At 34.5% G+C, this 72089-nt stretch overlaps 3 protein-coding genes and 1 non-coding gene across 4 annotated transcripts; 2 read left to right on the top strand and 2 right to left on the bottom strand.

Annotated features, from left to right (window-relative positions):
* The first annotated feature begins 9097 nt into the window (after positions 1-9097).
* Positions 9098-13973, top strand: LOC139853272 (translocation protein SEC62-like). Its single transcript, XM_071842643.1, has 5 exons — positions 9098-9418; positions 10398-10712; positions 10906-11107; positions 13157-13385; positions 13579-13973. Exons 1-5 carry the CDS (start codon positions 9320-9322, stop codon positions 13805-13807), a joined length of 1074 nt encoding a protein of 357 aa, XP_071698744.1. The 5' UTR covers positions 9098-9319; the 3' UTR covers positions 13808-13973.
* A 14081-nt stretch (positions 13974-28054) lies between these two features.
* LOC139856423 (small nucleolar RNA R71) lies at positions 28055-28161 on the bottom strand. The gene has a single exon (XR_011761905.1). It is a non-coding gene; the product is annotated as a small nucleolar RNA R71 (small nucleolar RNA).
* Positions 28162-43150: 14989 nt separating this feature from the next.
* LOC139855530 (adenylate kinase isoenzyme 6 homolog) lies at positions 43151-46172 on the top strand. The gene is made up of 3 exons (XM_071844765.1): positions 43151-43370; positions 45356-45501; positions 45726-46172. The coding sequence occupies exons 1-3, from the start codon at positions 43185-43187 to the stop codon at positions 45910-45912; spliced, it is 519 nt and encodes a 172-aa protein (XP_071700866.1). The 5' UTR covers positions 43151-43184; the 3' UTR covers positions 45913-46172.
* Positions 46173-47265: 1093 nt separating this feature from the next.
* On the bottom strand, positions 47266-57752 carry LOC139855927 (tRNA ligase 1). The gene is made up of 27 exons (XM_071845167.1): positions 57534-57752; positions 55102-55452; positions 54913-54963; positions 54738-54820; positions 54425-54524; positions 54233-54311; positions 53983-54106; positions 53699-53805; positions 53372-53497; positions 53210-53274; positions 52960-53124; positions 52475-52635; positions 52314-52345; positions 51934-52100; positions 51766-51845; positions 51528-51593; positions 51145-51428; positions 50935-51042; positions 50434-50531; positions 50224-50284; positions 49586-49662; positions 49407-49478; positions 48915-48991; positions 48713-48793; positions 48227-48329; positions 47940-48098; positions 47266-47807 (listed from the first exon to the last, which is right to left on the bottom strand). The coding sequence occupies exons 1-27, from the start codon at positions 57693-57695 to the stop codon at positions 47415-47417; spliced, it is 3432 nt and encodes a 1143-aa protein (XP_071701268.1). The 5' UTR covers positions 57696-57752; the 3' UTR covers positions 47266-47414.
* Positions 57753-72089: the final 14337 nt, after the last annotated feature.

Raw genomic sequence — 72089 nt, forward strand, 5'->3', positions numbered from 1 at the left:
TTAGTAGCAAAGGAATTCAGGTTGATCCAGCAAAAATTGAAGCCACGAAAAATGGGAGACTCCTAAGACACCAACGCAGATACGCCAATTTTTGGGTTTAGCCGGTTATTATAGAAGGTTTATTCAAGATTTTTCCCGAATAGCTAAGCCGTTGACAGCGTTAACGCAAAAAGGGAAGAAATATGAATGGACCTCTGAGCAGGAGAGTGCATTTCAATTACTAAAGAAGAAGTTAACTACGGCGCCTATTTTATCATTACCAGAAGGGAATGATGATTTTGAAATATATTGTGACGCTTCGCGACAAGGTTTTGGTTGCGTTCTTATGCAACGGAAGAAAGTTATTGCATACGCATCCCGACAATTGAAGATTCACGAGCGGAATTATACGACTCATGATCTAGAATTGGGAGCAGTCGTGTTTGCATTGAAGATGTGGAGACACTACTTGTATGGAGTTAAATGCACTGTGTTTACTGATCATAAAAGCCTTCAACATATTTTTGATCAGAAACAGCTGAACATGAGGCAACGTAGGTGGGTCGAGTTAATAAACGACTATGATTGTGAAATTCGTTATCATCCCGGGAAAGCGAATGTGGTGGCTGACGCATTAAGTAGAAAGGAACGAGAACCAATTCGAGTACGAGCGATGAACATAAAAATTCGCATGAATCTCAACTCACAAATCAAAGAAGTTCAACGAGAAGCACTTACTAAAGAAAACATAAGAAATGAAATAATGAAGAAGTATGAGAAGCAACTCGTTATACGGGAAGACGGAATTCGATATTTTGCAAACCGTATTTGGGTACCGAAGTTGGGTGGATTAAGGAAGTTGATATTGAATGAGGCACATAAGACAAGATACTCGATACATCCTGGAGTTGGAAAGATGTACCAAGATCTTAAGACAAATTATTGGTGGCCTAATTTAAAGACAGACGTTGCAACATATGTTGGGGAGTGTTTAACTTGTTCTAAGGTCAAAGCAGAACACCAGAAGCCGTCAGGGTTACTTCAACAACCAGAAATCCCAGAATGGAAATGGGATGGTATTACCATGGATTTCATCACGAAGTTACCAAAGACTGCCTGGGGATACGACACCATTCACCAAGTCTGCACATTTCTTGCCTATAAAGGAAACGGATAGGATGGAGAAACTATTACGATTATATATAAAGGAAATAGTTTCAAGGCATGGAATACCTATTTCCATTATATCTGATCGTGATAGTAGATTTACCTCAAAGTTCTGGCAATCACTACACGAGGCACTAGGAACTCGTTTGGATATGAGCACCGCATATCATCCGCAAACTGACGGGCAGAGTGAAAGAACAATTCAGACTCTTGAAGACATGCTCAGGGCATGTGTGATCGATTTTAGAAACGGATGGGATAAGTATTTACCGTTAGCAGAATTCTCATATAATAATAGTTATCATGCGAGCATTAAAGCTGCACCATTCGAAGCACTGTATGGAAGGAAGTGTAGATCTCCTATCTGTTGGAATGAAGTAGGAGATCAACAATTAACTGGTCCCGAGATCATACACGAAACAACTAAGAAGATAGTACAAATCAAGGAGAGATTGAAAACAGCCCGTAGTCGCCAAAAGAGCTACGCCGATGTCCGAAGGAAACCATTAGAGTTTCAGATCGGTGACATGGTTATGTTAAAGGTGTCACCATGGAAAGGTGTAATACGTTTTGGAAAAAGGGGTAAACTGAACCCAAGATATGTAGGCCCGTTCAAGATTATCGAACGCATTGGACCGGTAGCTTATCGACTCGAGTTACCACAACAACTCGCTGGAGTACATAATACATTTCACGTCTCAAACCTTAAGAAGTGTCTTGCAAAGGAAGACCTCACCATTCCTCTTGAAGAAATTCAAGTTGACGAGAAACTACAATTCATAGAAGAACCAATCGAGATCATGGACCGTGAAGTTAAACGGCTCAAGCAGAGCAACATACCGATCGTTAAAGTTCGTTGGAATGCTCGAAGAGGTCCCGAGTTTACGTGGGAACGGGAGGACCAGATGAAACGAAAATATCCACACTTGTTTCCCGATGACGCAAAATAGGTACAATTTTAAAATTTCGGGACGAAATTTATTTAACGGGTAGGTACTGTAATGACCCGCACTTTTTCGATCGTTCTATACTTATAAGATTAATATTTACATAAATTAAACCTTACCAACATGATAAGCAATCCAAATTGTTGAGACTTATGTTTTTGAAATGAGTTTTACACAACGTTTGACCGTCTAGTTTGACCGATGATATCACGAACTATATAACATATGATAATTATACGTTTGTGTATATATATGTATATATACATATTTAACATGATCTAAGGATGTTTTAATATCTCATTTTGTATTAATAACAATAAGTTATAAGTATATTTTGAAACTACTAACTTAAGTTTTCAAAACGATAACCATACGTAACGTTATTTGACATAAATACTTATAACATATAATGTTTATACATATATCGTATAAGTAATGTATTTAATCACTTTTTAAGGACTTAAATACATAAAACAATATAAGTGTATTTACAAAAGATAGTTATATTTGAATCCTCGTTCCGTTTTCTCAAGATTTCTATACGTATATCAAGGGTATATGTACCCGTATCATACCCAGCTTCTATACGTATTTACTATTGGTATATACACATCAAATCAACATCTAAATCAGCCATATTACTGCCCTCCAAGAGAGGTAACCTTGATTGGATGCTAGCATGGAAAATTTCACAAGATTACAACATAAAAATCTTGTTTTGTCCCCCCCCATTCACGAAATTTTCACCTTATATACCCCATCCATTTTTCAATTTTTACTACATCATTTCTCTAGCTAGGAACACACACTTACAAGCCTCATGCATCCCTAAGAAATCCAGCAAAAATCCTCTCAAGAATCACCTTAATAACCACCATATCAAGATCAAACAAAAACACTACAAAATACTACTTTCATTTCAAGTTTATGTCCTAAGTTGCTTCCAATCTTCAATCCAACTCCACCACTCTTTGGTTCTAGGATTTTTCTTATTTCTTACAGCAATCTTGTCCAAGTAACTTGAGGTAGTAACTTTGTTCATAACCTTATTCGATTCATATATATAGCTATCTTATTTTGTGGTATAAAATTTTAACAACAAGAACATAGTTTGAATGTTTTCAAACTTGTTTGCAAACTAAATAGATCCTTCTCACTTAACTTTTAAAATACTTCAAGACCTGTAATATATCATAAATATATGCTAATTTAACAAGGTATAACTTGGTTTTTCAAAGAACACCTTAAAAACTGAATTTACGACGTCGGAGTGCAACCGGGGGCTGTTTTGGGTTGGATAATTAAAAACCATCTTAAACTTTGAATTGGAGGTTTATATTCTGGAAAAATGATATTTCTTATGAATATGTTAACACATAAAAATTTCATGATTTAACTCAAAGTATAAGTATTTTTAGAAAAATAATCATTTAAGGTTGTTTACATAATGGAAAATGATCAACTTCATAAGTTTTACTAAAGTTTGACCTATGACCTGTGATTTCGAATACAAACTAAGGTATTTACAGTTCATAGTCTTAAAGAGGGACTCGATCCAAGGAAGTGGCAAGTTGAATCAACGAAAACGGAGTTGTAACGAAGAAACTATGACCAAAACGAGATCGGATATCTAAGACTAGTTTAGCTACGAAAATAATTGGAGAAAATTAAATAAATCACATCTTTTTAAAATAACATGATATTTTATATATATGTACTCATAATTTAATTTTATATGGTTCAGGATCACCCGTAAACAATACGAGAAGATTAATCATAAGATCCCATGATTGTACGCAACACGTCATTTGACAACACCGGTACTTTATGTACGCAACACGTCATTTGACAACACCGGTACCATGGGTCAAGATTAATCTCGGCCAATACATATACGATGGGGGTTTTTATTTATTTCATTGGGGGTTTATTAAACACCTAAAAATGAACCATTAAAATTGAATTACTAACATCGGACTGCTAACTACGGACTAAGGAATTATTAAAAGTATTATAAGTATTATAAGTATATATATGTGACGTTTGTTTAAAAAGAAAAGGTATTGATATATTATATATGGATAGGTTCGTGATATCAATCGGAGACCAAGTCAAAATTACATATCTTCAAGACGAAAGTGAGTATATAGTCCCACTTTTAAACTCTAAATATTTCGGGATGAGAATACATGTATTTTATGTTTTACGTTATGGACACAAGTAACTGAAAAATATATTCTACGTTGAGTTGTACCACTGGCATACTTCCCTGTAGCTTGGTAACTAATATTTACAGCGGTATTGTAAACGCGAATCCTGTTGATAGATCTATCGGGCCTGACAACCCCAACCGGACTGGACGACCAGTATTCAACGGTTGCACAGTACTTCGTTTCGTGACTACACTTGGTACGGTGTAGTAAGATTTCATAATAAAGGGAATATGCGACGTGATTAAATGTTAAGTATGGTTACCAAGTGCTCAACCACTTAGAATATTTTTATTAAAATGTTTATATATGAAATCTTGTGGTCTATATATATATATATTGCTGCCGGCATTAAACCTATATCTCACCAACTTTATGTTGACGTTTTAAGCATGTTCTTTCTCAGGTGATAATTAGAAGCTTCCGCTGCAACATGTTGAATTTAAGCAAGATCTTGAGTATGCATATTTGTGTCAAAAATAAAACTGCATATCCGAGGAATTGTAATGTAAAATATGCTAGAAATCGTATTGTTATCATCACATGTAAAGTTTGTAAGTCTAAGATTATCGCTAAACGATAATCATCTTTATATTGTCTAAAGCTTGTATTAACATAAGAGTTATGGTTTGTAATGTAAAATAAATGCAGATGTTCTTTTAAAAATGTCGCATATAGAGGTCAATACCTCGCAATGAAATCATACATTATCTAACTCGTTCTTATGGTTAAGGACGGGTTATGACACTTAGCTACGAGACATTAATATAAAAATAACATTAACCATAACTTACAGTGATTAAAAATAGCGTAGCGTTACACGGACAGAATTTCGACTTACACCCTTACAACATTCGCTAACATACCCTTATTATTAGAATTTAAAATTAAATTTAAAATTAAAATATAATATATATATATATATATCTTTACGTATGAATGAGAAGAGAAAAAGATGTGTAAAAGATCGCTCAAAACTGCGAAATTTATAGGACCAGACCTGTCACCTACTGCCATGCGATCGCATGGCTTTTTGCCTTCCAGGCCATGTTATCGCATGGCCCCTTTTTCCAGCTCACATGTTGTTGTTTGCAGCATTCTGCCGACGGATTTAATAAATAAATATAATATATAAATAATTATTAGAATTATTTAAATATTATATTATATTTATGTGCATAGTTGACTTGTAATTTTTAGTCCGTTGCGTCGAGCGTTGAGAGTTGACTTTGGTCCCGGTTCCGGTTTTTCGAACGTCCTTACGTACAATTTAATATCTTGTATTTTGCGTTTCGCGTCTTGTACTCTTGTAATTTTAAGACGTTTCTTATCAATAATTGGAACCACTTTGATTGTACTTTGTACTTTTGAGCTTTTTGGTCGTTTGCGTCTTCAATTTGTCGAATCTGTCTTTTATCTTCACCTTTTATTATTTAAACGAATATCACTTGTAAATAGAACAATTGCAACTAAAAGCTTGTCTTTCTTGAGGGATAATGCTATGAAATATATGTTCGTTTTTAGCATTATCAATGATTATGGTACAAAAGTTGGTTAAAATGGGTACATGCATGGGGATTATGTAGTAACAAGATTCCATGACTAGTTAAACCATTTAGTTATGTTCTAAGGTAATACTTACAAGTAGTGTTGGGCTAATAAGTCCATAAAAGATGTAGGGTGGGCTTCTAAAGTCCACTAATACTAACAAAGGCCCAAGTTCAAGTAATTATCAAGTTAATCCAATTAAAGTCCAAGTAACTAACTAATAACCTTAGTTAATTAAAATGATTAATAAAATCAATCATGAATGTAAATAATATTCTAAAAATATTATTCGTGAAAGTTTCATGTGTCACAAAGACGTTTCGGGCAATTAAAGTCAAGTACGGGCAATCATGGCAACATGTAAATGTAATAACATACATTCGTTTTATCACAAGTATTAATAATAATAATTATTAATAAATAAACGTTGGAAAATCCAAGGTCGTTACATAAACTTCTTGATAATCTTCTAAATGTAATGAGATTGTGTAATTGTGATGTTCTTCCCTTCTCTTTTAATCCTTATTCCAATAATTACATCCGCCACTCCCATATCTTTCATTGAAATTTAGATGTCAAAAATTCCTTGGTTTTATCCACTTGATCTTGGTCGGTGCCAAAAAAAACATGTCATCTACATATAGACAAATGATCACACATTTACCTTTGTGATCAAACTTCCTATACACACATTTATCCGATTGATTCAATGTAAACCCATGTGACAAGACCACATCATCGAACTTTTGATGCCATTATTTTGGTGCTTGTTTAGGTCCATACAATGACGTTACCAACCTACACACCTTTGCTTCTTGTCCCGGTATTACAAAACCCTCCGGTTGTTTCATATACACCTCCTCATCCAATTCACCATTCAAGAAGGCTGTTTTCACATCCATTTGGTAAATTACTATATTGTGAGTTGAAGCAAGAGTTATCAATAATCTAATGGTGGTGATCCTTGCAACCAGTGCATAGGTATAGAAATAGTCAATACCTTCTTTTTGTCTAAAGCCTTGGATGACCAATCGAGCTTTAAACTTATCAATCGAACCATCGCCCTTCATTTTCCTCTTGAAGATCCATTTATTTCCCAATGGTTTACACCCCGGTAGGAGTTCCACTAAAACCCAAGTGTTATTTTCCAATATCGAGTCCATCTCATCACGTACCGGCTCCTTCCTAAAGGCTACGTCCCGAGACCTCATTGCCTCCTCATATGTTATAGGATCCTCCTCAATATTGTAACAATAATAGGATTGAGATTGAATACTATCTCTAGATCCTTCAACCAAATAAAGTTGATAATCGGAACCATATGACTTGGGATTTCTTGTCCTACTCCCCCTACGAGGTTTAAAGGACTCACTAGGAAGCTCTTCCAATTGAGCTCATCGGGGCTTTCAATAGGGGTCATGTCATTTGGTCTTGGTATTGAGGTGAACCCTGATTCATCAAATATTGCATCTCTCGATTCTATAACGGTATTAACCACTATAGCATCATTATGTTCAATAATATAGAACCTACATGCCATAGAATGCTTGACATATCTAATAAAAATACAATCAACACCTCTTTCACCCAAAGTGTTTTTAAAAAGAAACAAAAATTACTTCTCTCCTTCCCTCCTAAAATTTACTTCAATCTTAATTAAAATATTATATATATATATATATATATATATATATATATATATATATATATATATATATATATATATTTAAAGGCTCAATACAGAACTTTTTTAATATGCACCATTTTGCACAAGTGTATTTTTGTGCACAAATACAAAACTTTTTTAATGTGTACCATTGTGCACAAGTGTATTTCTATGCACTGGTTATGTAGTTTTTGGTTCTGTATTGAACCTCGCCATATATATATATATATATATATATATATATATATATATATATATATATATATATATATATATATATATATTTGTTTTTTCTTACTTTTAATTTAATAAAAAGTTTGTTAAATCATTACGTATTGCAATTATACACTATTGATACATAGTTTAAGGTATTAAGCGAAATCATTTAACGTAGTAACACGCGAACTTTTAGGTAGTAGAAATGGGATGAAAAAGGGTTGGTAATGGGATGAATACTCGCTTTTGGCACAATGTATGGGTTGGTGATGCACCTCTCAAAATCATGTTCAATCGACTATTTCATCTCGAACTCGAGAAGGACTGTTTTGTTGCCGAAAGGGTGATGGAAGGGACATGTGCGTGGAAATGGAATCAACAAATTTTAGGTAGTAGAAATGATGTGGTCATAGAATTTTTGACCGAGTTGGTTTTATCCCATCTGTTTAATGATAAAGATGATACACAGATGTGAGCCTCTTCATCAGATGGTAGTTTTAGTGTGTATGAGACTAGAGTGCAGATTGATAAGGTATCTTTACCTTCTATTATTCCTAGTACGTATTGGTGTAAATCAATACCTCGAAAGGTGAATGTTTTTACGTGGAGACTTAGCATTGATAGACTTCCTACTCGTCTTAATTTAGCGGTGAGAGGTCTAGAAATCGAATCTATTAATTGTCCTATTTGTTTACAAGGAGTGGAGTCAATAGAGCATATTCTTTTTACATGCTAGACAGCTTCTCAAGTATGGTGTAAAGTTAGAAGATGGGTCGTCATAACAGCCTGCCTAGATTTAACTCATGGAACGAATGGATGTTATGGTACCAACAATGGAGCGGATCAGAAGTTAAGCAGAAGAAATCGTTCATGATTATGGCTACTACGGATTAGATTTTCTGGAAGTACAGGAAAAACATTGTCTTTCACGATTATCCGATGAAGAAGTCCGAATTATTTGACTCTATATGTAATTTTTCTTATTATCGGATTATATAAAAGTAAATGTTGTATATCCTGGATTTCTTGGCTAAATAAGCATTTGTAACTTGGGTGTCCTCTCAACTATCTATTAACTCGTTATTATTATTATTATTATTATTATTATTATTATTATTATTATTATTATTATTAATTATTAATTATAATAATTATTATTATTATATTCTTCTTCTTGTTATTATTATTATTATATTATTATTTTGTTATATAATATACAAAATGTAAATTATATGTTGTACTCGTATATTTATTTATTTTATATAATTTTAATTTTATTTTATACTCCGTATCTCTTAAATTTTACTATTTATTAAGGAGAATTTATTTACACAAAGACTAATTTGTTCTGGGGCTGGAAACTCTGGAACGCTTTTGAGATCTTATTATTATTGCATTCATCACTCAAGCAAACAATTTTAATTCCTATTTGTTCCAGTACTCTACTCGCTACACGTAACCGGAGACAAAAACCGACCGAAAGCTGAAAAAAATTAACACAAATCAAATCAATTTATTTATTTATTTATTACTCCGTATTTGTTAAATATTAAAAGAAAAAAAAGAGAAAATTAGGTCAAGCACAAATGAAGAAAGCCGGAGCCGAGAAGAAACGGGCCCGGCGATCCTCCGCGGCCATTAAAAACTCCGCCGGTCGAGATCCGGTCACTGATACTCCTCCTAGGGTAACTTATTGCACTTTTAATTTTCGTTTATCTCTCCGATCTTATTATTATAATCGATTCGCATTGTTCATTCATAATTTTGTGTTTATACGTTCTCATTTGTGATTCATACATGATAAATTGCGTAGGATATGTTCTGCATTATGTGTTTGTGAAATGTGATTTGAAGTTTCTACAGTATGTGTATGTGTATGTATGAGTTTGTGTAATAGCTTCACTGTAATTGTGTTATTATTGTTATAGATCGTTGAGAGAATTTTGTGAAGTTGATGTGAATGATATTCCTAGGGTTTTAAGAACAAGTGCTATCTGTAACCAGAAATAGTGAAGTAAAATCCAGTAAATTGAGAATTGTTGATTGTTTTGTGGTGGTTGTGTAACATATATGTGTATATCTGACATGAAGTCACCATAAAAAGGAGAGTCGATACAAGTTATTGATCCAAGTTACACATGAAGTGCTGTTAATTTGGTCCATCTTGTATGTTGTTGTTGTAAGCTTATGTTCTGATGATCTCTTTGGCGTTTTTAACTGTTTTAGCTGGTTAACATTTTGAGAGACATAAGTAAGTGGAGAAGACTCGTTACCATTTGTGACGCAGTTTCTGTTTTGCCAGATACAATTTCTGGAAGTGTCCACCTCCTCTTTCCTCTTGTAGTCTTGTTAGAATAAGTGGTTCTGTTTGGGGTTTAATGTGTCTGTCTAGATAGTATGGAGTTATTTTGTTTCTATTAGGATGTATCAACAAGCTGAAATTGTAAATGTTGTGTCAACAAAAAGAGAGAAAAGGTAATAAATATGAACTGTTTCTGTTTACTTACCTGGCAGTAATGTTCCTGTTAGCCTTGTCATATTGTAGCTTATATCCATCCTTGCTTACTTTTTTCTTATCATTGGGATGACATTATTATCTTGACTGACGTATTTGATGATATCTTCTTAGTAATTAAGTATGCTTTATTTTATTTTATTTTTCAGAAACAAGCGAACAAGAAAGATGTTTTCCAATTATTTGCTGAGAAAGTGAGAGATCATAAAGACTTGGTTTCCAGGTGGGCTGTGTTGCAGGAGACACGTGTCGAGTACTTTAGGGGAAAGGATTTTGTTACATTCTTGAAGAATCATCCAGAGCTAAAAGACATCTTAGAATCAGATAGGCATTTGGAAGTAGAAGATATTGTCAATGTGTTTCTAAGCAAGAATCTTTTAGTTCGATGTGATCGTGTAGTGAAAACAGTACGCCCCGGAAAGAGAAAGTTGTCAACTTGGCCCGCTCATTTAGAGATATATCCTGTAAGTTCTAATTTTGCTTTGGTTCATATTAGGACTCTAATAACAGGATTAGAAATAATAAGCACAATGCATATGTTGTGCTATAGCCTATATCTATGCTTTTGATCTCTGGTTTGTTTTTTTTTTGTAACATTTCCAAACCTGACATATTAAATGGTCTTGAGGTTTATCTTTTGTTATGTGTTGTCTACAGGATCAGGAGTTTTCTGATAACGATGCATTTTTTGCATGGACGTTTGTAAACAAGCGCCCACTATGGCAAACACTTCTGTCGTTATCTTGGCCCGTTTTGACTCTTGCAATCTGCTTATTCCCAGTGTATCCCCACCAGGCAAAGCTTCTTATACTCTATTCATGTGCTGGGGTACTCCTCCTTATACTTTGCCTGCTTTTGGGTAAGTATATTATATTCTTTTTTATTCTTATTTGTTGGGAACGTTTGCTGATTTTGTGGACCCGTTATTGTTTTGTATAGCACTATAGTGAGATTTTATTGCTTTGCAGATATACCTTATTTAAATAATTATAATTTATACAACAACAACAACAACAACAATAACTTTAATACCCAATCCCGCGAATGCAGGATATGGGGATGTAGGACCAGACGGTAAGGGGATTTGTTCCTCCACCTCAAGCAAAGAAAGGAATTAATTATAACTTAGGATCAGTACTATTAATGCTATTATATACAAGGTTGTAAAACTCGCGACTCGGGGAGTACTCGGCCGGAGGTTTTTGAGGAGTAATCGGCTACTCGGGGAGAACTCGGAGGAGAACTCGGAGGAGTACTCGGATGTTGACTTTTGTTGACTTTTCTAATATAACTAAATATTTTCAATATATTATTAGCTATAAACAAACATTTTATAAATATATATGTTAAATATATAAAATTTTATAAATATATATGTTAAATATGTAAAGTTTAGTTACATATAAATATTTGTTTTAATTGGAGGGGTTAGATTTGTATCTATTTGATAATTTGATAATGAAGAAGAAAGAAAAACTAAACTTAAGGTGTTAAAATCTATAACAGTTAAACTTTAGGGGGTTTAAATGTAAATTAAAAAATAATAAAATGAGTGTTATTTTAGAAACCCTAATCAATCAGCCGCATCATTCTTCACCTAACGCTACATCTTCCCTTCTTCTTCTTCAACCTTAGCTCATTCACCAAACCCTAAATTATTTGTTTAAGAGTCTTCATGAATGGAAATCGAGACATTACAGGTATGTTCCTTCAATTCGTTCTTTCTAAACAAACAAACACATCAAATCGTCTCCTGTTTTCCTTCATCTTTTCACTGAGTTTTCCGATATTGTTGACCACCGTTGACCGGCGTTGACCGAGTAATTGGACGAGTTAGACACCGATTACTCGTTTTGTTCTTCCAACTGAGTAATCGCCGATTACTCGGCCGAGTTGGCCGAGTTTTACAACCATTTATATACGATAACATATTTTTTACAGTAATTGTGCTTGTTAGGAATACTAACAAGCTCGTAAAGTTTATATTTGAATGAACTTGAAAACCCTTGTGCGGTAATAATGAAAATTAACTCGTACTTGTAATTATTTGTATTTACAGCAATAACTGTAAGTAAAAGGCGGAAATTGTGTTATACACACCCACTTCCCTCTGTTTTGCAAGGAGTGCAACATTTATGTATATGTATAGATTGCAAGTTTATAATCTTAACATGATACCATTGTACATTCTCTTTTGGTTAATTTGTTGATTGTTATTGGTTAATCTATGCTACCACACATTTTGAAAGATTGGCTATGCGCATACGCACTTTCTCTTTTAAATCTAGAATTCGTTACTGAGCAACTTTTTGTTTGGTGTTGCTGTTTTGTCGCTTCTCATTGGGGGATGGATTGAGCAGGGTTAGTAAAGCTAAGCTTTTTTCATGAAACGTTTAGTAGCTAGGGTCTATAAGCACACATATATAGAGAGCATGTAGGGTAAGATGTACTTGGAGGTGGGATTTAATCCCATTAAACCTTAACTCAGCTTATGTTGTATCTTAAATCGTCTAATGGTTGAAAAACATAAGAGAGAGAAACGTCAAATCGATTGAATGGGACATGAGTTGCCCAAATGTATATATAGCACATTTTGACTTTCCAAATCATTATAAGTATATTTATAATTTATAATAATTATTATCATAAACATATTTGAAACTCATTTCAACTCCTTACCCAACCTGCCCGTCTCGTCTCTAATACAAGTCACTGCAAGTTAATAAGGAGAGATAACTGAATGTATTGGACTAACCCAAATAGTTTCTTAGATGTTGAATCTTTTAGTGATAGTCGATAAAAGCTGCACTTTTGTTTGAGTTTGTAAATGGGTCTAGTTTAGACTGTAAACTATGGGTCTAGTTTTTATTGTTTAATTAATTTGTAATAATACATTTTATGTTCACAGTAAGAGCCCTGATATTCGGTGCATCATGGATTCTACTTGGGAAGCGCATCTGGATTTTCCCAAACATCCTTGCTGAAGAAGCAACACTGCGAGAACTATTCCGTTTCTGGCCGAAAAAAGACGAGGAAGAGAAACCGAAGTTAACAGCAAGGTTCTTTTATGCAATTGTGGCTGTTTTAGCCATCTTATTGTTGAGGCATCATGCCCCTGATGAAGCTGCTAGGGCCAGGTTCGACTCTCACCTTTGACCTTTTAGCCATATTATTGTTAATAAACACTCTAATAGCAAAGGATCTCAAACCTGCAACCACTGGTTTAAAATACCTCTATTATTATCATTTTTGGGTGTCTTAATGCCGTAGAAAGTTAATTATTCAGTCGTAATATTTTGTATTTAATGATCTAATTCGAATGTCTTGCAGGTATCAGAAGAGGGTTTCCAACATAATTGATGAAGTTATTGAGTGGGACCCACGGTTGGCATTGTCGGGGATGATGGATAGTATGCAATCAGATGTTAATGGTACTGAAACCAATAACAATGTCACTGATGGCAGCAATGAAAAGGGTTCATCCACTGATGACTTGGCGGAACAGGAGAATGAGACAGGTGATGTTACTGAAAGTACAGATGACAAAGATCTGCACTAGGATAATATATAGGAGAAATGTAAACAACAGATTAAAAGTTTTTGAAAAGGCATATCATTATGTGTTCACTTTAATATTGAGTGTAGAATGTAGAATTTGTGATCGAACCTTGAGAATAAATCAAGTGGATACAAGAAAATAGCTCCACTTTTGCGTTGAAGGATTTTTACAATTTGAAGTTATCTAAAGTTTAAGGTACCAAGCTTGGGGTGGTTTCTAAGTCAAATTTCCATGTAGATCGAGAATATAGGATAAAAATTCTCGTTCTACTCGGTAACTTGAACATAAACGATGTTTGAAGTAGCAAATTGATAGTACGTATTTTCTCCACTAGAGAGTAGGTATATACATTATACATACTAGTGCAAAGTAGAATGAACTATGTGAGGAGTAGTTTGTCGATTGACGTTTACCCTCGGGACGAATCCTTGCAGACGCGGATCATGGTCTAAAACCATGGCGTGGCTTAAGTCAGTCTTAAAATAGGGCTTGCATATGTTCTGCCTGTATACTTGGTGCTGGGCGGATAAAGTCATGCCTTGGAGCTGGGCGGATGAAGTCATGCCTTGGAGCTGGGCGGATGAAGTCGTGCCTTAGAGCTGGGCGGATGAAGTCATGCCTTGGAGCTGGGAGGAAAATGTCATGCCTTGGAGCTGGGCTAATGATGTCATGCCCTGGAGCTGGGAGGAAGATGTCATGCCTTGGAGCTGGGAGGAAGAAGTCATGCCTTGGAGCTGGGCTAATGACAGATGAAGTCTAGAGAGAGAAAGCGTGTATGAGAGAGAAAGTCTAGAGAAAGAGTAGTATGCTGCCCAGAAATTAGGACCCGAAGTAATGGAGAGTGGAGAGTGGAGAGTGGAGAGTGGAAAGTGGAGAGTGGAGGGAAAGTGTGTGAGAGAGAAAGTGAAATGGCTGCTCCTCCTTTCTTGTATCAAATGAGGTGGGGAACTCTTCTATTTATAGGCAAAGTTTGGGCTAGTGGGAAGCTTCTTGGGCTTAATTAATGGGAAAGCCCAATAACTTGCATGTCTTCACTAATTTGGGCATAACTTTCTCATACGAACTCCGATTGAGGTGATTCAAAAGCCAAAACGTCCGTAACTCAGAGCTCCACATCTTTCATTTTATGCGTGTAGACTATAAGGTACACCATTAAGTCCCCCCAGTTTGATGACTTTAGTTTTGCCAAAAAATGAAGTCATTAAACTACAAAAAAGAAATCAAGTGCCTCCCTGCCTTAAGAACATATAGTTGCTGTTATCTGCCACTGAAATGATATGTTTTCTAATGATTCTCCAAATAACTCGATTTTGATTATGGAGCCTGTTTTAGAATGTTTGAAAATCTTGCCATGTATATATTTGTCATGTTATAATTGTTTGACTTCATGCGAAGATTATGTGATTAAATTTTTGCTTTTTACGGATGTAGCATATGTGATGCTCACGCAATTTGTATAAGGGCTTAAGCATAGAAAGCTGCCTTCAGGGCTTACGCATAACGGAGAGCGGCCTGATTGATGTCTTAGATTGCTTGTGTTAGCCGGAAAACTCTGAACGGGTATATATTAACATTTCCACGATGCTCTTGTTCATTGTGTATTTTGCGCCTATGCATTGTGCAGCTTAAAAAGTAGTACTTTGAATTATTGACAAAGCTTTATTTGCTCGACTTTAAGTCGAAAGAACTAGTTCTTGTAATTTTGTTTATCGTCGACATTCCGTAGGTTCTAAACTACGATCACTTTGCCGGCTATGTGACGGTGGTTAAACCGTTGCCTTTTCAACCTTTTGTTTACGATTGAACTTCTGCCAGCGAGACTAGATATCTCTTATGAGGACAGGGATGACACACAGCTATGTGACACCTGGGCTAAAAAATCCTTGGCCGGATAAAAATATGAATATTTTGCCGTAAGAATAATTGTTTTATTTCTTACTCTTAAAGAAATTTTTACGTTTACGACCGTATCTCATGTTCTAGATAGTTGATCGGGCTATCTGAACATACAGTACTACGCATAAAATTTCTTTAAATTTATTGCCTTTCAAAGTCTTCTCGGTTCTTCTCCGGTTGGCATTGAGAACATATATAATCCATTATCATTTGCCTTTACTGTTCGATATGATCTTTCCCATCATGGTCTTAATCTTGAATCTTTAGCAAATATTTTGCATATGATGCGATGGGCTTACGCAAATGCAGCCATAAATATACAATGATGAGCCATGGACCTACGAATGTTGTCATGGACTTATAATGTGTCTTCCTTCCAATGATAGCAACTATAAAAATGTTCTTTTATCTAATAATGCTTGAAGTTTTGAAATTGTACTTTGCGTTTGCGTTTTTGATGATGATCCATATTGGGTATTGTTGATAAACATAAAAATGCTGTTAAGATCTTTCCAATCGCAAATCCTTCCACCGTGCTTCGTTAATTTTTATGTAATATGTACTTTTGCAATCTTTTTGCGCTGTGTGCTCACTTTTTTGCCGGCAAATCATATGCCTTTTTTTCTGAAGTTGTTGCTAGAAAATTGATATGTATAAATGTTCCTTGTTTCCACGTGCTAGTCTTTGAAATATGTAAATCTGACACCCTTCTGAATTGTACACCCTTCTGAATCGTTCTGAAAAGTTGTTCCACTAGTCTTTTTTTTTTTTTTTGCAGTTTAATAAACTATATTGCACTCCACGTGCATGTCAAATTTTGAAATTTGTGACCAAAAATTTTGTCTTCGCGTGTAGTTACCATTGCTCATGTACTATTTGAAAATTTGCGAGCATGTGATTTTCTTACATGTTTGAAACTCTCGCCCGCTATTCGGTGAACAAAATACGGTTAATATTTTGAGATTGTAACGGATCTTTAGAAGTGTGGACGATGAACGATGAACAGATTCCATTGGTCATCTTGTTCGGACGTTTTGCAAGTGTAGCTTTAATTCATGAAGGTCGAAAATATAGCAGAAGTGACCGCGAATATTTTTGGATCGCTTGACGGAGAACAGAGCCTTGTGGTTCTAATCGATGTTTAGCTCGCAACGTGTTTGCTGAACAGATCTGAGCTCGCTACACGGTGTATGGAGTACTTGTTTGAAATTCATCATGCTGGTGATGTCACGAAACGTTGATAGCAATAAAAATAGCCCTGAACGTCGTAGCTGGTTAACTTACGAGAATTGCATCACGACATCTCTCTTCTTCCCTATATTTGAATTAATGATCCAACCCTATAACCATTTGAAGGCATGTCGGAGAGTAAAACGTATTATGAAGTATTTATTATAGTACAACACACATGTTTGAATTTGGATATACTGATGTACGATTTTTGTGGCACTACGGAGAACAGTACTATCAACTCTACGTTGGAGCTCGGACCTTTACCTTGAACTCGTCAACTTCCATTGTTGCAATATCCCTTGCAGTCTTAAAATAAGCATGAAACATTCTCGTGACAATGTGGTTTTTCCATAGCAACATCTTTAGATTTGGTTGAAAGCACGTTGAAGGTAAGTACAATATATTTTGCTTTGAGTGGATTACGTATCCGTTTTGGGTTGTTTTAGCTTGACTGAAGAACAACAGCAGATAGATATGTTATGACGACGCCGTTGAGCATGTGATCTTGATGTTGACACGTACGAAACGCCATGGTTTTCATAAGTTGAATGCGGATGACAAATTGATCACTTTGATTTAATATTTTCAAGCTTGTTTAAGCAGAACGCTTCCCGGAACTCTATATCATATGTCATCGTCAAGCGTCTAGCGTCCACCGTCAAGCACATAAAACAAAATCTTACATAGTGTTTGAACGTTAACCTTCTGAAATTACTGCAACTTGATGCCCATACTTCAATAGATTGATGATTAATTAGTGACTTCTCCACTGAAAATAAATCTGAAAATATGTTGAACAGATAACGGTTTTTGCTACTATGATGTTGCCGTGATAATGAATTTGCGAAGAAAATCCGCATGGAGATTAGTATGTATTGTGTTTTCATGAAGTGCTGTCCACAACCCAGATATATAACATTATGCGTTATCCGTAGTAGCAAGGTTTCACTTAAATGATGGATTCGTGTCCGGTTGTGATGTTACAGTAATTTGCATTTGTTAGCTCGGTCTTCGAGGTGTTGATATGCTGTTAGTAAGTGCCCGGATGAGATGAGTATATATCCAATACAATCTGTAACGTTGTTGTATTGGTGAACAGTGTGCGGTGACCGGAAGACGGATTCATGATCGGAAGATGGACCACGGTATTGTGTCAGCTTGAATCTCGTTTAATGTCATCTCGAAGTAAAGTATGTATCCCCACTTGGTTGTAGAGACGTCGAGACGCACGTAATATTTCCTCGCAAAAACAAATTATTAGAAGTTAATCCGTACTTCATACAATTATTTGTGAAATTTTTGCTTCACCCCATAAACTGAATAACAAATAAAAGTATTATATATATTATAGATGTGTACGTCATCAAAGAAAATAGTTGACTAATTGTTATACTAAATCCACGTGAAAGATATCATGTTTACTCGCTCCACGCGTCACACAAAATGTAAATCTTCTGATGTATCCGTTTAATTTTTTAGTAAATGTAGGTGTATTGGTATAGGTAATATGTATATGGTAATATGTATATCTAAGCTATTAGTTAATTACTTAGTATTATAAAGAAGATTCAAACACATATTTAAAATTGTGTAGATGCAAACCGCCTAACGGATGATGGTGATTAATCAAGAATTTGAAGGCTACAGCAAAGCATCCAGTTTAAAGTTATAAATGTTCCATCCAAATGACGGTGAACGGAAGTGGTACTACTAATCGTAGTACGGATGACGGTGTACGGAATACATCACTTCATGAAAAAATGTTGACAAGTAGCTTGCAGGGCACGGAATACGGTTGCGTACAGGAGAAATCCAATCTAGGTTCTTGTAACGTTATATGTGCTGTAGCAAATACCCACGATCACCCTAGCTTGAGTATTTCATATATTTGTTGTCCATGCTGTAGCAATTTATTCTTCCAATCATTGGAAGTTTGAAGTCCCTTTGAGTGATTTAAGTCTGGTGATTTAATGCCGGAATACGGAGTACTGATGATAGAGGCTGGTGTTTGAACAGCACTAGGTTCTTAAAATTGGATATATTTTTCGAATATATGTTGATGCCAAGGAGAATGATAGAATCCAAAAACCCTTCAAAAGTAGGTATAGTTGTCGTCCGTTTGTAGTCGAGGAAATTCGTGTAGCATTTAGAAGTTAAGAACGCATAACGGAGACCGGCATAGGAGTATATCAACTTCATGAACATGTTATAATTTCTCTATGAAACTTGAAACTTGAAAAGCGAAGAACGGAGATCGGATACAGCTGGTAAAGGTTGTTGAACTTTTCGAATATGACAAACATTTTGCTGAGAATGGACGTCTAAAACTAACCGATTACATGTTCAAGCATACAAGACTATTATGTACGGAAGACGGAGTTAGGATCTTGGTGTTGATGGTTACGAAAGATGAATAATGAATTTGTACAGATACGGTAGTGAAATTGGCATCATAGATTGTGTCGGAAGACGGATAACGGAATCTTCATGTATACAGCACTTAGACATCTTTAAATTCTTTAAATGGGATGTAGACGGCAGCAGATCGTTGTGATGGATCCAGCCAACCCATAACTAGTGATGTCAATATCTGATGTGTTTTGATATCTATTACTCCGGGTTCCGGTTAGTGGAAGTCTGAATCTTCTTCAAATTGGTGACCAAAGTACATCGGAGGTCGAATGCTGGAGATTGGGGCTTGGTCCGGATCCATATATGATCTGATGTTTTCTTGTACACAAAATAAATATATGGTGACCTTTTTAAACAATTCCTCAACAGGTGGGCTTATTATATCCACAATTTAAGAGGTCTTTATATGGAATTGTGAAAACTGTAGCACATGCATGTAAATCCATGTCTCACTTCGTGTGACGTTTCACTTGTTGATATAAATGTTGGATAATAGCTATGAGGTTACATGTGACAGATCCGGTTATCAAGGTAAGATATCTCCACTGCTATGAACTTGTGCTTTTTAATTTGAAAATGGGTGCGAATGATGGAGTAATTTTTATAAAGTCAGAATGTAACAATTTTGCAGTTCAGTCCAGATGACGGACAACTATATTGTGTGATAATGCTAAAAGCGAACATATATTTCATAGCATTATTCCTCAAGAAAGACAAGCTTTTAGTTGCAGTTGTTCTATTTACAAGTGATTTTCGTTTAAATAATAAAAGGTGAAGACAAAAGACAGATTCAACGAATTGAAGACGCAAACGACCAAAAAGCTCAAAAGTACAAAATACAATCAAAGAGGTTCCAATTATTGATAAGAAACGTCTCGAAATTACAAGAGTACAAGATTCAAAACGCAAAGTACAAGATATTAAATTGTACGCAAGGACGTTCGAAAATCCGGAACCGGGACCAGAGTCAACTCTCAACGCTCGACGCAACGGACTAAAAATTACAAGTCAACTATGCACATAAATATAATATAATATTTAAATAATTCTTATAATTATTTATATATTATATAATATATTATAAACCGTCGACAAGCTAGGAGCCAAGGCTGTGTGAGCTGGAAATACGAACTCCGCGAGTTGCGGAGTTTGTAGTGAAAAATTACGCGAGTCGCGGAGCTTCCCTGGACTAAAATCCCTATAAAAGCAAACGCATTTTGATCATTTTAACATCATCTTTTTCTTCTTCTTACTTATACGTAAGATATATATATATATATATATATATATATATATATATATATATATATATATATATATATTTTATATTTTAATTTTAATTTTAAGTTTAAATCCTAATAATAAGGGTATGTTAGCGAATGTTGTAAGGGTGTAAGTCGAAATTCTGTCCGTGTAACGCTACGCTATTTTTAATCATTGTAAGTTATGTTTATATTATTTTCATTAATGTCTCGTAGCTAAGTTATTACTATGCTTATTTAATACCGAAATAATTATGATGTTGGGCTAAAAATATTAAAATTGGGTAATTGGGCTTTGTACCATAATTGGGGTTTGGATAAAAGAACGACACTTGTGGAAATTAGACTATGGGCTATTAATGAGTTTTATATTAACTAAACAATACCTTGTTAATTTAATATACAAACTTATAATTTAACGTATTTATATTTAACCACATACGCTTGACTGGGTACGGTGGGCGGGATATCTATAAATACCAATAATTATTCATTTTACCGGACACGAAACTGGATTAATAGTTAATAGACTTGTTGAAACAGGGGTGAATTACATTCAAGGATAATTGGTGTAATTGTTAATAAAGTAGTAAAACCTTGGTTTACACGCAGTCGATAACCTGGTGTATTCATTAAACAAAGTATTAAAACCTTGTTACAATTCGAATCCCCAATTAGTTGGAATATTTGACTTCGGGAATAAGAATAATTTGATGAAGGCTTTCGCTCTTTATATTTATGACTGATGGACTATTATGGACAAATCCGTATGGACATATTAAATAATCCAGGACAAAGAACAATTAACCCATATGCATAAAACTAAAATCAACACGTCAAACATCATGATTACGGAAGTTTAAATAAGCATAATTCTTTTATTTCATATTTAATTTCCTTTATTTTATATTTAATTGCACTTCTAATTATCGCACTTTTATTTATTGTTATTAATTGCACTTTTAATTAGCGTACTTTTTAATTATCGCAATTTTATTTTATCGCACTTTTATTTATTGCAATTTCATTATCGTTATTTACTTTACGCTTTAAATTAAGTCTTTTATTTATTTAATATTTTACATTAGGTTTTAACCGCGACTAAAGTTTTAAAATCGATAAACCGGTCATTAAACGGTAAAAACCCCCCTTTATAATAATAATATTACTTATATATATATTTGTATTTTTATAAAATAAAACTAATATAGTGTTAAACTATGTCTAAAAGATTCCCTGTGGAACGAACCGGACTTACTAAAAACTACACTACTGTACGATTAGGTACACTGCCTATAAGTGTTGTAGCAAGGTTTAAGTATATCCATTCTATAAATAAATAAATATCTTGTGTAAAATTGTATCGTATTTAATAGTATTTTCTTGTAAAATTTAATAGTATTTTATACCCCTTAGCGAAAACATCAAGTATTTTTGGCGCCGCTGCCGGGGAACTTAAAATCTAGCTTAAACGCTGAAAGGACCCGTTCATATACATTATAAACGATTCACAATAGTTGATTACATTGCGAGGTATTTGACCTCTATATGATACATTTTTCAAACAGTGCATTCGTTTTTAAAAGACAAACTTTCTTTACATCGAAAATTGACAGGCATGCATACCATTTCATAATATCCACTATCCAACTATAAATTGATTTAATAATAATCTTTGATGAACTCAATGACTCGAATGCAACGTTCTTCGAAATATGCTATGAAAAACTCCAAGTAATATCTTTAAAATGAGCAAATGCACAGCGGAAGATTTCTTTAACACCTGAGAATAAACATGCTTTAAAGTGTCAACCAAAAGGTTGGTGAGTTCATTAGTTTATCATAATCATTTATTTCCATCATTTTAATAGACCACAAGAATTTCATTTTCAGTTCTCATAAATATACGTTCCATGCATAGAGACAAAAATAATCATTCATATGGTGAACACCTGGTAACCGACATTAACTAGATACATATAAGAATATCCCCTATCATTCCGGGATCCTCCTTCGGACATGATATAAATTTCGAAGTACTAAAGCATCCGGTACTTTGGATGGGGTTTGTTAGGCCCAATAGATCTATCTTTAGGATTCGCGTCAATTAGGGTGTCTGTTCCCTAATTCTTAGATTACCAGACTTTAATAAAAAGGGGCATATTCGATTTCGATAATTCAACCATATAATGTAGTTTCAATTACTTGTGTCTATTTCGTCAAACATTTATAAAAGCGCATGTATTCTCAGTCCCAAAAATATAAAGGGTAAAAAGGCAAATGAAACTCACCATACTGTATTTCGTAGTAAAAATACATATAACGTCATTGAACAAGTGCAAGGTTGGCCTCGGATTCACGAACCTAAATTAATTATATATATTTATATGTTGGTCAATATTTGTCTAACAAATTAGGTCAAGTCATAGTGTACAACAATCCTAATGCTCGAGACTAATATGCAAAAGTCAACAAAAGTAAATTTGACTCAAAATAATTTCCAAAAATCTATACATGATTAATATATAGTTTAAATATCGTCGTTTTATATTTTTAAATATTTTTAAAAGATTTCTTAGAGCAAATAATATAATTTATTTATTAATAAATAAAATTTTATATTAAATTTATATAATAAAATATACTTTTATATATATTAAGTAATAAAATTTATAGGGTTCATTTAATATCATAAAGATAATATGATAGGTATTATTAAAGTAAGTTATTACACGTAGTAAAATATGTTTGTATCACATATTTATTTGATAAAATAATATCTATAATGATAGTAAGTAAAAGTTGTAATATTTTGTAATAATAATTATTATTATAAAAATATCAATATTTATAATTTCTAAGATGACATTATGATAAAACGATAATTCTAATAATGATAACTTTAATATTTACGATAATTTTTAATATTATCTTTAAAATAATAATTCTATTTAAAATAATAATAATAATGATATTTTATAGTAACAATGACATTTCTATTAAAATGATAATTTTTGTTAAAATGATAGTTTTAATACTAACGATACTTTTAATAATAATAGTAATGATAAAAATAATAAGAACGATAATTTTATCTTAATCAATATCTTATAATATTTTAATTTCATCATGATACTCTTACTCATTATTTCCTAATCGTTTCGTTTAATAGCTTTTAATCGTCTTTTATATCGTGTTCATAATAATGATAATAATAGTAATCAAAATAATTAGGTGCTACAAATATTTGTTTTAATTACACTAATATTAATAATGATAGTTACTATAACATTATTAACGATAATACTAATAATTATCTTAATGATAATATAGTAATAATAATAATAACAATAACAATAACCATTTTTAAATAATGATATACATATTAATAATGATAATAATAATAATAATACTAATAATAATAATAATAATAATAATAATAATAATAATTGGATAATAATAATAATTGGATAATAATAATAATACTAATTATAACTTTAACGATAATAACGATAGTAATAATAATAAAAAATAACAATTTTTAATGATAAATCCCTTTTATTGATAAAGATAATAATAATGATAATAATAAGATAAAACTAGAACGACGATAAAAACGACGATAATAATAATCATTTTTAATAAAAATATCGAAAATTCAATTGATTATAACTTCTAATCCGTTCATCGAAACCATTCGATATCTAAAGGAAAAGTTCTTAATTTTTCGCTAGCTTTCCAAGGACATGCATATCTTATACCTTATCTCAACCGTAAGTGTAACTAATTCAAGATTCAACCTAACCTGTCTAAGGGCAATATCAAAAGTACAAGCATGCATAATTCTAAATACTCGAGCACTAGTCAGGGATACACTATTAGTATGTAAAAGTTAAATTATGAGTACTCACGTATCAATATTGAGATTCAATATTGCAGGAAAGGTACGTAGACGCAACGGAAATGATAAACACTATATTGACCTCACGAGCATACCCATGAACCATACTCAATCACCTCCATAGCTATAACCCATAATTTCCTTAATCCTATCCTACTCGAAAAACAATTTTGAAATCACTCGGACAGCACTCCGTCGTAATATTTTATGTATACTAATACTATCTTGAAATAATACGGAGTAAATATATATATGTAAATCGATTGAGAGAGTTTAGAGAAAAATATTTTCAAGTTTATATGAAATAATGAAACCTATTGAATTCTATTTATAATAGATTTTTGAATTATTAAAGTGAATTATTAAAGTATGAATTATTAAAGTGAATTATTAAAGTATGAATTATTAAAGTGAATTATTAAATTATGAATTATTAAAGTGAATTATTAAAGTATGAATTATTAAAGTGAATTATTATAGTTAAAGTAAAGGAAAAATAAAGTAAAGGTAAAGTTTAAGTATAGTAAAAGTATAAAACTATGTACATATAATACGCGTATAAATATATATAATATTAATTTAAATCGTTATATATATTTAATAAAATAAAATATAAATATCGTTATCTTTATCATACTAGTTAAGTAATGAGTTGTCAAAAGTGGTTCTAGATATTTATAAAAGTTATATATGTTTTAATAATAAAGTTCTTTTTAAACTGAAAACGTTTTTGTACGTTTGAAACTAAATAGATCAATCGAGTCTTTATGAGATTCAATCTTCCACTATCATTTGTCTAGTTCTCAATGATTGACAATTTGTTCTTATTTATAAATCACTTTACCATTTTTCGAATATTGTTAAAATGGAAAGATTTCTCAAATCAACGTGGGCCTTTCAACAGAGACTTGTAATCATAATTCAATATATCTGATAATTCAATCATTTGATCTTATCTTCTAATTCCATTGATAAACATTTTGAAACAGATACAATCATATAAAGTATTTAATCTAATATTTTGTTTACGTTTCAAGTTATAATATATATACACATATACATATATAATCATATTCGTTTAATGGTTCGTGAATCGTTGGAACTTGGTCGAGGTTGAATGAATGTATGAACATAGTTTAAAATTCTTGAAATTTAACTTAACAAATATTGCTTATCGTGTCGGAAACATATAAAGATTAAAGTTTAAATTTGGTTGGAAATTTCCGGGTTGTCACAAACGCCGGAAGCGCAACGCTAATATATAAAAAAAAAAATTTTATTTTTAGTTTACTTTTATAAAAATACGTTTTTGTAAAAATACGTTTTAAATATTCGAAAACATAAAAAGAAAATATAAATATAAATATTTTTAAGAGTTTGTTAAATATTTAAGTTTTATAAAGTTTCTTTATTTTTATTTTATAAAAATATAAGTTTTATTAAAATATTTTGTTTTTATTTAAAACATAAAAATTAAAAAACCAAAAAAAAAATATACATATAATTCTAGTTTTAAGATTTTTATTTATAAAATTATAAAGTATTTCTATTTTTATTTTAGTTTTTAAAAAAACATAAGTTTTTATTTAATTAATATAAATATTTTATACAAATACTAAAAACAGAAAAATAAAAAATATATATATATAAATAAAAAACTGACCTGTCGAAATTTGAACCTGGTGCACGTGAACCTGTAACCTCCGCGACTCGCGGAGATATTGAACCGGGCCAACCGCGACTCGCGGAGCCGCCCTGACAGGCCAGACCAGAACCCTAATCTCGCATTTAATACGGAGTAATTAATTAATTATTATTATTTAAACCCTAATTAGGGTATTATTATTATAATATTTAGTTTTAATTTTCTTATTTTATTTAGTTTTAATTAGTTTAATTAATATAAAATTAATAGTTTTATAAAATAAATTAAATAAAAATAATATTTTTTATAAAAATTGTACTTTTTATAACTTTTAGTATATTTTTATATTTTGTATATTTTTATTTGTTTTAGTGTAATTTTTTGTATTTTTCGTTCGTAATTAGTTTTAAGTTATAGTTTTTGCCATAATTATTTTTATTTCTAGAATTTTAGGCTTTGCCGTAAAATTCCTTAAGTGCTTTTTCTTTAGACTAAGATTTAGGTGCTTTAGAATTTTGCGACGCCTTTTTAAGTTTTAGTACCTTTTTAAGTTATTGCCATTTGGGATATAGTTTTACTTGTAAGCTTTAATATTTTTAGACGCAACTTTTAATTTTTAGTTTTTAGTTCCTTTTTAAGTTTCAACGCGCTACTTTCTTATTTTTATTTTTCGACGCCTTTTACCTATGTATCAATTATCACTCCAATTAGTAATCTCAATTTGCAATTTTAATTTTAAGTTAGTGATAGTAATAAGGTTGGGTTAGTCGAGTGTTTTTAAGTTTTATAAGTCATTTTTTTTTCTTTCTTATTTTTCGACGCCTTTTATTTTTCAACCCTTTTCTTTTCTGACCTTTTTCGACGCGCTCTTTTTCTTTCTTATTTCTCGACATTCTAGTTTTAGGACATAGATTTTTATTCTACTTCTTATCTAAATTTCTTAAAATTACAAAAATTTATTTTAAGTGGTTAAATTGATAGACATCAAAATTTTCTGGTTCGTAGTAATAGTTGGATTTGTACGTGGACCGGGTTATTGGAGCCAAACAGTCCTCAATTATATTGAGACCAAACGAATCCTGCCCCTCTGCTGCATCTTTTGGCTATTCGAAACGTGGGCAAAATCAGAAAAGTCTATTAATTGGATAACTTATATAATTTTTCTTTCCTTTTAAAAACTAATAGGATATTCAGTGAATGCACCGAGCAAGACGTTCATCACCTTTTGTACGTTCACCACCTGTAACTCGATCAAGACATCTAGCTAATATTACCGCCGTTGATTTTTCTTTAGAATCGTCATCCAGTCGACCAAGTACTCCAATTCAAATTTCCGATAATCCATTTTTTGAACCCGACCTCACAATTGAGAATCCGGAGAATATTCAGAGATAATTCATAGATCCTGAACCATTAATTTTTCCTCCGGAACCACCAATCATTCAAACAGATATTGTTGAGGAACGAACCATTAAATCAGAATCCTCTAGTGATTCAGATTCAACAAATTCAATTATGGAAGTAACAGAACCTTTAAGTATGGAAGACCGAATGCGAGCTAAACGCACTGACCAAGGTCACGCAATTACTCATCCAGACATTAATGCGCCAGATTATGAAATCAAAGGACAAATTCTACACATGGTAACTAATCAATGCCAATTTAGTGGTGCGCCGAAGGAAGATCCAAATGAACATCTTCGTACCTTTAATAGGATCTGCACACTATTTAAAATAAGAGAAGTTGAAGATGAACGAATATATCTCATGTTATATCCCTGGACTTTAAAGGGGGAAGCCAAAGATTGGTTGGAATCGTTACCTGAAGGGGCGATTGATACATGAGATGTTTTAGTTGAAATATTTTTTAACAATTCTTTCCGGCATCTAAAGCCGTAAGACTTCAAGAAGAAATTGTTACGTTCACACAGAAACCGAATGAAACTCTATATGAGGCATGGACTAGATTTGGAAAGTTATTAAGAGGATGTCCGCAACATGGTTTAGACACCTGTCAAATAGTACAAATATTCTACCAAGGATGCGACATCACTACAAGGAAAGACATCGATATAGCAGCTGGTGGTTTCTTATATGAAGAAAACCGAAACTGATGCTTACAAAATTATTGATAACACTGCTTCCCACTCACATGAGTGGCACCAAGAAAAAGATATTGTTAGATCATCTAAAGCAGCTAGAGCCGATTCTAGTCATGACTTAGATTTCATTTCTGCAAAGATAGATGCTGTCGAGAGACGAATGGAAAAGATGACTAAAGATATACACTCAATACGAATTAGTTGTGAGCAGTGTGGAGGACCACATTTGACAAAAGATTGTCTCAGTATTGAACTAACAATGGAACAAAGAGAGAATATTTCATACATAAACCAAAGGCCTGGAAATAATTATCAGAATAATTATCAACCGCCAAGACCAATCTACAATCAAAACCAGAATTATAACCGAAATATTTCATACAACAACCAACAAGGTCCTAGTAATCAACAAGTATCCAATAATACTTACAACCAGCAAAGATCTAATTTTCAAAACAAACCACCACAAACCGATGATAAAAAGCCGAATTTAGAAGATATGATGACGAAGCTAGTTGAAACTCAAACGCAGTTTTTCACATCTCAGAAACAAACTAATGAACAAAATGCTCAAGCATTTAGAAATCAACAAGCTTCTATTCAAAATCTGGAACAAGAAGTAAGTAACCTAGCAAGGTTAATAGGTGAAAGAAAACCGGAAAGTTTACCTAGTGATACAAATGCTAACCCCCGAAATGAAACAGCTAAAGCCATTACCACAAGAAGTGGTACAACACTTAAACCACCTGAAATACCTGTAATTTCTGATGAAGCTATTCCCTACTCCACAAGAACCACAACCTGAACAAGATAAGGAAAAAGAACCGGTAGTTGAAAAGGTTAATGAAGATAACACAGTTAAGGCTAAACCTTATGTTAAACCATACCAACCACCACTTCCTTACCCAAGTAAAATGAAAAAAGAGAAACTTGAAGCCGAGCAATCCAAATTCTTGGATATGTTTAAACAAATAAATGTCAATCTTCCTTTCATTGATGTGATTTCAGGAATGCCTAGATATGCTAAATTCTTGAAAGATCTGATCACGAATAGAAAGAAAATGGAAGAACTCTCGGCCGTTACTATGAATGCTAATTGTTCAGCAGTGCTGTTGAATAAGATACCAGAAAAATTATCTGATCCAGGAAGTTTCACAATTCCATGTTTTCTGGGTAGTCTTAGTTCAATAGAAGCATTGGCAGACTTAGGTGCTAGTATAAATTTAATGCCGTATTCACTATACGCTAAACTAGACCTTGGAGAATTGAAACCAACAAGAATAAGTATACAACTAGCCGATCGATCAATAAAATATCCTAGAGGGATAATGGAGAACATGCTAGTTAAAGTTGGTACTTTAGTATTTCCAGTAGATTTTGTTGTTCTGGACATGGAAGAAGATTCTCAAGTTCCTCTCATATTAGGAAGACCATTCTTAAACACGGCTAAAGCAATGATAGACGTGTTTGGTAAGAAATTGACCCTAAGTATAGAGGATGAGAGTGTTACCTTTTCAGTTGATAGAGCTATGCAACAACCGCAATCTGCAGATGATACATGTTATTATATTTAAACTATAGATTCACATGCAGAATTGTTAGAAGAATTTCCAGAATTACAAGGAACAGGAGAATGTTCTTTAGGAGAAGGGACTGAACCAATTGATGAAACTGAAATGTTAGCTACACTAATAGCTAATGGATATGAACCAACAACAGAAGAAATTCAAATGCTAAAAGAAGAAGACAGATATCGATATAAATCATCGATAGAAGAACCTCCAACATTAGAGTTAAAGCCACTTCCAAACCATTTGGAATACGCTTATTTACATGGTGAATCTGAATTACCTGTAATAATATCGTCTTCTCTTACTGAAAATGAGAAATCTCAACTCATTTCTGTGTTAAAAGCTCATAAACCAGCCATTGCATGGAAGATTCATGATATTAAAGGAATAAGTCCTTCGTATTGCACACATAAAATCCTTATGGAAGAAGGTCATAAAACGTATGTGCAACGCCAACGAAGACTAAATCCTAATATGCAAGATGTAGTTAAAAAAGAAATTATTAAACTGCTAGATGCAGGTTTAATTTATCCAATTTCTGATAGTCTATGGGTAAGCCCAGTTCAATGCGTGCCTAAGAAGGGTGGCATGACTGTCATCACAAATGAGAAAAATGAGCTTATTCCTACTAGGACTGTAACAGGACGGCGTGTGTGTATTGATTATAGAAAATTAAATGACGCTACCAGAAAAGATCACTTTCCCTTACCTTTTATTGATCAAATGTTGGAAAGATTAGCCGGAAATAGTTACTATTGTTTTCTTGATGGTTTTTCCGGATATTTTCAAATTCCAATAGCACCCGAGGATCAAGAAAAAACCACATTCACGTGCCCTTATGGTACTTTTGCTTACAAACGCATGTCATTTGGACTTTGCAACGCCCCTACAACCTTTCAAAGGTACATGATGGCGATTTTTCACGACATGATAGAAGAATGCATGGAAGTTTTCATGGATGACTTTTCAGTCTTCGGTAATACATTTGAATCATGTTTAGTTAATCTTGAACGAATGCTTATTAGATGCGAACAATCAAATCTAGTACTTAATTGGCAGAAATACCATTTCATGGTTAAAGAAGGCATCGTTCTTGGACATAAAATTTCAAAAGAAGGAATTGAAGTGGATAGAGCTAAAGTAGATGTAATTGCTAAACTTCCACATCCCACCAATGTTAGAGGAGTTAGGATTTTTCTATGGCATGCCGGTTTTTACCGACGTTTCATAAAAGATTTTTCTAAAATTGCCACTCCTATGAATAAACTCCTAGAAAAGGATGCTCCATTCATCTTTTCAGATGAATGTATCAAATCTTTTAATATTCTTAAAGAGAAACTCACTAATGCGCCGATCATGATAACACCAAATTGGAATCTACCATTCGAACTTATGTGCGATGCAAGTGATTTTGCAATGGGAGCCGTTTTAGGACAAAGGATTGAAAAACGATTTCAACCTATATATTATGCTAGTAAGACGTTACAAGGAGCACAAACGAATTACACAACTACTGAAAAAGAACTCCTTGCTATTGTCTTTGCTTTTGACAAATTTCGTTCATATCTCGTTCTAGCAAAAACGGTGGTCTATACCGACCATTCTGCTCTTAGATACCTATTTTTGAAACAAGATGCTAAACCATGATTAATCCGTTGGATCTTACTCTTACAAGAGTTTGATATTGAAATTAGAGATAAAAAAGGAGCAGAAAATCTCGCCGCTGATCATCTTTCTCGTCTTGAAAATCCCGAATTAGAAGTTCTAAATGAATCGGCCATACAAGACAACTTTCCTGATGAATATCTATTGAAGATAGATTATAGTGAAATACCATGGTTTGCAGACTATGCAAACTACTTAGTATGTGGATTCCTTGAAAAAGGATTATCATACCAAAAACGAAAGAAATTCTTTAGTGATATAAAACACTATTTCTGGGAAGATCCACATCTGTTTAAAAGTTGTCCAGATTGAATAATACGCCGATGTGTATTCGGAGATGAAGCTAGTAAAATTTTAAACCATTGTCACACAGGACCAACAGGAGGGCATTATGGGCCTCAACTAACAGCAAGAAAAGTTTACGATGCTGGATTCTATTGGCCTACAATTTACAAAGACGCACACCTTCTTTGCAAATCCTGTGATGCTTGTCAAAGGGCCGGAAAAATAAGTCAACGTGATGAAATGCCACAAAATGTCATTCAAGTATGTGAAGTATTTGACATTTGGGGTATTGACTTTATGGGTCCATTTCCAAAATCTCATAATAATCTCTACATTCTCGTAGCCATTGATTATGTATCTAAATGGGCGGAAGCACAAGCACTCCCAACTAACGATGCACGAGTTGTAGTCAACTTTTTAAAACGTCTTTTTGCAAGGTTTGGAACACCGAAAGCTTTAATAAGTGATCGGGGAACTCATTTCTGTAATAATCAACTTAAGAAAGTTCTTAAAAGATATGGAGTAACTCATAAAATCTCCACTGCATATCATCCACAAACAAGTGGACAAGTTGAAAATACCAACCGAGCTTTAAAATGTATTCTAGAAAAAACCATAGGATCAAATCCGAAGGAATGGTCCATTAAGTTGGAAGATGCACTCTGGGCTTTTAGAACAGCCTACAAAACTCCAATTGGAACCACACATTTTAAACTCGTTTACGGAAAAGCATGTCATCTTCCAGTAGAAATTGAACACAAAGCATTTTGGGCTTTGAAGACATGTAATCTTGATTTACATGAAGCTGGACGTCTACGGTTAAGTCAAATAAATGAATTAGAAGAATTAAGACATGAAGCATACGAAAATTCGTTAATCTATAAGGAAAGAACGAAGAAATGACATGATAAAAGAATCAGAAATTCAAAAGAATTCAAAGAAGGAGACAGAGTTCTTCTTTTCAATTCACGATTCAAGCTATTTCCTGAAAAATTAAAATCAAGATGGTCTGGACCATTCATATTCAAAAGAGTTTTCCCATACGGAACAGTAGAATTAATAAATTCAAATGGGATTGAATTTAAAGTTAATGGTCACAGAGTTAAACATTACATACATGGTCCGATGGAAGTTGACAATGAAGTTAATCATAATTTCACCACCCAAGAAAACCTTCAAAATGAAAACATAAATATGTTACCAACAACATATGAAAAATTAAAATTGGAATATAGGAAGGAGTCAAATTTGAGTGATGAAGAAGAATTCTTATACAAACCTCCCATTCCAAGAAACGAAGAAAAATGTGAACAAGAAGTTCAAATAGAAGTGAAAGAACCAAGAAAAGAACACTCAAAAAAGGTTTACAAACCAACTCGACTTACTAAAGCAGGAGACCCGGGTGAATTTATCATTTCTTGCTTGCTTAATGATGGTGCTGTATATAATGGACTCGCAGATTTAGGAGCAAGTGCAAATATTATGCATCTTTCCTCATACAAAAGATTAGGCATGGGTAAATTAAAACCAACCAAAATAGGTGTTCAATCATTTGACCAAACCATTAAACACCCGGTTGGAATAGCAAATAATTTACTTGTTAACGTGGGAAGTTTGACCTTTGTTGCAAACTTCATAGTGATTAATATGGAGGAAAACCTTGATATTCCTCTAATTCTAGGTCGCCCATTTTTAGCAACCACCGAGGCATTCATTGATGTAAGAGAAGATAGAATGACACTTAGGGATGGTGATACATCGATCACCTTTGTGAACCGAAAGTTTAGATCTCCACCAACCAAAACTGTTAGACCAATAAAAACGCATAAGTGTGGGGAAGATGAAAAAACACTTAATAATGATCCAATCACAAAGAATACCGTTGATGATACGAAATTAGATGAACCCATTTTTAACAGTTCAACGAAGAAACTTTATAAACGGATTCACGATGCTAAGATTAAGGGAAACTTTAAGTTATGTAACCGATTAGTATCCAATTTATCGCCAAAAGAAAAGGCGATGTTAGTTGAATTTGTGAAAGTTACGGAGGAAATCAACAAATGGATTGAAGTAAAAGTCAAAGATATACAAGTTGTTGATGATTCAATTGAAAATAATGTTAATCACAATTTCAACTAAGTGTAGGGAGGTTTATGTATTTCTGTTAGAGTTAGATTTTCTGTTTTCGTGTAGTTCTCGAAAATGGAACCCGAATGGTCTTTCCCTAGCAGACCCTAAAGAACTAGTCTTCTCCCCCCATTCTGAATTTTTATTTTTTTTTTAGGTTTTACGAAATGAAGACTTCATGTGAATTAAACCATGGTCTAATGTTACACGCTTTGATTACTAAACGTAATAATGACACACTTCCGAGTGAAATAGTATCATTAATCAGAGGTAAATTGGACGGAGTAAGAAAAGAATCCAGATGCGAAGATAATAAGTTACAATTTGGTAAAGGAAAATCAAAATCCGCAGCAAAAAGAAGAGCACGACACCTTGAAAAATGTCACAAATGCGGAAAATGGTCACACGAAGGTAAATGTTCAAATAATCAAACCTATTCAAATACCGAATTTGTTAGTTTATGCAGAGATGGACCGTTCATATGTTTAGAAGAAAAAACATTAAATGCTCGAGGTTACGCCTATGTAGCCATGGAAAATCAATTAGTCCGACTATCTTATGAATGGGCTAGAGCATATCACCAAGAAATCTATTTCACAGGTAAGTCTGTACAGTTTTTTTTTATTTTTATTTTTATTTTTAACCTTTTGATAATAAACGCTAATTTGTTCGCTATAAAGTATTAAATTGGTATTCGATAAAATTAGGTCTTGCGACCGAAATTGTTAATATCATACAAAAATTTATTACATCACTGCGAAATTTAACGTTTATTCTTAAGGTATAAATATCTTTAATCAATCAACTCAAAATATTTCAAAAATTCGTCATGAGTTAAATTAGGTCATGGAACCGAAATTACTTTACCGAAAAGAGGGGCGCATATTTTTGATAATATTTGATTGATTAAAGTGGGATAAAAGCCAAAAAGATTTTTAATTTTATTTTTACCATGTTTTTAAAATTAATATATATTTAAAATTGTAAATATTTGAAAAAATTAATATTTTTAATATAAGTTTGTATGTATAAAAACAAAATTTAATTTAAGTTTGGTGTAAATTTTTAATATTAATTTTGAATTTTATGCATTTTAAATTTAAGTTTGGTGTGAATTTATAATATGAATTTTTAATTAAGTTTGGTGTGAATTTTTAATTTTATGCATTTTTTAATTTAAGTTTGGTGTGCTTATAAAAACAAAAATTTACTTTATTTCGCTAAATTAAAAATATGATTTTTAAAATTCGTCGTGAGTTGAAGACTAGGTCGTTGAACCGAAATTGCTTTACCCAAAGGAGGGACGAGAACTTTTATTATCATTATTTTTAATCTTATTGAATTAAAGTATGCCAAAAACATAAAAAAACCCAAAAATCTTTGCTTTTAAAAACCGCGCTTTAAATAGACAAATTTTAAAATTTTGTCGAGGGACGGACTAGGACATCGATCCGAAACGACCTCATCCTAAATAACAAGGGAAACGAAATTTTAAAATTAATTACTTAATTGTTTTATAAGTTAAAGATTATTATTAAAAAAAAAGGGGGCCACGACTCGCGGAGTTTGAAAGAGAAAAACACCGCAAGTCACGGAGCTTGTAAAATACAGAAAAAATATAAACAGCCGAACAGATCAGTTTGTGCACAACCAACACCAAAAAACTGCGAAATAAACCAAAAAAACCACTCTCAAATTCGTATTTTTTCACCATTTTTCATCAAATCTTTCACAAAATCATGTTGTGAAGGATGCTATCAAGGAATTACTCAAGAAAAACGGTAAATTTCTACACCAAAACACCCTTTAAATCCGAAAATTTAGTGTTCTTGAGCAATTTTATACCCAATTCGATTTTGATGCTTTTTAGTGTAATTATGCTTAAATTGCTTATGTATTATGCTTGTATAACTTAGATTGATGCTATTTAACATGATTAGAAGCCTTAAACTTCAAATTTTGAGTAATCTAGGGTTTGTGTTCTTGAGCAAATTTGGGGCTTTTTGATATAAACAGGTTATGGCCGATTTTTGTCATGAATTATTGCTTAATTGAGTAGTGTAACATGTTTAGGTAGTTAAATGATCCAAACATTGATCCTAAACATGATTTTTAGAGATTAAAGTGGACTTTTTAGGCAAAAATTCATGAACTTGATTTATTTGATATATTTGCCAATTGAGACTTGTTTAATTATTAGTAATGACTATTTTGACATGTTATTTGAGTTAAATGCTTATGAGCTTTGTATACATTTTCATATGTGCTTATTTGGAAAAGTGTAGAATTGTGAAAAATTGTGAAAATGTGTATAAGTTTAATTTTGATTTAACATGTTATTGTGATTGTTTTAAGTTGTTATTTTGCTGACACTAATGCATATTTGGATGCACAAAAATTGTGTTTGATGTGTTTTGCAGACTGAAAGGGGTGAATCTTCATCCTAAGCTCGCAATGCTCCTCCTGAGAATGCGGAACAACAGGATGTTGATAACCATTACAAACAAGATATACCTTATCCAGTTATGACATTTTCAGATATGCACGTGGAAAATTTGCACCCGAACTTGAGATTAGACAGACGTTGAATAGATTATCTAAAATACCAAAGGGGCTTGCATACTCTTCATTCTAAAGTTGTTGAAGTACCTAGGGTAATAGAATCGGGACAATTAGAAGCTGTAGAATTGGCCGAGCCAATTAGAGAATTACTTACACAGAGGTATGGTAATTCTACTTTTAACGATTGGGTACGATTATTCAACATGCGTAGACCTGTATATAAAGTATGGTGTGAAGAATTATTATGTAGTATAGAAATAAATGATCGGGTAGCTAGTTTAACCGATCGATCTTTTATTAGATTTTTGTTAGGAGGTTCGATGCGCCATATGTCTCTACTAGACATGGCTCAGGCCTTACGTATATATATGCCTGAGGAGCTAGCATCTGCCGATTGTCGAGGGTTGATATTAAATGGTAGGAGGATAGACGAAAGTTTTGATACGCATGGTGTATGGAGTCAAATGACTAGCCATCACCGATTTAAAGGGGGAAATTACTCTTATTTGGATATAGATAGAGCTGAATTAAGAGTAATTCACAGGTTTTTAGCCAATTCGATTACACAACGAGGTAAGAATAAGGAAAAGGTAAATGAACAGGATTTGTTTTACCACATGTGTATTCGAGACCCACAAAGCGCTGTAAGTATACCTTATTGTGTGGGTTATTATTTATCAGCTATGGTTAGGGGGATGAGACCGCACAGTATAATAGGAGGTGGTATATTTATTACATTAATTGCTGAGTATCTCAATGTGGATATAAGTCGGGGGGGATTATTAATCAAAGAACCAGAACCCCACGATACAATTGGTTTAAATGTATATCATGGTGCTAAGGTTTTGAAGAGGCGAAATAACGCCGCAGTACGATATAATGGTAGACATCCACAGGTTGAGAGAAATCAACAGCAAGGTAATGTGGGAGGGGGAAATGAAATGACAGAAATGCAAAGGTTTATAGCTTCACAAGAGTATGAAAATGCTAGACATCCAGCATTTGAAGATTGGCAAGTTCATCAAAACCAAATCATAGCTCATTGCCAACATGTAGGTAGAAACTATATTCCTACTCCAACGCCCATATTTCCTCCCTGGTCTATAGAGATGCAACCACCGTATCCTACTTATAACCCAGCTGAAGCATTTTATAACACATATGGTTATGCATGGAACCCCTACTGGTATCAGTAACAACCCTAGTTTATTTAGTTTTATTTATTTTATTTTTGTAATGTTACTACATTTAACACTTATGTTGATATTGTAATAGTTTTTATAATTTTCTAACTTTTATTTTTAGATTTTAATAATTTTTGAATGTGGGGTAATATACCAAACTTCAAAAATATGTATATATGTTTGCAGTTTATCTTATGTACACAACAGGGTAAAACAACGCATTTTCAAAGACTGGCATTAAGTTCAGCAAAAACAACTAATTTTTACGACAAGATGCAAAATATATGTGAAATAACGACAAGACTGAATGAGCAAATGATGTGCACCATTTATCATTCAACACAAATAATAATATGTTTGGAAACTTTGGTAAAATTTAATCATTTTTCTACGCTAATCACCCTCAATAATTTAAATTATTACTGATTTCTTGCAAATGAGGGCATTGCAAGATCTTAAGTGTGGGAAGGGGTTAAATTCTTTCGGATTTTAAAATTTTTACTTTATACACTTGGTTACCATTAAAAATACTAGTAAAGCAGTAGTTGTATTAGAATCTACTGCTCTCTGATAACAAAGAACAGCCCTAGTCTTATATACTGACTACCCAATTCTAGTAAAAAATTTTCAAAATTTTCAATTAAATGAACTCAAAATCATGTTTATACATATTTATGAACAATAAAACTAGGTGTTAACACCGAAATTATTGTTACCTCGAAAAGGACATAAATTGAGAAACAAACCAAAATGTTAGAATTCATTTAAGAATGGAATAGATGAGAACAAAAAGGCAAATAAAAGAAAATAAAAGCCAAGTGTGAGAAAATTTACCAAGTTATTTTAAACATATGTCACATATTTCTGTAACAAATAATTAAAGATACTTTTGCTTTGGACTAAACTAAACAGTTTTACCCGATTTACTGTAAGAAAGATGGATCTACACGATGAATCAATTCCATCATTAAAAGGAAGTAAAGTCTTCCGAAAAAGAAACGCGCTTCTTGATTTAGGTCATGAAGTTGTCGTCCAGACCAGCTGTAGGTTGACGAAAAATCTAGAAAAGTCATCTCTAAAATCAGCAGGAAATCCACGGACCTCAGCATCAAACAGGGTCGCCAAGTGGTCAGACTTATCCTAACCATGAGAGGATCTATCTTGTAAAATGGGGAGGACGCCGTGCAAATTAACTGGATAAGACTAATGAATCAGATCCCCAGAAAGGATAATCTCCTTAAAGATCAAAAATCAGCTTTTAAGACTGATATTACTCAATCCTTGAGATTGACCTTAAAGATTGAGAATTCAAACTCATGGAATTCAATGATATCTAAGCTCGAGCTTGAACGAGAAAATATTTTGATCAAAATTACAAACCGATTTGTTTTCTAAAAACCCATTTTCAATGCGTTCATTACCATTGAACGTAAAATCCTAGGAATTCACCTGGAATTCATTAGGTCATCTGAACCAAATCGGGTGTCAACCGTAAGAACGGTGGTTGCATAGTATGGTTAAAGACAGGACCTTGTGTCAGACCAAAAAATTGTAAGGGTGAGCTTTACTATTGCTCCTACCAAGGATAGTAATTGCGTCCGACACGTTATAGACCATAATTAAAAGAATGTCAGGGGACATTGCCTTAACAGTTGCTTGTTCAACGCTTTCCTTTACAACCGGACGGTAGTTTACTTAAAGGTAATATACGGAACAAGTATACTGGACGTGTTGCTTTCCCAATACAAGGTTAGCAAGTGGGTGACACAAAACCACAAGTTTTGAGCTAAAGTTTTCAAATCTGAAACCCACCAAACCCACAAAAATATTTTGCAAACACCGGTGAAGGGTTATTCCGGAAAACTTATCTAGGGTAAAAGCTAGATTTAATTTTCAAAAAGATCAAACGTTTTCATAAAGATCCAATTTCCTTAATGGATCTAAATTTTATAGTCATGTGGGACTGTAAGCCACATCGTTACTACCATTGTTTATACCGCCGTAAAGAATTCACTGATGTACAAAGTGTGAAGAATAAATAAGTGATTCTAGTATTTCAAGACTATATTGCTTGAGGACAAGCAACGCTCAAGTGTGGGAATATTTGATAATGCTAAAAACGAACATATATTTCATAGCATTATTCCTCAAGAAAGACAAGCTTTTAGTTGCAGTTGTTCTATTTACAAGTGATTTTCGTTTAAATAATAAAAGGTGAAGACAAAAGACAGATTCGACGAATTGAAGACGCAAACGACCAAAAAGCTCAAAAGTACAAAATACAATCAAAGAGGTTCCAATTATTGATAAGAAACGTCTCGAAATTACAAGAGTACAAGATTCAAAACGCAAAGTACAAGATATTAAATTGTACGGAAGGACGTTCGAAAATCCGAAACCGGGACCAGAGTCAACTCTCAACGCTCGACGCAACGGACTAAAAATTACAAGTCAACTATGCACATAAATATAATATAATATTTAAATAATTCTTATAATTATTTATATATTATATAATATATTATAAACCGTCGGCAAGCTAGGAGCCAAGGCTGTGTGAGCTGGAAATACGAACTCCGCGAGTTGCGAAGTTTGTAGTGAAAAAATTACGCGAGTCGCGGAGCTTCCCTGGACTAAAATCCCTATAAAAGCAAACGCATTTTGATCATTTTAACATCATCTTTTTCTTCTTCTTACTTATACGTAAGATATATATATATATATATATATATATATATATATATATATATATATATATTTTATATTTTAATTTTAATTTTAAATCTTAATAATAAGGGTATGTTAGCGAATATTGTAAGGGTGTAAGTCGAAATTCTGTCCGTGTAACGCTACGCTATTTTTAATCATTGTAAGTTATGTTTATATTATTTTCATTAATGTCTCGTAGCTAGGTTATTATTATGCTTATTTAATACCGAAGTAATTATGATGTTGGGCTAAAAATATTAAAATTGGGTAATTGGACTTTGTACCATAATTGGGGTTTGGATAAAAGAACGACACTTGTAGAAATTAGACTATGGGCTATTAATGGATTTTATATTAACTAAACAATACCTTGTTAATTTAATATACAAACTTATAATTTGACGTATTTATATTTAACCACATACGCTTGACTGGGTACGGTGGGCGGGATATCTATAAATACCAATAATTATTCATTTTACCTGACACGGAACTGGATTAATAGTTAATAGACTTGTTGAAACAGGGGTGAATTACATTCAAGGGTAATTGGTTTAATTGTTAACAAAGTAGTAAAACCTTGGTTTACACGCAGTCGATAACCTGGTGTATTCATTAAACAAAGTATTAAAACCTTGTTACAATTCGAATCCCCAATTAGTTAGAATATTTGACTTCGGGAATAAGAATAATTTGACGAAGGCTTTCGCTCTTTATATTTATGACTGATGGACTATTATGGACAAATCCGTATGGACATATTAAATAATCCAGGACAAAGAACAATTAACCCATGGGCATAAAACTAAAATCAACACGTCAAACATCATGATTACGGAAGTTTAAATAGGCATAATTCTTTTATTTCATATTTAATTTCCTTTAGTTTATATTTAATTGCACTTCTAATTATCGCACTTTTATTTATTGTTATTAATTGCACTTTTAATTATCGTACTTTTTAATTATCGCAATTTTATTTTATCTCACTTTTATTTATTGCAATTTCATTATCGTTATTTACTTTACGCTTTAAATTACGTCTTTTATTTATTTAATATTTTACATTAGGTTTTAATCGCGACTAAAGTTTTAAAATCGACAAACCGGTCATTAAACGGTAAAACCCCCCTTTATAATAATAATATTACTTATATATATATTTGTATTTTTATAAAATAAAACTAATATAGTGTTAAGCTTTGTCTAAAAGATTCCCTGTGGAACGAACCGGACTTACTAAAAACTACACTACTGTACGATTAGGTACACTGCCTATAAGTGTTGCAGCAAGGTTTAAGTATATCCATTCTATAAATAAATAAATATCTTGTGTAAAATTGTATCGTATTTAATAGTATTTTCTTGTAAAATTTAATAGTATTTTATACCCCTTAGCGAAAACATCATTGTGTATTCTAACTTTTTTGCTTCTAGTCATAGAATCGGATGGCGCCATATGATAGTACGTATTTTCTCCACTAGAGAGTAGGTATATACATACTAGTGCAAAGTAGAATGAACTATTTGAGGAGTAGTTTGCCGATTGACGTTTACCCTCGGGACGAATCCCTGCAGACGCGGATCATGGTCTAAAACCATGGCGTGGCTTAAGTCAATCTTAAAATAGGGCTTACATATGTTCTGCCTGTATACTTGGTGCTGGGCGGATGAAGTCATACCCTGGAGCTGGGCGGATGAAGTCATGCCTTGGAGCTGGGCGGATGATGTCATGCCTTGGAGCTGGGAGGATGAAGTCGTGCCTTAGAGTTGGGCGGATGAAGTCATGCCTTGGAGCTGGGAGGAAAATGTCATGCCCTGGAGCTGGGCGGATGATGTCATGCCCTGGAGCTGGGAGGAAGATGTCATGCCTTGGAGCTGGGAGGAAGAAGTCATGCCTTGGAGCTGGGCGGATGACAGATGAAGTCTAGAGAGAGAAAGCGTGTATGAGAGAGAAAGTCTAAAGAAAGAGTAGTATGCTGCCCAGAAATTGGGACCCGAAGTCATGGAGAGTGGAGAGTGGAGAGTGGAGAGTGGAAAGTGGAGAGTGGAGAGTGGAGAGTGGAGAGTGGAGAGTGGAGAGTGGAGAGTGGAGGGAAAGTGTGTGAGAGAGAAAGTGAAATGGCTGCTCCTCCTTTCTTGTATCAAATGAGGTGGGGAACTCTTCTATTTATAGGCAAAGTTTGGGCTAGTGAGAAGCTTCTTGGGCTTAATTAATGGGAAAGCCCAATAACTTGCATGTCTTCACTAATTTGGGCATAACTTTCTCATACGAACTCCGATTAAGGTGATTCAAAAGCCAAAACGTCTGTAACTCTCTTTCATTTTATGCGTGTAGACCATAAGGTACACCATTACAAATCATGGTGGATAAAAGGTCACGATGAGTAGTTTTGTCGTAGTATTCGTGTGCTATTGGTTTGATTTCTCAAACGAAAAAAAAAACTATGTGCTTATATTGAATAATAAGAGCAATACTAGTTGTGATGTGGTCCAGCGGTTGGTCCTGCCTCCTTTAGGGGCGGTCAGAAGTTCGACCCCCGTTGGTTACATATTAAAAACATAATTTTATCTATACAAAAAAAAAGTTTATACAATACACTTGTGTATCTAAAATTTTTAATTAATGAAGCTACACTTTTGAAGTAATACATTTTGTACAAGGAAAATCTGTAAATTAGCACATACATACAAGATAAAGTTCGAGGACTAATTTGAACCTTAGCCAAAAATTAAAGGGTATTAGTGAAAAGTCATTACAAACTAAACACAAAGTAGCAATTCACAAGAAAAACACCAAGAGTGAAAAGTGGCGGCGATATGACGAGGAGTAAGCCGAATATATTAATAACCGGGACACCGGGAACTGGTAAAACGACGACGTCTGCGGCGTTGGCGGAAGCAGCAAATCTTCGACATATAAACATCGGAGAACTTGTTAAGGATAAAAAGTTACACGATGGTTGGGATGACCAACTTGAATGCTATGTCATCAATGAAGATCTTGTAAGTCCCAATTTAGATTTTTTCTTGAATTTTTGTATCATGTGTTTGTTATTATGGATATAAATAGATATATGGTGTAATACAATATTTTAAGACCTTGATTGTATTATGATTGATGTACTAAAAGTGTTAAAGATACTCTCCCTTTCAGCTTCAGGTAACCATAAAAAGGAAAACTTTATCCGCTGACCATTTACCTGCCGTTAAAGATGAGCAATAAGCACTTAAAATAAGCAAAATCTCAAATGCCCTCTTAAAGTGCTTATCTGTTTAAGATAGTAAGCAGATAAGCAGTGGCGAATCTAGGATCATAACTCAATGGGGTCCTAAATATTTTTTCCCAATAACTTACTCAAACGAAAAATTGAATGTGTCGGTTCGGGTAGGGTCGGGTCATTAAAAACATCATTAAACAAAAGCATATCATTAATATAAAAATATCGTATATTCAATCTACTAAATACTAAATGCAACTTTTACATTTAAAGTTTAATAGTGTGGTTTCATACGATAAAATTCAACAATTGCATCATTGCTAATAGAATCTAACAATTGCATCATTGCTAATACAATCTAATACGGAGTAGTAGAATAAATTGTACTACCATATATATGAATATATATGAATGGCGGATTAAAATTGTAGTTCCAATTTTGCCAAAAATTGAAGAACAAAATCATAATTAGGTCTTGTCGTCTTGAACAAAAGCGTAAAAGGTGTGTTTGTGTTACCGTGTATGAAGAAACAAAAACAAAAAGAGTTCATTTTTCTTTATATATTTGTATACTCCGAATTTATTAGTTGCTTATATTATAAAATCATAAGTGTGAGTTTTTTTAAGTATCTTTTAGTGGCTCATACGATAGAATTTTAAACTTAAAAATATATGGGGTCCTACCATTATATTTAGTGGTGTCCTGTAAAATTTTTATTGATCGTTTGTAAAAAAATTTCCGTAACTAGCGGGGTCACGGGACCCCACTCGGGTATATGTACACTCGCCCCTGCAGATAAGTGATTCTGAAACCAGTATCTAAATTGCTTAAGCAATTGTTTATGTGAGTTCAGTTTGAAACTAGCTTGGATAGAATTATTCTGCGAGCATTGATTATTACTCATTAAAATGCATGGGTTCAACCAATCTTAGTAAGACAAATTACATCATGCCATCCAGTGGCGGAACTAGGATTATTTTCATCGGGGGCAAAAAAAAAAATTTAAAACCGTAAAAAAAATTTGGACAAAATATCGGGGTTTTGGCGCAAAAAATTGAGGTTTTTGGGCAAATTATGGAGGGTTTTGGGCAAAATTTGAAGGTTTTTGGGCAAAATTTGAAGGTTTTGGGGCAAAAGTTGGAGAATTTTGGGCAAAATTTGAATGTTTTGGGGCAAAATATGTAGGTTTTGGGGCAAAAAAAAAAAAAATCCACTAGGGGCAAAGTTGAAAAACCCCAAATTTTTACACTGAAAATTGCAAATCCACTGGGGCGGGCGCCCCCCTCTGCCCCCAAATAGTTTCGCCCATGATGCCATCACTATCTTTGTTGATGATGCACATCTATCCTGCAAATACCTTAGAAGTCAAGTTATCCTTATATTAAAGGCTTATAGTGCAAAACTATTTATTAAGGATATTGGAATCTCAGCTTCTTTTTACGGGTTTTTTTTTTATGAAAAAAAAACTCTAATCTTGAAAGGTGGTTTTCAAGTTTCTCTTGCAAAGTTTGTTACTTTAATCTCAGCAAGTGTAACCTAACATAATTAACAGCACTAACCGGTTAAATTTGGAATACTTTGGTTTTATAGAAAAGTTGAGTTACGTTGCTTGATGAAACGGATAAACATGTTTGTACTTGTTAATTAATAATTAATAGTTTTGTACTTTTGATGCTGAACTCCCACACTTTCATATCAACTCTTGAAGGGTCAGTTTCGTAATTAAGCTAAACTAACATTCTCCTTTTGATAATTATCACTTTTTGAAGGTTTGTGACGAACTTGAGGACAAAATGGAAGAGGGAGGGAATATTGTGGATCATCATGGATGCGATTTTTTTCCAGAACGCTGGTTTGACCATGTGGTGGTCCTTCGAACCGAAAACTCCGTTCTTTATGATCGTTTGACCAAACGGTACGTTTGTTCATGTGTTTTGACTCTTGGTTCTGTCTTCATATCTTTTCGAAATTCAAAATTTTAATTAAAAGTAACGTATGCGAAATGCTGAAGAAATGTTGAAGAAATGCCATGGAAAGTGCAATTTTGAACATTATTTAGTAGTTGTTGATTATCGATTATCATTATAGTTATACACTGCAATAAGTTTTGACAGTTTAAATCTTAAAACTGTTGTGTAGGGGTTATTCAGGTGCAAAACTTACCAACAATATTGAATGTGAAATATTTCAAGTTTTGCTTGAGGAGGCGAAAGATAATTATGAAGAGAAGATTGTGGTGGAAATGAAAAGTGACTCTGTTGAGGACATGAACCGAAACATAGCTGGATTAACCGAGTGGGTCAGAAGTTGGAGCCCCACCACCTGATCCAAATGTCGGTAGAGAATTATTTGTCGCAAACTGGCTTACATGACTCAATTGTGTATTTTTGACATATTATTAAGGTTGAGACTTGAGAGGTTTTCTGTTTAAATATGGATTGAAACTATAGACCCATAGAAAGGTATTAATACAGACTTTTTTCGAAAGGCTAAATCAAATATTATGCTCAATGATGGTTGTAAGTCAATGTTGATTATTTCATGGTATGAAAAATATTATGAGTGACATTTTGTTGATAAATCTCAACTGCTGAGAAAAATATTATGAGCTGCTTGGGACTTTGGCAGCTACAGAAGCATGGAACTTGCTTATATTTATGTAAATAAAAAACTTGAGCAAAAGCTAATATTAAAATCAACCGAACTTGAAGTTAGAATAAAGTCTAACCATGTGACAGTGCTATTACCCAGATTTAGTACATGAGCATATGCTTATGAGAAGATGATGAACCTAAAGTTAACACCAAGAAAGTAAAATGTAAATTTATATATGTCTGTATAATGCACATTTGCACCTCTTTCATCACACAAGAATAGTAATATAGCTGTAACTGATAACAAGTTTATTTACTATTATTTATTTAATTTTTTGGTAAAAAAAATGAAAATTTTATAACAAATTTTTTCTCGGAAAGAGAGAAGGATAAACAAGATAGATGCGGACAGGGCTCGGAGACAGAAAACTAACCAAGCTAAAGCTAACTATACTCGAGTCCCGCCCGAGAGCCAACAAAGGATAACAAGTGTAATGGTCATACAAATAAACTTCTATTTATGTAATTTAAAATATTGTAACGTCATTTAAGGAGGGTGATTCTTCTAAATTGGTGGACGTTGTAGGAGATGGTTTAGTTGATGCTACATGTTCAAAATCTTTAGTGGCTCGCAGAGGAAAAAAAGTTCGCTTAACAAACATCACTTTATCAATTACGTTCAAAGTAAAACAGAATTAGAGCGTAAAAGAATTCGTTAGGAACGTGCTTGGTACGAACGAGTTTTTCTCGATGATTTGATAAAGAACTTGGGCGATGATGATGAAGTTGATTTTTCATTTTCAGACTCGGAATAGTAGAAAGTTTCGGTTCACATTTTTTGGCTAGGGTTTGTTACTTCGAGATTCCACATTTCGTAGTTTCCTTTCAGCCTTCATTAGTGTTGCGTTTTTCGTTTGGTTTTCGGGCAAGTTTAGGCATTTTCTGTTTGGTTTTCGACTTTTCAGGGTAGCTTAGTTGGAGCTAGTTGGGTTTAGCATTGGGTAGCCTCAATAATGATAGGTACAGTACTGATTACTGATAAAGTTTAAGCCAAAAAATAGATAAATAGAAAATATTATAGCCTTTTTCTATCCAAAATTAACTGACTTTTAATCAAGCTCAGAACTCGTAAATTACTAGGTACTATTATCTTGTTTCTATATATGTTTCTTTCCCATCTATCAAATGAGTGACTACCAAATAATATGGAGCTATTAAAATTACCAAAACACCCTCAATGGAACTGCAGAACACCACTAATCCGGAAAGGCGGGTCAATCTCGATACGAGTAGCCTTCCCCTGCAAAACCAATTGGGGTAGTGTATTGGCTTCTTTAGGTGGTATGCCTTGAGCAGTCCATAATGTTAGATGGGGCCACTCGTTTTTACAGTCTATTTTCTGGTCATCAATGGAGCCGGGATGGGTTTCTAAAGCAGCTAGTTGATCTGAGAAGAATAAAGCGGTTACATCCACAGGGACCTCTTGGTTCACGAATCGACCATAATTGGCTACAGTGGTTACACCATGACTTTTCTTGTGGGCCAGAGTGATGTGGGCCTTCTTGAGGTTGTTCTCTATGTTCTTATTTTCCAAGAATGTTTTCACCTTTGGGCTGTTTGTAGATACCTGTGCAGGGGAAAAAAGAATTTCAACTCAACTTGGGTCGACCCTGTTTTGACCCGTTATTCAACCTACCAGACCCACCCGTTATGTCAAACCCACCCATTGTGTCAAATTTTAAGGAGATCATGTACTCACACTCGAAAGGAGATTATGAACGTCAGCAGGAGTAATGTCAATGGCAGCAAAAACTATAGGTCCAAACTTTCTCTTTTCACTTATGGGTGTAACATATTCTCCTTTCATAATTCGTTTTAGCTGTTCCAATACTTGCTCAACAGCGAATTCAAAAGGAACCTAAAAAACGTAGATGTATAGACAACCATAATAACATTACCCAACATTGAATTGTTGTAAAAGGTACCCACTGGTTATAACAAATAAAAAAAGAAAAAAGAAAAAAAAAAAAAAAAAAGAACTGCTACCTGAATAGATATCATATACTCTGCATTTTTGGATAGAACTTGACGCAGCTGCTTCTCCCATTCAACCCAATCTTTTACGTATGTCCCTTTAGTGGACTCTAATCTGCACATAAAGAAAAAATTACAACAAACTATATTTTCCGATACAGGTACCAAAAGAACTATAAGTAAGGGCAAACTACAAGAAAATAAAGTAAACTATTATTCATCCACCATATCTGGACGTATTTTCGACCACTTATTACAAACATACTTGCTATATGTTACCGAAATATGCAGTTTTTTTACATAAACTGGTAAAAATATGCAAGCGTGTTGAATAAAATGGTTTCAATTTGAACATTTTGGTAACAAATGGCAGGTACGTTGGATTGATGGTTAAAAAGAAATAGTTGTGTATATGGGTCAATATTTTAATCGTATGTTGTATGTGCTTGTAGTTTACCCTATGATGGACATATTTGATGGAGAAAAAGAAAAACCAACCTGCCATGCCTGTTAGTATGAAGCCTGTATAGATCTATCCCCTTTTCCAATACCATCTTCACCGAATCAGGTATCGGACTCCTTAAATTCCAAAACAAATAAAAATAAATAAATGAAGGTCAATGTTAGTGCAAGAGCAATAGTTATGGTTTTCCAATATGATAAAATACTAAAGTTTTTATAATAATAATAATGTCATTACCTTTCAGATTTCAGGAGAGGCATCTTCACAAGTGACCCAAAACGCTCTATAAGTTCACTCTCAAACTCTGTACGGTTCTGAAGTGAAAAAACAAACACTTTAAAACAAAGGTTTTCCTTAGAATAAAGAGTAGTTGAATGATATTTCGCCAAATATTTAATAGGCGGGTTGAGTCGTGTCAGGTTCTAAATCTAACAGGTCAAATGCGTAAAATAATGATAAAAATTTCCTTATATGGAAAAGGTTCCAACATCACCCGAAATGAATTTCTAATGTTGAAGACCTCCTAATCATTCAATTAAAAAACTAAAATGATTATTAATTATTAGAGTAACAAAAAAATTTGTAATAAAGTTTGACTCGCTATCTATTTCAGGTGGCATAACATTCGACTAATGTGTGCCTAAGAATGACCTGTTTTGACAGAACCTGTTACCCGACTTGCCCAAATTGTAACGTAAAATTAGGACATACTGCTCAGAACTGTCGTACCTTTCCATCGTACAAATGATAGAACATTAGCAACACATATCCCACATTCGGGGAAGATTTATCAAGATTTCCCTTCAGATTAAACAGAAAATGGTATAATAAGTACTACTTTAATAATCAATACCAATAAGTTGATGAGAACTACAATGGCACAAATGGGAAACAAGAAGTAAACATACAGGATGATTAACTCGGTTTAGTACACGATATATGAAAACTGCTAATGCGTCAAGTGAGAACGGATTTGAGTCGGTTCCTGCATGTAAGTAACATGTTAAAGGTAACATATAACAGCCGTCCTACACAAATTTAGAAAAATAAATTTGCAACATTATCTTCTTTGGTAAAATTCCAATCCTAACTTAACCCTTTAAAAACCATTAATAGATGTTCATGAGCTTACATTTGGCCACATGCAACTTTTTGTTATTAAGGGCCATTTTGGAATATGATAACTAGTAGAAGACTCATCACTCAGCATAGATTTTAAGTAGATCATTCCATTCCTTTTAGACATAGAATAATAGTGAAAGAATACAAAAGTAGAAAATAGAATTGAACATCATGATAACAAGTAGAAATCATTATTGACAGAAAAACCTCTTGATCTTGAATTTTTTTTTTTTTTTTTTTAATTGTCTTAAAACAGTGAAATATGTAAAGAAATGGAAAAAAAAAAAAAAAAAAAAAAAAAAAAAACAAAAAAGAATGAATATGGATCTGCTACTGCTTTAGATGACAGAAATGAAACAAATTTTAAGTGTTCTACTCTTAAAAAGAAAATTAAATAGGTGTATAGAGGATAGAAATAAAAAACCTTCCGATTCAGGCACAATCGGCACTGCAGATGCTTTAGTTTTACAGGACATATCCTCAATCTGCAAAAGCAGGAAAAAATCACCACTTAGTTCATTCTTAAGGCTTTTTATAAAAATTAAAATTAAAGGCCCTACTGCTATAAATTATATATGATGAAATGATTCACATATAGTTTATGCTTGATGAAAAAATCATCCAAAAAACTTACCTGCCTCCAGACTTCTTCATTGGGTGCATTTTTGTCAGCAAGCATGATAGAATAAGGTCTCTTTCGCCGTTCATCAGCAACTTTTTGCCAATATTTCCCTGTTGAGATTCCAATGAGGAACTGATCAACAATTGGATATCTCACATGCATAACACTTGCTAGTTATAGTTTGTGCCCACAGAATATAACACCCCGTTATATCAAGATGTAGAAAAATATAATAAATCTTGTCTCCAAGTTAACACTACATAGTGATAGATATATTTGGTGGTCAAACTATAGTAGTAAAGAGAGTGAGATACTTAGACAACCACCAAAGGGCCTTTGGCCTAGCAGTATTTTGGTGATCCATCAACCAAAAGGTTTGGTTCAGGACTCATTTGAGACAATAGGTAGTTAGGAGTGTAAATCTTTGCCTTTCGGAGAATTAAAAAAAAAAAAAAAAAAAAAAAAAAAAAAAAACAGAAATATAGACACAGATTAGCTAAAAGTGTTGGATACCCTTTATAAGGTCACCCATTAGACTATGAATTGGACGGTCATCCTCAAGTCCACCAGAAGCGCCTAATATTTCCCTACATAGGGCAGACTTAGCACAACCAGGTATTCCTGAAACAAATTATAGCTTAAATTAGTGGATAAAACACACATACACATACAAAATTTTTAAGATCAAGAAGAAAAAATAAATTGAGATATTAACCCAGGTACCTGGAAAGAATACTATGAGCCCTTCCTTTTTCTGAACAGCATCTGGAGATGGGGTAGAAGGTTCTAGACTCTCTTCAGTATCAACAAAGTCACCATCTTCATCTCTGCCTCCCTCAACAATGGCCATGAAATCTTCAGTTCTCACCAAGTTCCCAGCACATCCTATCAATGCTTGATTTTCTGGACTTCGTTTTGCGTATTGTTCAAGGAAAGGCTCGGCTTCACTCAAGTAAATGGAAGATGACAGTTGTTTGTGTCGATATTTCTTTTTTATGTACTCCGCCCTGAATTTTGTTTTGTGTTTATCTTGTACTTGGTGAAAAATATAATAAATAATAATAATAACAATAAGTTGCACACAAAACGACCGGATAATATATTACCATTCATCCAGCATCTTGGAGAGCTGCTTTTGCTTTACTGACGATGTATTCCATATTTTCATTTGCCTACAACATGCAATTAGAAAATCATAAATAACATAAACGATAACGAAAACCATAATAAGAAGAATTACTGAGATGATAGTTTATACAACTCAAATGTAATCCTAGAACCAGAAGATATTAACATAAACACACACGTACCCACACATTTATTATATACATGGTCATATGTTACCTGAGGTAGTAGGTCTTGTAGGCAGCTTGACCATCTTTGAAAAGAGTTGATAACCCATTACGAATCAAAAACGTTCTTAACTGTGCAATAAAATTATCAGGTCAGAATGATGTAAAGAAACTACGCGATAAAAGTAAACAAGTAAAATTTGGTTTGTAATTAACAGACCTTATATGGGAGAAATTTCAGCTTAATCATTAGATTTGCATCTTCATCTGCTAAACCACTTTTTGTAAATGTGTCATCACCATCTTCATGATTATTGGGGCGAGTTCTATTTATCTCTGCAGCTTTCTCTTCACTCGCCTTGAACAAGTTAATTTCAACAAAGAAACCTGGAAAACAATAAGTGCTATGAGTAAGTCTGACAGCCATTAAATCAAGTATCTACAAGCTTCAAAACCCGTATAAAAAAAAAATTCAATATCTGTGCACATGTTTCAAACATCCATATATAATCATGGGATTTATTAAATATTAATACAAATGAAGGTACGGTTTATTAGGTTACATATCAGTTGTAATAACTTAATGTCATGAGCATTTACCTCGATATAGAGGCCACAGGTCTGGCTTGTACCTGAGAAAACCAACTAAAAGTCAATAATGCATCTATATCTATATGCACATAATAAGAAAAGTAGACAATCAAAACCAATTCTTTGTGTAACAAGAGCCATAAAAGATATCAAGAAAGACAATGTATGACCTCATCTCTTTCTGATATCGCCGAAAGGCTGAATCGCTATATACGTGGATCACCATCTTAAAGTGAAGATTCTCGCTAGATATTGAATTGATTTTGTGGTAGTTATGGTAGCACTTGAAAGCAGCAGGAAAACGCTTTTCTCTCATCAAACGAACCATTTCCTGAATGAAGTATAATGTATTTAAATAAACTACAAATCTTAGCTGGCCAAAAAAAAAAAAAAAAAGACCATGACACTAGAAATGGAAGGGTAGTGCGAGTTGGGTTAACGGGGTCTAAATCGTTGATTTGTAGGGTCCAGGTTGATTCGAACAAATTAGATCCAACAAAATAGGAAGAAAAAAAAAATGACACATTGATTGGCCAAAATACAAAATAACATGACAAATATAGAAACACAACCTGACATTGTCATGTTATGTTTTTGTTATGCAGACATTTGAATGACCTTTTGTCTACTACCTGTGCAAAAGAGCAGGTTTTACCTTCAACTTCGTAGTAGAATAATCAGACGGATTTGCTTTAAGAAATTTGTCAACTACGGACCGATCAGCATTTCTTGATAGTACATCATCCGCTTTAATTCCAAACCAATCCACATAATCAGGACAGAATGAGGTACCAGTGTGCTCAAGAAGTGCCTTTATTTGCTGCATTTGTTACATCAAGATTATTGCTAGAAGTCTCTAAAAACTGTATTGTTTGATTTAGTATTAAATGGGAATGTAGCATTACTTGTTTCTCGTCAGATCTATTTGCTGCACATATTTCCCGGAGGCCCGGACCCAAATCTTCATGGACTACAATGTCAACATAAATAAAACAAATATTATAAAAAGTCAAGTAAATAAACATGATATGTCGATTTCTGTGAAATAAAGTTAAAGGCAAACAAACCTTGCAAAACTGGTGAAGGATAATCTTTTAAAACGAGTTCCATCTCTTTAGCACTCTCATGGCTTACAAGACGTGCAACAAGGCCTTCTAAAATCTCTCCCTGTACCTTTACATGATCTATCGATCCTGTAAACATTCATTTTCGATTTAGATATTATAATATTAGCATTTTACATTGCTGCACCAACTTTTGTAACTCAGGGCCCAACACACTAACACTAGGCATACAACATAGCATATTAATCCAAAAAATCAAATTGCAAAATATAACAAGGAAATTCGATAGTTGAATTCCAAAACTATGTTTAGTGGAGAAAATAGTTGTACCTGGCACCGAGATATCCGCCACCTCATCAAGAGCTTTACATACAGATGTGGCTGTGCCTTCCTCACATAGTGCATCAAAAGCAGAAAAAAATGATGTTACTGAGTTCCTACAGGAAACAAACACTCACTTGATTGGTTTGATGTCACAATTATGTGAAAATGTTCATAATCAATAATCTATAATTAATACAAATTTATGTGACTTTAACAAGTAAAACGTCAACTTAGAAATGGTTTGAGAATAAACATTAGCTGTTAATATAAGTAACATTCTAGATAACCACCTTGTTGAGAACAGCCAAACGTGATTTGTGGGCAATCGCCATTTTCTGCAAAATGCAATAATTTCTGGAGTAGAGTAGAACTTAGGCTTCCCATTGCCCAATTCAGTGACGGCAGTCACAACAACTGGTAAATGTAAAAACGCAGCCACATAAGCACATTGACACAAGAAATCAGATTTCGATTATCATTTTCAAAAATGAAAACCAATTGCAATGAACTAAACAATAATAAATTTGCTTTTACGCTCACCATAATCTTCGCGAGGTCGTTGCCCATGGTCTCCTAGAACAGCAGTCACCAATTCCATTGATATGTTCATGTGCTCTCGCTAAACATGTCATAATCATTAAATTTGTTAACGCTAGAAGAAAGACTGTTTGTTACAAAATTTGGATAGATTATCCATCAAATAAAGATCACGACGTTTGAAATGAAAAGTACCTCAAGGTATTCATTAAACTCTGTTTGCTTTTGGGCTGCTTCAGTACCCCATGCCTGACGAAATATTCTTCCAAGAACAAAAACCCCAACCGCAGTATAACTGAAAGCATTAAGAAAATTGGCTAGTTATAATGCGCTCCCAAGCCTTAACGTATCTTGTTATTTTAAGTAACTTCTACTTTTAAAAACATATTCATATTATTATTGTTTCAACTTTCGTGCACGGAAATAGTAACGAATAGTTCTATATACGAGTACTAATCTTTATCGGGATTCTACAAATCCAAAAAGAAAGGATGAGATCTCAACATACAGATTCCCAAAGCTGTTCTTTGCATATGCTCCACCCTTGTGACCAGCATACATGAAAAGTGATCCAGAGTGTTTGAGTGAGACCTAAAAAAAAAAAAAAAAAAAAAAAAAAACATTACCAGCCATATACGTATACCAAAGAAATATCACCATAACATATTACAGGGGTACAGTACCTCCAATGTGCCAATGCCCTCCGATATCTTTTCTATCATCTTTATCCTAACCTAGAATCCAACATATATAAATTTCAGTAACTCCAAAAAACACTAATAAGCTAGCAAATGAAAGAATCGACACATGTCCACCAGCTTTTTATATATTTATCAACATTATAACTGGAATAAAGAGAATATTATATTAACCTCTTGATCAGACTTCTCATTTTCAAATTTGGGATAAAATGTTGCTCTTATTTTCGAAGTGGCATATGTAGAGTTATCCACTTTGAAATTCTCCAACAAGTTGTTCAAATCAGCAGATTTTTTTACAGCGTAAGATGTTGCAGCCGGCATCGTCCCATAAGACTTCGGTTGACCCACCGATTTTTTACCATGTGCAGACTGTATACTCCCGAACTGTGGCAGCGATGACTGAGCATTTTCAACAATGTCTAGTTTACCAATTCTATTAGTGGTAGCTTCAACAGATGGCCTATCCGTCTTGTCGCCGGTTGGCTTCTGAATCCACTTTTGATCTGAGTGATCACCTCTTTTCTAACACATTATCAAGTTAAGCCAATTAAATGATCAATATTCTTAGAAGGAAATCATTAAATTAAACAAATTTCTCTATCAACATTCTATTTAGAGCATTAGTTAAGCATTTCAAATATAAACCAGATGAAAAAACATTATCTGTATCTATAACCATGGGGAATAAAGCATTTAGAAACTTGAAAACCTAAAGGTATTCAACTTCTTCTTGATTAGAAATTGACAATCACTAGAGCGTAACTATTAGGTCAAATCTATGACTTCCTAAGACTAGTTTTAACGCGGCGCCAGAAAGCATCGCGTAAGACGAGTTTGGCCAAATCTGATGCCCCTGACGCCTATATCGCGGCGTCAAAAACTGACGCGAGGGGGCGTCAGTTTAGAATTTAACGGAAAAAAACGGGGCTTCAAAGGACACTTGGCAGCTTTTGATTGGTGGGGTAATTATATCCGTTACCCAACGGATATATACCCGTTTTATTCAAAAAAAAAAAAAAAAAAAAAAAAAAAAAAAATTTAAATCATTTTTTATATCTATATAAACTCCAAACACCATTTCAATTTTACACCTCTTATTCTACTTTTTTTCTCTTATATTTTTTTATAGAACATTACAATTTTATAAATGGGTTCGAGGTTACGGGGGTCAAATTCCGACTCCGAAGATTTGCGGATTGTTCAATTAATTCAAGAAATAGAAGATGACTTTTGTATGTGTGTTATTACTTTGTACAAAAGTGAATATATGCGATCTCCGAATGCACATGATGTTGCTAGATTATATAGTGCACACGAGGAGAGACATGGTTTTAGGGGTATGCTCGGGAGTATAGATTGTATGCACTGGGAATGGAGGAATTGTCCTGTTGCTTTAAAAGGACAATACACTCGGGGTGATCACAAGAAACCGACCCTTATGTTTGAAGCAGTTGCTTCATATGACTTGTGGATTTGGCATGCTTTTTTTGGGATGGCGGGTTCCAACAATGATATTAACGTTTTGAACCAATCACCTATATTTGATAAACTTAAGAACGGAACATTTCCATCCGCACCATTTGAGCTAAATGGGCATGAATATAGCAAAGGATATTACCTTGCGGACGGTATATATCCCGATTGGACAACTTTAGTTAAAGGATATTCATGTCCCACTGAAGAACCAACGATTAAGTTTACTAGATTTCAAGCTAGTGCCCGAAAGGATATAGAGAGGGCATTTGGGGTTCTTCAAGATCGGTTTCATATTATACGCATAGCTTCACGAAGTATGTCAGTTAACAGGATGCGAAGAGTGATGAAATGTTGTCTCATATTACATAACATGATACTTGAAGATAATGGGTTTGCACTTTCAAAATGGGAAGAAAGATTCACTACTGAAGAAATGGAAAATGGTATGGAACGTATACGGAACAGAGGACGAGATCGAGACATCATCGCAAGAGAAATAAGGGATCGAGACATGCACAACCAACTTACCGAGGATTTAGTCGAGCATATCTGGAACCTTCAAACAACTTTTCGCAATGCGAATTAGTTTTTTTTTATTAAATCTATGTAATCGTTAATTTATGTATTTTAAATTCTTATGAAAAATCAATTTATGTATTTTTTTTATTTAATATGTAATTTATTTTATTTTGTTGTATTTATTTACCATTTTAATTCATTTAGAAAACAAAATACAAAACTGGTGGACCCTACTGAATTTGACACTTCCATTTGACATTTGGGTCATTGATGGTCAAAATCTGACACTTCCATGTCACATGCAAATGCATTTTTTGGGCCAAAAAGAACAAATATGCCTGTGATGTCACATGGCGGGTTAGAAACAGTCTAATTAACAAAAGGTCAAAGCAAATAGAATAACTACAGGTGCAACATAACTTCTTTAGAAATAGAATCAACAAATACTAAACCTAAATGCGTGTTTCAAAGCTAGCAATACATTAAATTCATCGCCTGAATAAAAGCAAAAATCAAACAGCATAATCGCAGCAAAAGAGACTGTTATCTGTACAGAAATAAATTAAATAATAGTTACGTAATCAAAGTCGATCGTAAACGAATAATACCTGCTTATGTGGCATGATTGAGTGTGACTCGGCGATGGCGGAAGTGATGATGAAGCGAGCGTGATTGATGGATTGGGGAAAAATACAGCGAATGAAGGCGAAGGTTCTAGAAGGAGAAGATGATGAATAGAGGAGTTTTTGAGAAATCAAGTATACCGACATTCATGTACATATATAAATAGATAGATATACGAAATGGAAGCTGGCGAGCTCTGTGTTCAACAGATGTTAGGTTATAAAGATGATTTCTGTATGTATGTATCGTAGTATCGGACTTTAGCTGTAAAAAAATTACGGGAAATTAGCTCAAACTAGTTGTAGCGCTCTCGCGATGCGGCGGAAGAACGTTAGCTAAATTCAATTATGAAAAGTAAAAAAAATAAAAAAAATAGAAGCAAATGACATAAACTAAAATGGGTAAAAAAAAATCAAAGTAAAAAAAAATAAATAATAACAATAACATAACAATAACAATTATATTAATAGTAGCAACATTAACGATTTGTAATAAGTGAAAAGTTATGTGATGTAAATGGAATGTTATGTGTTTGATTTCTAATAAACGTAAAGTTAAACTATAATAATGGTTGTGGTTGAATTACGAAAGATTGAAAGTTTGTTGTAAAAATATAGAAACCATAAAGTTCACTATTTATAAGGTCTTACATTTTAATATATAGGTATAAAGGGTGTGGTTGAATTTTAAAAAAAAAAATTGTTGTAAGTTTGTGAACCTTATGAAGTTCACTATTCATTTCCCCTATGTCTTTTAGGTATATAGAGTAATAGTAGTAATGATAATAATAATAATAATAATGAATGGTTATTAGATATGAAAAATTATGTGGTCGATTTATAATGAATGAGAAGTTTAATGGTTAACTTATAAAATGAGAAAAATTTGTGGTAAGTTTATAAAAACTATAAACTTAAATATTTACGGAAGATTGAAAGTTTGTTGTAAAATTATATAAACAATAAAGTTCACTATTTATAAGGTCTTACATTTTAGTATATATGTATAATAATGTATAATAATTATGTGGTCGATTTATAATGAATGGGAGGTTTTATGGTTAAATTATAAAATGTGAAAAGTTTGTGGTAAGTTTATAAAAGCTATAAAGTTAACTATTATAAAGTGTGTGGTTGAATTTAAAAAAAAATAAAAAATTGTTGTAAGTTTGTGAACCTTATGAAGTTCACTATTCATTTCTCCTATGTCTTTTAGGTATATAGAGTAGTAATAATAATAATAATAATAATAATAATAATAATAATAATAATAATGGATGGTTATTAGATAGGAAAAATTATGTGATCGATTTATAATGATTGAGAAGTTTAATGGTTAACTTATAAAATGAGAAAAGTTTAAATATTAGAAAGAGTGTGTGTGAATTATAAAAAAATAAAAAGATTAGAGTAAGTTTGTAGAAATTATAAAAGTTACTATTCATTTCCAAGATGTCTTTTAGATATATAGATATAATACACTTTTTCTTTTTTATTAGACTTAATTACGCCAGTAATCCTTCAAGTTTTACATTTTTTCCTCCCGAGCCCTAAAATTTATTTTTTTATCCTAACACTTAAAGTTATAAGTTTTGTTTCATTTTGGTCCTCAAAGTTAACATCCGTTAACTCCAATCCGTTAGGGACCTGTCACGTGATTACTAACCAAGACTAATTCAGTCTTTTTGCTATTAAATAACAATAAACCATATAATTGCCGCCTATTCTAATCACAAACACGTTTAGGTTATAATGACCCATTTGTGCATTATCTAACATGTTAAGCGTAATAAATCTTATTCTAAAGTTTAGAATCTAAACATAATGGTGTATCCTATCGTATACACGCATAAAAGGCATAACGGTTGCATAAAAGTAGCATCAGGAAGGCTGGAAACAACAGTTTTGTGGAGTTAACCGTCCAGCGTTCTCCGCTGAACAGGCTGCTCCGTCATGCGTAAGCCCTGAAGGCCGCCTAGCGCGTAAGCCCTGGCCGGAGAACGCCACCTTCAGCATAAATTTCGGATCACGAATAACAGAACATATCATCATCTGACACGTGTCCCCAAGTAATCTGGTGGATCTGACACTATAAATAGACCCCTTGGGTCGTCATTTTACACAGTTCAGAGATTCTGACAACTTTGAGAGCTGAGACTTCACTTCTCTTTCTCTCTCTACTTTCTCTCACTAGAAGTCATCCGGCTAGCACTCTTACGCTCTACGGACGACAGATTGATTAAGCCACCCCACAAGTTTCTACACTTGTGAACCGGGTCTGCAGGGATTATTTCCCGAGGGTAAAAATCAATCGGCAACACTCCGCCCTCCTAAAGTTAGATTACTTCTAGTATCTTGTTGGCACACTAAGCCTTACCTCATAAGGAAATAGATGTTAACAATGGCGTCATCCATTATTAAGATGAATCATCTCACCAACACTGATAAAGACGGCGAAGATAACGAATTCATACCCATAGAAGTGGGCATGATACACCCATGGAAAGCTGGACAACGGAGGAAGGCAGAAGTATTAGAAGATTGGGAAGAGCAATTAATATCCTTTCCTTCTATGTGTAACACAAATCCATCCGATGGTCCAGTAGTTATAGAAGCGCGAGTTGCTAATTGCTTAATACGCAACATTTACACTGACACAGGAGCTGGAGCAGACATTATGTATGAACATTGCTTCATACAGCTACCCAAAGATGTACAAGAAAAAATGAAGGAAACATATGTGCCGTTGGCAAGTTTTACAAGTGAGCCGTCCTGGTCGGAAGGAAGTGTTTTGCTTGACGTAACCTTGGGCAAGCCACCCCTAAGACGCACAGCCAACATTGAGTTCTTGGTGGTTAAAGCAAATTCACAGTACAACATAATTTTGGGAAGAACTGCTTTAATGACGTTTGGAGCTGTAACGTCAACTGTACATGGTATGATGAAGTTTCCAACGCCAGGCGGAGTAGCAACGTTATATGCAGAACGGCAGAAGTCAATTGAGTGTTCCCAAGTAACAAAGGCAGTAATTAAGCCAATCATACACGATGATGGGTCAATTTCACCAAATCTTAAAATTTCAGATCAAAAAATCATAATTGGGCACACGTTGTCCGCCGAATGTAAAGAAAAATTATACAATATTTTGACAACAAATCTAGACGTTTTTGCATGGCAGCCGTCTGATATGACCGGTGTTCCAAGGGAAATTGCAGAGCATAGGCTAAACGTGAATCCCAACATACATCCTGTTTGTCAGAAAAAGCGTGGCATGGCGCCAGAAAGAAGCAAATTCCTCCGTGATGAGGTACGAAGTTTGGTGGATGCTGGGATCCTGCGAGAGGTCAAATATCAGACATGGGTAGCCAATCCGGTCATGGTTAGGAACCCGGACAACTCATGGCGGATGTGTGTGGATTTCACGGATATCAATAAAGCATGTCCGAAGGACAATTATCCTTTACCTGAAATTGATTGGAAGGTTGAATCATTGGCAGGATATCGATTCAAATGTTTCCTAGATGCTGCTAAGGGATATCATCAAATCCCAATGGCTTTAAAAGATGAAGGCAAAACGGCTTTTCACACGACGGAAGGCATATTCTGTTACATGAAAATGCCTTTTGGTTTGAAGAATGCAGGAGCAACATATCAACGACTTATTGATATGGCATTTAAGGATCAAATTGGGCGAAACTTAGAAGCTTATGTTGATGACATTGTCATCAAAAGTCATACTGAAGAGAAGATGTTACGAGATATACAAGAAACTTTTGCATCTCTACGAAAAATTAACATGAAATTAAATCCCAAGAAGTGCACGTTTGGTGTGGAAGAGGGAAAATTCTTAGGTCATATTGTAACAGAACGTGGAATTAAAGCTAATCCTAAGAAAATTCAAGCAATTGAAGATATGAAGTCACCAACTAGCAAAAAGGATGTTCAACGGCTACATGGATGTCTAGCAGCGTTAACAAGATTCTTGTCCAGAGCAGCTGAAAAGTCACTTCCATTCATGAAGGTGTTAAAGGGCTGTTTAAATAAAAAAGATTTTGTGTGGACGGCGAAAGCCGAAAATGCATTCCAAGAGATCAAGCAGTTGTTAAAAACATTACCCACATTAACAGCACCAAAAGAGGGGGAAACCCTAATTTTATACTTAGCTGTCTCAAAGGAAGCAATAAGTTCTGTTCTAATTGCAGAACGGAACGGCGTGCAAATGCCTATATATTTTGTTAGCAAGGTGTTGTAGCTTAGTGAAACAAATTATCCACCACTTCACCGCATGGTTTATGCCCTTTGTGCATACTGCACGACGTTTACGAAGATATTTTCAAGGTCATCCCATCTTAGTGTTAACAGATCAACCATTGAAGCAAATACTCCGGCGTCCAGAATCATCTAGCCGTTTAGCAAAATGGGCCATTGAGTTGGGGGAGTATGAAATCAATTTTGCTCCCCGAAATGCAGTTAAAGGACAAATTTTGGCAGATTTCCTCTTGGAGACAAATGAAAAAGTAGAGTATGACAACAAAGTGGAACCGTCACAGCATGAGTGGGAGTTACACACTGATGGGGCATCTAGTGAAGAGGGAACAGGTGCAGGACTAGTTTTAACAAGTCCAGACGGTGAAGAGTATACTTATGCATTGAAATTCTGTTTTTATGCTTCAAACAATGAAGCAGAGTATGAGGCATTACTCTCCGGCCTCCGCATAGCGGTAGAAATGGGGATAACAAATTTACGAGCATATGTTGATTCTCAAATTGTCGCCCAGCAGGTTAATGGAACGTTCGATGCAAGAGATACATCCATGAGGCAATATGTAAAGTTGGTGGAAGCAATTTCAAAGAAATTTGATTACCTTGAAGTCGTGCAAATCCCTCGAAATAAGAACAAGAAAGCTGATGTCTTGAGCAAGTTAGCTACTTTAACCTATGATCATTTGCACAAACGAGTGTTGGTTGAAGAACTTAAGGAGAAATCAATACATGAAAAACCAATTATTGCAATAGTTGAAGAAGCTAAGGAAACTTGGATGACTCCGTATTTGAGATATTTGCATGACGGATGGTTACCTGTTGATAAGGCAGAAGCAAGAAGAATAAGAGTGACTGCACCAATGTATGAGATTGTTAGTGGTGTCCTTTATCGAAAGTCATACAATGGTCCGTTGTTAAGATGTTTAAACGATGATGAAGCGTTAAAAGTGGTCAAAGAAATGCATGAAGGAGTTTGTTCTCAACACTCCGGGTTCCGTACTGTGGCATCACGGATCATGCGACAAGGGTATTTTTGGCCTTCCCTTTATCGGGATGGCGCAGAAATCATAAAAACATGTGAGAATTGTCAGAGGCATGGTACAATTCAGCGTCTTCCAAAGTATGATTTGATACCGGTGTCATCCGCTTGGCCGTTCTGTAAATGGGCTATTGATATTGTGGGGCCATTCAATAGGAGCACTGGTAATGCTAAGTTCTTGGTGGTAGCTATCGATTTTTTCACAAAATGGGTTGAAGCAAAGGCTTTAGCAAAAATCACAGGAGAAAATGTCAAAAAATTTGTTTGGCATGATATTGTATGCCGTTATGGGGTGCCAAATGAAATAGTCAGCGATAACGGCAAGCAATTTGCAGAAAATCCATTTCGAAGTTGGTGTGAAGAGCTAGGCATAAAACAAAACTTTACATCTGTTGCTCATCCTCAAGCGAGCGGACAAGTAGAGGTTACCAACAAGGAAATCGTTGCTGGCATTAAGGCACGGTTGGGTCTAAGTCAAACTGGATGGGTGGATGAGCTGCCAAATGTATTGTGGGCACACCGGACGACGTCAAAGCGGAGCACGGGGGAAACACCTTTCAGTCTAGTGTATGGAACAGAGGCAGTGATACCGGCTGAAATATGTGTGCCAACGCAACGCATTATGGCATTTGATGTTGAGGCTAATTTTGAGGCATTAAGGGAGAATCTCAACTTGTTGGAGGAAAGAAGGTTGACGGCCGCCATCCGGCAAGCAGATCACAAGCATAAAATGGCAAAATATTATAACAAGAAAGTGCAGCATGTGCAGTTTGAAGTAGGTGATTTAGTACTGCGTGATAATGAGGCAAGCAGGCAAATCAAATTTGGAAAGCTAGCCCCAAAATGGGAAGGACCATATAAGGTCACGAAAGTAAATCAGAATGGATCATACATGCTTGCTGCGCCTTCCGGCGAGCAATATGAAAGAGCTTGGAATGCAATGAATTTAAAGAAATTTTATGCGTAGCACTGTATGCATGGACAGCTTGATCAACTGTCAAATGCATGAGATATAGTCATAAATGTAAAAGTTTCTTTAAGAATATGAATAATAGCAATTATTCTTATGGCAATATTTTTCACAAATTTTATCCGGCCAAGGATTTTTTAGCCCAGGTGTCACATAGCTATGTGTCATCCCTACCCGCAGAAAGAAAGAAAGCCTTTCGGTGGTAGAAGTACAATCATACTCAAAATGGTTGTATCGATAGTGAGACATGTAGAACTCACTAAAGCATCGAAGCGATGAAACGAATCTACAAAAAATGTCATGACACAACTTATATACACAAAATGCATAGCACAACGGAAAACAGAACTTAGTGTCCAGCAAAATATATAAAGGCGAAAGTAATTCATAACTTTTCCTCATGAGTTTCATGACGGAAGGCGTATGACGGAGAATATGATTTTGATATTCATAACTATAATGATTGAAAAGTACAATCTCAATATCTTGAGCATTGTTCATTACAACAATCTTACTAAGTTACAGCATATATTTCTAATATACATAACCAAGTGCAATATTAAGTATTATGTAAAAGCAGATGTATAACAACATAGTGTTTCATTCATCCTGTGGAGTATAATTCAATACATCATCTATTGTTACATCTGGCCTTTTACAAAGATTTTCAAGATCAGAAAACCTCATATTTTCTATTGAGGCACCGGCTGCATTAGCTTCTAAATCGGCATTTTCATTAATCTTTGATGTGATTACCTCAGGCAGAGGATTTGGAAGTTCCGGCAGTTTTCTTTTCATAAAATTGAAAAACTTTAACCGTTCAACAGATTTGGCAAGGCGGACAAACTCACGAATTCTGTGAGATAATGCCTGACAGTTAAAGATACGCTCTACAAGCGCAGGAATGCCAGTTATCATTCGTCTTTCGTTCTCCTCTTTGGCTTTAAGCTGTTCTTTCAACATGTTATTTTGCTCAAGCATTTTTTCGTTCTCCTTTACTAGTTCATCAATTTTGCTCAACATGTTATTTTGCTCAAGCATTTTTTCTGAAAGATAGTTCTTTCACTTGCTCCTTATACTCCGCCCTCTGACTGTTGCAATTTTCATAGTGCCTCTTCATTGTCTCGTATTCCCTCTTTATCTATGTGGCTATTCGTTCAGTCTTGGCTACTTTCTCCTTTTCAGCAGAAAGCTCCTTATTTGTAGTGAATTCACTGTTTTGCAAGTCAGATAGGCGTTGAAGGTCATTCAAACCAGAAGCAATGTTCAGAATGATACTTTGTGCTTTAACCTTCTTGGCATCTGCATTAGATAAATTGCTGAAGAATTGGGCTAGTGAAGGACACACCATGGCATTCAAAAAAGTCACGAAATCTTCGTACGAGTGTGGTGGTCCTTTTAAAAGGGAGGAAAGCATGTTTGTGTCAAGATTGGGAAGTGTAATTTGTTGTTGAGAAGAACTAGGGCCAGCGCCTTGTTGAGCGGATGACGGAGGAATTTGACCAGTTCTTCTCCTCTTGGCGGAAGGCGGAAGAGTTGTTAATGTAGTATCTTGATGTGCTGCACTAGCTGTTGGAGATAAAGGAAAATTGTTATTTATAAAAGAGTTCCAATATGCTTCGCAACATTTCAAAGGTGGCATAAAGTATAAGGAAGGGTTTGGATTATAAAATCCACTAGTACTGGGTATGCAAGAAAACAAGTACAGGTTTTGGTATGGAATTTTGCATAATTCAGTGTTGTCATTTTCATTACCCGAGGTACGACGTTCTCTAGAGGCAACTCGATTCATACCTATGTCTTCTTCTTCTTCTTCTTCTTCTTCTTCATTTTCCTCATCTCTCATTACATCTATTTTGGGGGTATCATCAATAATTTTCTCGGTAGTAAAGGTAAGCTGCGAATAAACCGATGACCGCATGGCGGTAAGCGGAGTAATTTCTGCAAAAATTAAAAAGTCACAGTGATTAAATGAATAAATAAAGAAGAGCATTTTATTTAAGCATATGTAGAAAAAGTAAGTGCTTACTCTTTTTCCCAGCAAGAATACAGGCATAGCCTTGTGAGATATCCCAATCTTGGCTCATGGATGTCAGCGAAAGCATGTGTTCCCCATATTTAATGTCATTGATTTCTTCAGCTTTAATCCTTTTAAACAAAAGGTTTTCTTTGGTGACTAGTTTTGGAAAGGTAACAGATACGGTATGCGAGTATTTGCGCCATACTCGAGTAGCTGAGTATTGTTTATCAATTGCATCTTCATTAATTAAGATAAATGAAGCATACCAGTTGTCGCCAGGATGATCAAGTGCAGGTTTCAGAAACCCATGAACTTTATTAAAAGTGAACCAACCATTTTCATGGCGTGCTATACGTACCAAATGGCAAAATATCCGAATTGATGGTTCAATGCTCCTTGCATAACAATACATTTCAAAAATCAAGATTTTTCGAATTGATGCTGGTTCGAATTGACCAACAGAAACACCGTAAAATTTGCAAACTTCTAAGAAGAAGGGTGTAAATGGCAGACGTAAGCAAAATTTGAAGAATGAATGGCCATAAATAGCAACCTTGCCAGGGGGCGGTGAGCAGGCTCTGGCATTAATTGCAGGAATCACTGGTTCAACACCAGCTAATCTAGAAAAATGTTGCAGTAGCTCGCTTAAATATTTCTCATTTACTCTGCTAGGAATAGCTGCAACATCCTTTATGGCTGCCATTAATGTTCTAATGAAACAGGAGGTAACGAAGGTATTGATGGAAGAAGATGAATACTGTAGGAGAAAGTTGTAAAAGTAAATGATCGGTTAGGGTTTATGGTGGTTAAAAAGCAAAAGATATAACAGCTGTAATCAGTGGTGATTTTGGGGGTTTTGTTTTCAGCCACACACGTGTAAAGACAAGGTAAAAAGGTGAGTACATCAAAAGGTCTTTTTACAGCTAGAGGCGCGTGCGATATAAGCAATCATCATAATGTCAGTAAAATTCGCCTATCATTTAATGCCTGTGATGTGCTTCCCAATGCAAAAAGGAAGCGTGAAGACTTGGTTGGCATGCGTTATTCTAAGTTTAATAACTTAATCAGTTTTCAAATGCTTAAGTCATTAAACTGGGGGGACTTAATGGTGTATCCTATCGTATACACGCATAAAAGGCATAACGGTTGCATAAAAGTAGCATCAGGAAGCTGGAAACAACAGTTTTGTGGAGTTAACCGTCCAGCGTTCTCCGCTGAACAGGCTGCTCCGTCATGCGTAAGCCCTGAAGGCCGCCTAGCGCGTAAGCCCTGGCCGGAGAACGCCACCTTCAGCATAAATTTCGGATCACGAATAACAGAACATATCATCATCTGACACGTGTCCCCAAGTAATCTGGTGGATCTGACACTATAAATAGACCCCTTGGGTCGTCATTTTACACAGTTCAGAGATTCTGACAACTTTGAGAGCTGAGACTTCACTTCTCTTTCTCTCTCTACTTTCTCTCACTAGAAGTCATCCGGCTAGCACTCTTACGCTCTACGGACGACAGATTGATTAAGCCACCCCACAAGTTTCTACACTTGTGAATCGGGTCTGCAGGGATTATTTCCCGAGGGTAAAAATCAATCGGCAACACTCCGCCCTCCTAAAGTTAGATTACTTCTAATATCTTGTTGGCACACTAAGCCTTACCTCATAAGGAAATAGGTGTTAACAAAACACAAACACGTCGAGGTTATAATGACGCATTTGTGCAATTTCTACTATTAACTAGTTTTGTTTGTGTTGTATCTAACATTTTAAGTGTAATACAAACCAAATTGTGACCCATTTGTTTTAACTTTAAATGTTATAATGACCCATTTGTTTAAATTATCCAGTTTTTATGAAGTACTTTAGGTGACCCATTTGCATGTGTATCCAGTTTTTATGAAGTACTTTAGGGGACCCTAGGTATTATGCTGCTGCACAATATTTAGTCCATGTATAATGGGTCATCTTATACTTAGTTTATAAACAAATGGTTGTTAATGATATGGTTTAAACAAATGGTTTGTGAGCTGGACTGTTTAAACAAATGGATACACAAATTGGTTTTTAACTAGATATAAACAAACTAGATAGATACACAATTTGAACAAGTGGGTCATGATATGAAACGCCCTTGACTCGACGATTCAACAACCAACAGAACGTCGCCAAAACAGTTTGCCACTTCTTTAATATTGTCAAAGGAAAAAGAATTTTGCCGGGATACCTCTCATTTAGAGAAAGGTGGAATCAGGGTTGATTTGAGAGTGAGAGGGAAGGTTAAAGGCTAAGGTGGAAGGCCAAGAATTATCTCTATATAATGCACTTTAGCACCTCTTTTATCACACAAGATAGTAAACAAAAGAATAACGAAGAATCTTGATAACAAGTTTGTTGCTTGTACAAATCAACTTTTTTATGTTTATTTAAGATATTGTAACATCATGCTTATAATCAGCCAAGTCGCAAATGATCTAAAAAAAAACCTTACATTAATGACAAAGTACGTGCCAAAAGATAAATAAGAGTAATAACAGTAAGAGTAAGAGTAATAATATTAAACTACAAGCTTTTTTATCTAAACTTAGCCCAACTTTTTGAAGATTTCCAGCCTACAATCTAGAAGCCCACCTTCTAGATATTCAAAGTAGGCAACCTTGACAACTCATATGGAGGTAGCAAAGTTGATGACGATGACGGCCGCCAACCTTCTCCGTTCACACCATTCCACCGCCATAGAATTTTTACTATAAATAGAGGTGCAAACTTCAGTTGTAAATCATCCCAAATCACTCAGAGAAGTGTAATCACAACCTAGAGAGTGTGTGTGAGTTTTGAGAGTTTTTTTTGTAAGAGTTTTGTAATACTCTGTAAATCTATTCTTGTGAGTAATAGAGTTGTTTTTCTCTCAAATTTATATCTCCCAACGTCCAGGCGATCCCCTCTTCCTAACAAGTGGTATCAAGAGCTTGGTTAGAGACGTTGGTTGAGTTTTTGGGTCTTCTGGAGTTTTCTCAAAATTCAATTTTGAGTGTACCATTGGATTCGTCTCGTCGAACCGAGTCCAACGCAAAAAACGGCGACTTAAACGGAGTTGTAACCAGCCCAGAAAACGCGGTCAAAGTTTGGTCAACTCGCCGAAACTCGCCGGAGAAGACGACCGTTGCCGGAATTTTCGCCGGAGAAGACGATCACTGTAGCAATTCACTGTAGCAGCTGGCGGCACTGTAGCAACACACTGTATCGGTACTGTAGCGGTACTGTAGCGATACTGTAGCAATTCTGAAATTTTACAATTTGGTCCCTGAAATTTTCATAATTTCATTTTTTGGTCCCTGAAGTTTATAACAAATTATAATTTTGCCCCGTAAGTGAAATTTAAGTCGCGAAGTGTCTATTCCACCATTTTCAACCGTTCCGGACACAACGGTGATCTCTGTTTTCTACAATTCAACCCCGTTTGTGTTGAAAAATTATTTGTAAGGTGATAATGTCCACAGAAGAGTCAACATCATCTTCCGGAGCTATGATTATGCTCACAGCCACAAACTACACGCTGTGGAAACCTCGGATGGAAGATCTCCTCAGCTGTAAGGATTTGTTCGATCCTATTGAATTGAAGGGTATAAACCCTGATTCTGCCAAAGAGAAAGAGTGGAAGAAATCAAACCGAAAAACTATTGGTCAGATCCGTCAATGGATTGATCATAGTGTCTTCCACCATGTTGCACAAGAGACAGACGCATATGTCCTCTGGAAAAAGTTGGAGGACATGTATCAGGCCAAGACTGCTCGAAATAAAGCCCTGCTGATGAGGCGTTTAATCAACATGAAGCTCAAAAGTGGAACTTCAGTTGCCGAGCATACCAGTGAGTTCCAGAGCTTGGTCAACCAGTTATCTTCTTTAGAGATGCCGCTTGGCGATGAAGTTCAGGCGCTACTGCTACTTAGTTCCCTTCTCGATAGTTGGAAAACGCTGGTAGTAACACTCAGCAACTCAGCCCCGAATGGCAAACTTACCATGTCAATGGTCAAGGATGCCCTATTCAGTGAAGAGGCAAGGAGAAAAGACATGGGCACAGATCAGACCCATGCCTTTGTCACAGAGAATCGGAGGAGACAGCGAATGAGTAGCAAAAATAAATGGAGAGGCAGAAGCAAGAGCAGGGGCAGGTCAGCTGATGGCAGAAAACCAACATATAAATGTCATCACTGTGGATTAGAGGGACATATGAAGAAGAACTGCTATAGATTAAAAGAGGAACAAGGTCAAAGCAGTTCACAGCCGAAGAATAAGGGTGGAGAAACATTAGTGACTATCTCTGGTGATGTAGCTTTTTTTTTTTTTGAAAAGCAAGAAGGACTTATATTAAACAATCACGAATAGTACATGGTTGACTGGGCAACCTTAACAACACAATACATCACGAAAGAAATAGAGAAAACAAATTACACCGCCCTAAGCTAATTGCAAAGATTGCAACTAACAAAAGAGAGAAACTAAGGTTGTGAGAACCATTGAAGCCAATCCATAATATGACCCTTGCAACGTCGTGAAATCCAATCGTATGAAAGAACTTGAACCTCGCTAAATAAAGATGGGACCGTCTCGAGCTTATTCTTGAACACCTTTGCATTTCGATTCTTCCATATAATGTAACAAACCACCCAACAAACCGCTTGCCATTGGTTCCTTTTGTGATCATGTGCTACGTAGCCGAAGGTACCATTAAAAATATCCTCATACCCGAATAAAGCCGAATTATACCCCCACCATTTAAGGACTTTCGCCCATATGTCTTTGGCCATTTGACAAGAAAAAAGTATATGTTCCACCGTCTCAATGTCACCATCACAAATCGGACATCTCACGCTGTTCAAATCGATGCCCCGTTTATCTAACTCGAACCTTACCGGTATACGACCTAATCTCGCCCGCCAAATAAACACCTCTACTTTTTTTGGAACCAAACCATTTCGCAACGACTCAATTGAATTAACCGCACGTGGTAGGATGACTTTGTCCACTAGAACCGAACAGTCCTTGACCATATATGTACCCTTCGAATTGAGATTCCAGCTCCAACAGTCTTTTTTATCTTCGATCAGCTGCAAGTTCCGAACAGTATCTCGCAATTCAGTTAGTTCACTATTCGTTCGTCCCATAGGTGGATAGGCCCAATTGCCGAGCCCATCTCCCTTAAATTCTTCGGTTTTGTTACTGATGTTGATATCTTTGTCAATCTCGAGCCTGTATAATCTTTTGAATTTGTCTTTGAGGCTTGCGTTCCCCACCCAAATGTCATTCCAAAAAGAGGTGCTTTTCCCGTCCCCGAGCAAGCGTATGAAAGACTTAGAGAAAGAAATCCCTAACCCGTCCACATGTTTTCCTGCAACACAAATAGAATTCCAAAGGCTAGCGTTTGGTTTTCGGACAAGCCCGTTTCCAAGCACAAGACCTCCATTAGAACCATAAATGCTACGTATTACGGCGACCCACAAAGTGTTAGTTTCGGTTTTAAACCTCCACCACCACTTACAAAGAAGAGCTAAATTTTTACTTTTTAAGGACATGATATTTAAACCTCCTTCTTCGTGAGGAAGAAGGATTTTTTCCCACTTAACCCATGACATTTTAGAGTTAGAACCCGTCCCGCCCCAAAAAAATTTCCGTCTCACACTCTCGAGAGAATTTAGCACACAAGTAGGGGCACGAAAGAGCGAGAAGTAATAGAGAGGTAGGCTAGAGAGAACCGACTTAACTAAAGTTAACCGTCCACCGAATGAAATCATTTTTGCTCTCCAGTCCGCTAACCTCTTGTTAAATTTCTCGATCACCGGGGACCAATCATTCAATTTCTTCATCTTATTACCCACGGGAATACCCAAATACATGAAAGGCAACCGACCTGCAAGACATGAACACCAAGACGCAAGAGCTTCCACGTTATCATTACTAATGCCTATCCCAAATAATTGACTTTTATTATAATTAACCTTCAACCCCGAAGCCCGTTCAAAACATTCCAACAAGTACATTAAATTTCGCGCATTACGTCTACTCCATTCGCAAAAAAAAATCGTATCGTCCGCATATTGCAAATGAGAAATGACGACTTTATCTTTACCCACCTCCACCCCTTTATACATCCCTCTCTCAACCGCCTTTTTCGTTAGGATATTAAGTCCCTCCGCTGCAATAATAAAAAGGAAAGGTGATAAGGGATCACCTTGGCGAACGCCCCTTTTAAGAT

Source organism: Rutidosis leptorrhynchoides, chromosome 6 (genome assembly GCF_046630445.1).
Source record: "Rutidosis leptorrhynchoides isolate AG116_Rl617_1_P2 chromosome 6, CSIRO_AGI_Rlap_v1, whole genome shotgun sequence".
In the NCBI taxonomy this organism is placed as follows: domain Eukaryota; kingdom Viridiplantae; phylum Streptophyta; class Magnoliopsida; order Asterales; family Asteraceae; genus Rutidosis; species Rutidosis leptorrhynchoides.

What these genes read in the sequence shown, in the direction of transcription:
- LOC139853272 (XM_071842643.1), top strand. Translation starts at nt 9,320, where the DNA reads ATGAAGAAAGCCGGAGCCGAGAAGAAACGGGCCCGGCGATCCTCCGCG. An exon ending in TCACTGATACTCCTCCTAGG is followed by an intron (nt 9,419 to 10,397) that starts GTAACTTATTGC and finishes TTTATTTTTCAG; the next exon opens with AAACAAGCGAACAAGAAAGA. An exon ending in CTCATTTAGAGATATATCCT is followed by an intron (nt 10,713 to 10,905) that starts GTAAGTTCTAAT and finishes TGTTGTCTACAG; the next exon opens with GATCAGGAGTTTTCTGATAA.
- LOC139855530 (XM_071844765.1), top strand. Translation starts at nt 43,185, where the DNA reads ATGACGAGGAGTAAGCCGAATATATTAATAACCGGGACACCGGGAACT. An exon ending in ATGTCATCAATGAAGATCTT is followed by an intron (nt 43,371 to 45,355) that starts GTAAGTCCCAAT and finishes CACTTTTTGAAG; the next exon opens with GTTTGTGACGAACTTGAGGA. An exon ending in TATGATCGTTTGACCAAACG is followed by an intron (nt 45,502 to 45,725) that starts GTACGTTTGTTC and finishes ACTGTTGTGTAG; the next exon opens with GGGTTATTCAGGTGCAAAAC.
- LOC139855927 (XM_071845167.1), bottom strand. Translation starts at nt 57,695, where the DNA reads ATGTCGGTATACTTGATTTCTCAAAAACTCCTCTATTCATCATCTTCT. An exon ending in TAAACCGAGTTAATCATCCT is followed by an intron (nt 49,479 to 49,585) that starts GTATGTTTACTT and finishes TTTAATCTGAAG; the next exon opens with GGAAATCTTGATAAATCTTC. An exon ending in ATCATTTGTACGATGGAAAG is followed by an intron (nt 48,992 to 49,406) that starts GTACGACAGTTC and finishes TTTTCACTTCAG; the next exon opens with AACCGTACAGAGTTTGAGAG.